The 70,357-nt window shown below is 34.5% G+C and overlaps 2 protein-coding genes and 1 long non-coding RNA gene across 3 annotated transcripts; all 3 read right to left on the minus strand.

The window, feature by feature from the left end:
• Positions 1–19,982: 19,982 nt before the first annotated feature.
• On the minus strand, positions 19,983–22,402 carry LOC145568979 (uncharacterized). The gene is made up of 3 exons (XR_014096035.1): positions 22,205–22,402; positions 22,063–22,098; positions 19,983–20,231 (listed from the first exon to the last, which is right to left on the minus strand). It is a non-coding gene; the product is annotated as an uncharacterized LOC145568979 (long non-coding RNA).
• Positions 22,403–31,656: 9,254 nt separating this feature from the next.
• LOC145566703 (transcription factor RF2b-like) lies at positions 31,657–43,338 on the minus strand. Its single transcript, XM_081626037.1, has 5 exons — positions 43,241–43,338; positions 42,997–43,087; positions 41,263–41,389; positions 32,090–32,143; positions 31,657–31,829 (listed from the first exon to the last, which is right to left on the minus strand). Exons 1-5 carry the CDS (start codon positions 43,336–43,338, stop codon positions 31,657–31,659), a joined length of 543 nt encoding a protein of 180 aa, XP_081482163.1.
• Positions 43,339–52,232: 8,894 nt separating this feature from the next.
• On the minus strand, positions 52,233–57,674 carry LOC145567630 (BAG family molecular chaperone regulator 4-like). The gene is made up of 4 exons (XM_081626952.1): positions 57,262–57,674; positions 55,517–55,773; positions 55,258–55,404; positions 52,233–52,586 (listed from the first exon to the last, which is right to left on the minus strand). The coding sequence occupies exons 1-4, from the start codon at positions 57,452–57,454 to the stop codon at positions 52,392–52,394; spliced, it is 792 nt and encodes a 263-aa protein (XP_081483078.1). The 5' UTR covers positions 57,455–57,674; the 3' UTR covers positions 52,233–52,391.
• Positions 57,675–70,357: the final 12,683 nt, after the last annotated feature.

Genomic DNA, 70,357 nt, shown 5'->3' on the forward strand with positions numbered 1-70,357 from the left:
CCATATGTCGAAGCAAGCTAATTCCACTAGCGAGGCTTCTATCGTCCCACTTGAATGAAAGGCTTCAAAGAGTTGAAGAGAATACTTTTATTGTTGCTCATACCTATTGTAGGTTACTTGGGATCAAAACAAACAGTTTGTTGAAATCTTGAGAAAAGGTGGATTCTAAAATTTTCCTATTGGAATGGTTTGAACCCACAGCCTACAAGCAAGCTTTGGATAAGTGCCAACTCAATAAATGGCTTAAAGCCAAGAAATCCAAAATGGACTCCATGTCTGTGAAGATGTGTTAGTCCATGATAGTCTTACAAATAGGGTCAAACCTATTAGATGTGTAAGCATATTCGGATTCTTCTAGTGATTGCTGATTTCGATTACGAAGTTTAGTAGTGGAGAACAAAATCACCTTCTTGAAATGTTCTTGATGGAGGATATGTATATGATACAACCTAAGAATTTTGAAATCCAGAATTCACATAAAGTTTTGCAAACTTCAGAAATTCATTTAATGGATTGAAGTAAGCATAAGGGAGTTGAAACATTCTTTTCAATTAGGCAATCAAACAGTTTGATTTCCTCAAAAAACGATAAGGAATCTTGTAGAGACAAGAATTTTAGTGGGAGCAATTGGTCTTCTTGATCATGTATGTAGATGACATACAGTTCATATGAAATGACATATCAATGCTTGAATAAGTCAAGCAGTGGTTAGAGAGTTGTTTCTATATGGAAGACTAAGAGATGTTGAGTACATATTGGGAATTAGGATCCATGAAGTAAACATTGAATAATGATTGGACAACATCGAGGGACTTATGTTGATAAGGATCTTGACAAGTTCATGAAGCAAGACTCTAAGAGAGGATGTTTTCCCATGTTTCATGGTAGTACGCTCAGTAAAACTCGGTGCTTTCAAAAGCTAATAAAGTTGAGTTGTATGGATAGTGTACCTTATGCTTTTGCAAAAGGGTCCATTATATGTGCCATGATATGTACAAAGCAAAATGTTACATATGACTAGTGCATGTGTAGCAAGTTTCAAGTAATTTCAGAACAAGCATACTGAAAGTTGCAAAGAGCAAATCCTTAAGTACTTGAGAAGAAATAAAGGAATTTTTCTAGCTAATGATGTTAAAAGTGAATAAGTTGTCAAAAGGTTATACGGATGCAAGTTTACCAAATAGGCAAGATGACTCTAGATGTTGATTCGGATGCACATTTGTGTCTGTATGAAGAAGGACAGTAAGCTTGAAAGAGTTCAAAACAGAATACTGTTGCATACTCATTGTCAGAATATGTGTTTTAGCTACAGTAAGAGTAGTTAAGGAGGAAGTTTGGATCAAATTTTCTTGTGACTAAAAGGACATCTTTGCCAAAACAAAGGAGTCAGGGTCACATCAGAAATCCAAATAAATAGATATGAGATATCACCTCATTTATGAGATCAATGACAAGCGGAATGTTGTGATCTGCAAAGTTTTATTATGAGTGAGAAATCACTAAACCCCTTCCATAGACTAAGATATGAGAGTCATATTAAAGACTTGGATTGAATCAAGTTATGTAATTCAAGTTGTATATGTTTTGAGAAAACATATTACATAAGGAATGCATATACTTGCAGAATTATGTTTAAAATAGACATTTCATTTCTCTTATTTAATTATGGTTTTGGAAATTAAATAAAATGTCCAAAATAATTATGGATTGATGGGTTCATCAGGTTGATTATTTAATGACCTGGTGAATGAAACCCCACAGGTGAACAAAATCCATATATTATTCCAGTTCCTAGTTCGAAATCATTAAAGTGGACATAAATGATTTCAATAAATGGACTAGCATGTAAGATTAATTGGATAGCTCAGATTCATGGGCTATAGGGGCATAGAGATGCTCGGTCAATCACGTGGATATGCATGAATGATGCATGATCGAACTATTGACCTACTTTGAAGTTCAAGTATAGAGCTTTTGGATATATTAGTGGATTCCTTTGACATGAGTGGAACATTGATTTCATTCAATGATTGATTTAACTATGGTACACTCAAATGTCTGCCCGTAACTGGAGATTATAAAGTGTGTTTTCCGGTTATTTCAAAAGTTGAGTGGGAGCCTTGGTTGCCACAAGATTGGATTTATTCTACCTATTAAATTAGGGAATGTGTCATGGCCTCTTGAAGAGGGAGAATTCAGAAAATACGTGGCCGCGTTCAAATGCATTACTCAGTAATCATTTGGTTTTGTAATTCTAACTCGGATTTCAAGAAACGATTTGTAGATTAATATGATCTCGACATGTGATGCAATCATATTATCAAATCGACACATATTGACTTAAGAAATTTGAATATTGCACAATTGTCTCAGACAAGTGGGAGATTGAAGGATTTATGTCTTCGTCGTGTGCAATTACTAGATATATAAATGGATCAAATTATGGAGATAATTAAGTTCGTGCATTTGGGTCATCGTTTTATCATAGCTAGAGGTACTAATGATCTTTGGGCTATTAAAATAGCCCAAAGCCCAATTGGACGGATCCTATAAGGTCACACAAAGGGTCTAGATCGGGCACGAGAGGACAAGGCCCATGATGGGCCTCATCCTCTAGTATGGCCGGCCACATGGAGTGGATTGAAGGGTTTTGGGCTTCCTAACCCTAGTCTAATTATAATATGATTATAAATAGACTAGGTGCCTAGGGTTTGCTAAGTAGTATGCAATTATCTGATCTGTGTGATCAAACCCTAATTAGCAAACACAAGACTGTAGGGAATATTTCAAGCCATTAACCCCAAGCTTGAACCCCACTGTGATCATACACTTAAGTATGGTGGCGTCCAAAGGGAAGGAAGCTAGAGCAAAAGAGTCGCCAACAAGTTTTAGGAACTTGTAAACCGTTCACAAGGTGAATATTACACCCCTTACGATCCAGGATATCGTCAACTCCAAAAGGTCTTGAACCAAATAGGGTTCGGGGATGAAGGTACAAATCCAACCTAAAAGAGATTGAACCTGCCCTAAAAATAGGCCTCTACTTCATTCTTCTCGTATTCATGTGCGCTTTCTGACTAACATGCAATCAACAGATTAACCCTAAACTTGTTTATCTATGTTGGTTGAATTTAATGCACAAACAAAACTATTATCGGCGATCAATTGAATTATAATCATATTAGCCCTAAACAAGATTATTAATTATCTTATTAAGCGTGATTACAAGTACAAATTCCCTTTAAACATGCATAAAAGGCGTGATCAAGCAATAACAATAATAATCATCAAGCAACATAACAATAATCATCATAATTATAATCATAATAACAATCATAATAATCATAATTATCATAATCATGTTAAAGCATAATATTAATAGCAAGATCCTAGGCATGATACTAACAAGATTAACAAAAAAACCCTAGCATGTCACTAAGCAATAAAGATCAAAGCTTTAGCCCTAGCATGATCCTAACATGAAATTAGAAAAGAGAATAGGAAGCATCGCAGGAATCATAATAAGCATATTTGATATTATAACCTTTTCCCTAAACATGATACTAGAAAGCAATAATAACATCCTAACATGATACTAGAAATTAAACAAATTTAAACATGCTTTCTACAAGAATAGAGCAATAAGATTACATACTTTGATGCCTCGTATCTCTTTCTAATAACATAATACACGCGTTAGTAACTTCAAGGAAAATATAAAATCAAACAATTAAATTAAATAAAGATTAAAAGATTGGGGACTAAACCCTCAGAAATTATAACCTTTCACGTCTAGGGCGAAGGCAACTTGGAACTTGGCTAGGTGTGTCTAGATCTCGTGAATGCGGAATTTTGTTTGAGGGAAGGTTTAGAAAAAGAGAGAAAGAAAGCTTCTAGCTTTTAGAGAGAGAAAGATGATTGTTGATTGTTGATTGTTGATAAGAATTCTTTATTGTGGATGAATAAAAACGGAGGTTCAGGACCCTAATTATAAGAAAACAGTCCGGAAATAGGTAGAATTTGATAAGGAATAAAACTCCACGTTGTCGCTGCAAAACCGACCTTGTCACCAGGCAACAGGGTCTATCACGTAGAGACAAGGTCTGTCGCGTGGCGACAACCTAGATTTCTACGCGCTTTCAACACGGAGTCCACATATGAATCAAAATCGATTTGTAAAGTCCGTATGAAATAGAAATTGTATCTTTCATAAAATAATATTTTATTCCAAATAAAACTTATCAAAATATAATTATTAATTCTAATTCTATTAGGATTAAAGAGAACCTTCTAGAGAATTCTAGAAGAATATAATTAATTCTAATAACTTTAGGAATAATAATTAACATTGGGCCCTCCCCTAGATCATCGGGCCGCATGTAAAGATCAAACCGGGCCCAGTTTCGTGTTTTGGCCATAACTTCCTCATTATTCATCGGAATTGGGCTTATAATATATCGTTGGAAAGCTCTTTAAAAGCCCTATCCAACTACACTATTATTGGACCCTTTTCGTGGACCAAACTAAACTGGATTGGCTGTTTTCATAAAATAGAGTTGTTTTCGAAAACAGAAAGAAAGAATTTAAATAAAAACCAACCACAACACTTGACCTTTCACACTTTCACCTCATTCGATAATCATTCGACGCAAAGGGTATTCATCACAGGGTTTGGTTTTGGGGAGACACATTTGGGTATCTATAGAAGCCCCCAGTTTGACTGAGTTTGGAGAAACGTAAGTTTCGAAAACGAAAGTCAAAGTAGCAATAGGGACGGAGTATGATTCAGAACGTTCTGCGATCCTAAATCATTCTTGTAACGCCGATACCTGCAAACTAGCATTAGTTAAACAGATAGAAGAGTTAAGAAACGCGTATCTTGCACCGTCGAGCACACGTCTCTGAAGTAACCGGTTAGTTGCATTTGTTGAAGACCGCTCTGCTTGTAGCTGCCTCCTATTTTATCGAAGATGACTCTGCTTGTAGTCATTCTCCTCCGCTTGTGACCATCTTCCACATCCTAGGGAACACGATCGAAGACAACTCTGCTTGTAGCCATCTTTAGTTTTTTTGTAACCATCTTCCACATCCTAGGGAACGTCGTCTATCATTGCTGCTACATCTCGAGCTTTTTTCTTGAATCATAGTGACAACCTTCCCAATCATAGCAAAAGCCGTCGAAGACCGCCTCATCACGAACCGCTCTTCTCAAATCTTGGTAACAACCTCCACAATCTTAGCGAATGCTGTTGAAAACCGCCCATCTCGTGCTATCTTCTCAAATCTTGGTGACAACCTCCACAATCTTAGCGAACGCTGTCGAAGACCGCCCATCTCGTGCTATCTTCTCAAATCTTGGTGACAACCTCCACAATCTTAGCGAACACTGTCGAAGACCGCCCATCTCGTGCTATCTTCTCAAATCTTGGTGACAACCTCCACAATCTTAGCGAACGCTGTCGAAGACCGCCCATCTCGTGCTATCTTCTCAAATCTTGGTGACAACCTCCACAATCTTAGCGAACGCTGTCGAAGACCGCCCATCTCGTGCCATCTTCTCAAATCTTGGTGACAACCTCCACAATCTTAGCGAATGTTGTCGAAAACCGCCCATCTCGTGCTATCTTCTCAAATCTTGGTGACAACCTCCACAATCTTAGCGAACGTTGTCGAAGATAACTTTGCTTGAAGTCATCCTTAGTTGTTACGATAATGTTCTAAAGAGAATTACCGAAGACCAACGCTTGTCGATCTTAAAGCTCGCTTGAACTTTGCTGTTTGCAAAAAATTTTTGCTGTAATTTCCGCGGTGCCAATACGACGGTGCATTCATGAACCATTATGTTGGTTCCTTCTGCTGCTTGTGAACCATTATGTCGGTGCCCTTGCGATGAGCCAATGTTTAGGCGCTTTAAGCTAAGTGAGACGATCTTTCATTAAGACAATCACCTATTGTGATTGTAATCAAGCCGACTACTTAATCATGTCAAATTTCTTAGAGGGGCTAACTGGCGTACCAAGGAACTCGAAATTGCTGCATAAGGTCCACATAGTCACTTATGAGGGCCATGTATCCTGTCGCCGCACCGGCGCACACTGGAACATATTGTCGCTGTAATTCTGCTCTGTCGCCTGTTGACAGATGTTGTCGCCAGACGACATCCTTGTCATCTGGCGCTGGAGTCTTCCTTATTTTGCTCTTGTCGCTGCTGTTCGTTGCTCGGTTTCGCTCCGAACCTTGAACTTGGTTGTTTCCTTTCAACCAAATCCGCTCAAATCTTTTATAAATTAAAGCTCTTCATCTCTAATTTACTGATCTATGTAACTCCTCTCATCTTGGAAGAATCTCATATGTCATATTCACGGTTTTTTGAATAAAATCCGGGAATGTTCTTGCTTGCTGGGATGCTCCTGCATTTATATTTGACTATAGAACTTTGCTTATCTTTCTTTAGGGTTGACCTAAGACTTAGTGTTGTTTGACTCATTGACTTGACACGACTCAAGGTATAAACTTGACTCGCTGTGATTGACTCGAGGTTGACTCGACTCGAAGTGAAATGACACGTGTGACTCATGACCCGTGTGTTCATTGTATTGTGAAAAGCAAAAAAAATTCCGTCATTTTTGTGGAGGGTACCGACTTTCTTCTGAAAAAGAAAGACACAAAGAAGTTTTTGATGGTGCATGTTGAATGAGCTTAGTCAAATGTATGCGCCCACGTTGTATCTCATAGTACAAGGATTGTAACATCTTCGACTATCCTAGTTGACTTGATAATGAAAGTATTTAGGTAGCTTAGGCGCGGAGGCTAAGTACTTCATACTTTGTGATGCAATGATGATTGATGAGTGATTTTGTTATGACAAAGTATGCTTCAGTGTTGTGTTAAGATTTCATGACAAAGGGTTCCTAAAAGTAGGATTATTTGGTCATGTATCTGTGATGTGTGTGATAGTGATACTAAAGTTAGGCCGCAAGGGCTAAGTGTGTGGAAAAATATTGAAAAGAGTCCAATGCTGGTGACTCTTAGGCTGGGTAAGCTAATAATGCAAGGATCAAGCCCCCAAGTCTAGCTCTAAATGAATAGGGATGAGCATTGGAGATCCTTTGATATGATAAATGTAAATATGAATGCATGTTTATTACGGCCGCACCCAATGTGAGGTTGCCTACGTATCCGTTAGGAATCAGGCCGAACGTAGCTCTAGCCAAACCTCGCACAAGTGTGTATACCTCAAAGAGGTCTTTTAAGGATTGTAACGTGGTTAGGCTAAAGGTTTGAAGAAGAAGGGGATGAAAGGCTCAAGACCCTAGATAAGCCCCCAATGTGTGCAACCTTGCTTTTGAATCTTTGTATTTTTATGCTTGAGTGTTTTAACTCTTTATATTTTACTCTCTCTCTTTTTGCCTTATCATTCTTTCAAATTCAAATCTCTTTTTTTATAAGTGTGGGCAATCCCGATCATGCGGTCTATCACTCACTTGGCATTCATGTTTCTCATGCACGGTACCGAGCACTCGATAAGAAACGCAATCTGAGATGTGTTCATATCAAAGATATTTTCATATCAAAGACATTGGAACACTTGCCTTTTTGTACACTTTTATCATTTTGCTTTTTGAATTTTTGAGTTTTACGTAAAATCACTCAAGCTTTCGTTCTTTGAAAATTGCATAAGTTGCACACCATCCCATCCCAAGGTTAGGTAGATATAGGTTGAAAAATGACAGGTCTATCGTTAGACGAGGCTCAAAGTAGTTTATCAAAAAAGGATTGCATATTTTTTTAAAAGGTGAAAGGTGATATGGTGTGGCTACAAGGGGTGCCTCAAATCATTGGTATACCTTGTGCTTAGTTCGACGTTTTTTTTTTTTTTTTTTTGATGAATGCAATGCAATGTAATGATCACATGAAAGAAATAAAATGCTCACTTTATTGAGGGAGAAAAGAAACGTACAAAATAAAAAATCTAAGGAAGAAGGTGCCTAATACTAGACTTATTGGGGAAAGGGAAAATGAAAAAGAAATAGAAAAAGAGGTCATGAAATCTTGTCGTTGAAGCTCGCCTCTTGTCTTGTATCGTTCGCTTTATCATCACTTGCTCTTCTTGCTGGCTGGTGGTATGGGAAGCTTGTTATTATCAATCAAGTATTGGATGGCCTCTTTTGGCTTCCAACAGCTCTCAGTAGTATGACCCCTACCTTGATGGTACTTGCAATGTGAATCGGGGTTCCAACTAGGCAATCTTTTTTCGGGCGCGGGATCTTGAATAGGTCCAATGGGAGTAAGGAGTCCCTTGGCATGGAGTCGATCGAAGGCAGTATCATAGCTCATTCTAATGGGGGTGAAGTCTTTCCTTAGTTGCTTCTTAGATCCTTGGTTATCCATGGCTAAGACTTCACTGAGATCAAAGGTACTAACATTGTTACTAGAGTGGGCGTTTTCGGAAGAAGAAAGATTGTCGTTCTTCTTTCCTTTCCAGCCACTATGGTTACTATTGTTAGCAGCTTTTTGCTTTGTTAGGTCATCTTCGATCTCGATGCCTATGTCGTAGACGGCCTTGAAAGTATTCAAGTTGTGTTGATATTTTAAGTGCTTTGAATACTTTTCTTGTAAATTTTTGATGAACATCCTCACGGATTCTTTTTCAGTAGGGGCTTCGATCATGTTAGCGGAAGTTTTCCTCCACTTATTAAAGAAAGAAGTAAAGCCTTCATTCTCTTTGTCTCAGCATCTCAAGTTGTCTATAATCAGTTTCGACTTGAATATTACATTTATATCTATCAATGAAAGCGTTTACAATAGCCTCCTAAGTAGAGGTTTTCTCCTTATCAAGAGAAAAGTACCATTGCTGACAAACGGTTTCTAAAGATAGGGAAAACACAGAATGAAAAGCTTTCTTGTCTATTCCCTTAATATTCATTACAATTTCAAAGGCTCTTAAATGAAAATAAGGGTTATCCATTGCTTTGAATTTCGGGATGTCGTTGGCATTGAACTTCTGCGGAAGAAGATCCTTGTCCACCGAGACCCCTTGTGAGCTAATGCCTTGCAATCTATAGTTATTGGACAATTTTCCCAAATTTTCTTGGATGAGCTCCATTTGCTGTTGTCTCACAGGGTCATTGATTTGGAGAGTCAGATTCTTCAACATTTCAGCAATGTTAGCCACTTGTCCCTTGAGTTTGTTGACTTCTTCCTGACTTGCCATTATCTTCTTAGCTTTCCTTTTTCGACGAATTGGCTTATCAAAAATTTGAATTTGAATAAAGGTGTTATCTTTGATTAATCGTCCTTCTCTCCTTGACCAAGTACTGTGGAAAGGGAAATTAAGGGATATTCGTTGTTAATTATTCGACTCAACTCTATTCAACATGCAATAGATGGAAAAAGGTAGGAAGAATGAATATTGTGACATGGGGAAAGCATGTAGAGAATGGAAAGATGATGTAGATGGAGAGATATGAAAAAAATTAGAAACAGAATGTACCCCCAACTCAAATGACGGAAAAAACCGACTCATGCATGAACCTAAGACGTGGTCATGGTGACTATATAAAGTGTGTGCTAACACTAGTGAGTGTAGGTGACATGCTTTGACTCTTGTGTATGACCATGGGACTAAGTGCCTAGACTCAATTAAGGACTTAACAAATTGATTAAACTGATTAACAGACTGCTTAATTAGACTCGTCGTGATAACTCGAGTAAAATACTGGACTGTCGCCGGAACAACAGAACTGTCGCCACAATTTAAAGCTTGTCGCCAGACGACAAACCTGTCGCCAGGCGACAAGCAGTAAACTGCGGCGCCACAGCCCAAACTCCTGCGCCATTTCTGGAACGTTAATCTGGGACTGTTTCTAGTAATTTTACTCTAAGGGGACATGCCTACAGTCGTACTAAGTCAGATTAATTACTTTATTAGTCTTTAATTATTTAAATTAATTAATTAATTCATTAATTAGACAAAGTCCTTTTTGTCATTAATTGGTTTATTTAGACTTAAACACAAGTCAAACAAACGGTTAGCACATATAAAGTATGCACAAGCAAAGAATGCACAAATAGTCAAGTAGTCACAACATGATGCAATGAGTTTGCAACCTAACCATGGCTCTAGTTCTCTAAAGTTCGGGATATGGGTTAGTTAAAGAGGGTCCATGGTTATGAGTCTGGATGCACCGCGCGGAAGCCTTACCTTTGGAAGGGTTGGCGCGAGTGGATGGGACCCCGCAAGTTAAAAACTTGCTTCCATGGTTTGGTAGATTCACAAACTCGGATGTACCCGTCATTGCCAGGAGCGTTCGATTGGGTAGATGGAGCGTGAACCCCCAGAGGGTTATGTCCATATGTAGAACACATATGGGTTTCAGAAAAGTGAGAAAACTCAATAAGGAAGTAGAATCGAGCCAACAGTGCTAGAAATGGTCAAAACAAGAAGGCAGAGTTCTGGCTCGGTATTGGAAGGACTTAGCGCCAGACTACAGGGACTGTCGCCGCAAAAGTGCCCCTGTCGCCAGGCGACAAAAGCACTTTACAGGCGACAATACTGTTTTCTAGGCGCTAGTTCCTACATGCCTCAGCAGGTATCTACGTTCTTAGAATTTTCCAGATTTCGCAGCGTTATTTCAATTCTAGTTGTGAAAGATATTTCTCAAATTTCCTACGTGTAAAAATCCTATGTTTTTGACTCATTTCGGATGGTCTATCCAATGAGGACATTTTTTATGCATATGAGAATAATGCTAATCAAAATTACGCACATGAAATACTTAGAACTTTTTGAGTCTTATCCACTCATTCTAAATCATTGCTGAAATAAATTTCAGGAATTAAAATAGAAATCCTCCCCAGTGGAGTCGCCAAAAACTGTAGGGAATATTTCAAGCCATTAAACCCAAGCTTGAACCCCACTATGATCATACACTTAAGCATGGTGGCGTCAAAAGGGAAGGAAGCCAGAGCAAAAGAGTCGCCAACAAGTTTTAGGAACTTGTAAACCGTTCACAAGGTGAAGATTACACCCCTTAACGATCCAAGAGATCGTCAACTCCAAAAGGTCTTGAACCAAATAGGGTTTGGGGATGAAGGTACAAATCCAACCAAAAAGAGATTGAACTTGCCCTAATAGGCCTCTACTTCATTCTTCTCGTATTCATGTGCACTTTCTGACTAACATACAATCAACATATTAACCCTAAACATGTTTATCTATGTTGGTTAAATTTAATGCACAAACAAAACTATTATCGGCGATCACTTGAATTATAATCATATTAGCCCTAAACAAGATTATTAATTATCTTATTAAGCGTGATTACAAGTACAAATTCCCTTTAAACATGCATAAAAGGCGTGATCAAACAATAACAATAATAATCATCAAGCAACATAACAATAATCATCATAATTATAATCATAATAACAATCATAATAATCATAATTATCATAATCATGTTAAAGCATAATATTAATAGCAAGATCCTAGGCATGATACTAACAAGATTAATAACAAACTCTAGCATGTCACTAAGCGATAAAGATCAAAGCTTTAGCCCTAGCATGATCCTAACATGATATTAGAAAAGAGAATAGGAAGCATCGCAGGAATCATAATAAGCATATTTGATATAATAACCTTTTCCCTAAACATGATACTAGAAAGCAATAATAACATCCTAACATGATACTAAAAATTAAACAAATTTAAACATGCTTTCTACAAGAATAGAGCAATAAGATTACATACTTTGATGCCTCGTATCTCTTTCTAATAACAAAATACACTCGTTAGTAACTTCAAGGAAAATATAAAATTAAACAATTAAATTAAATAAAGATTAAAAGATTAGGGACCAAACCCTCAGAAATTATAACCTTTCACGTCTAGGGCGAAGGCAACTTCGAACTTGGCTAGGTGTGTCTAGATCTCGTGAATGCGGAATTTTGTTTGAGGGAAGGTTTAGAAAAAGAGAGAAAGAAAGCTTCTAGCTTTTAGAGAGAGAAAGATGATTGTTGATTGTTGATTGTTGATTGTGGATGAATAAAAACGGAGGTTCAGGACCCTATTTATAAGAAAACAGTCCGGAAATAGGTAGAATTTGATAAGGAATAAAACTCCACGTTGTCGCTGCAAAACCGACCTTGTCGCCAGGCAATAGGGTCTGTCACGTAGCGACAAGGTCTGGTCGCGTGGCGACAGGCCTTTCGTCTGGCGACAGCCTGGATTTCTACACGCTTTCAATACGGAGTCCACATATGAATCAAAATCGATTTGTAAAGTCTGTATGAAACTGAAATCGTATCTTTCATAAAATAATATTTTATTCCAAATAAAACTTATCAAAATATAATTATTAATTCTAATTCTATTAGGATTAAAGAGAACCTTCTAGAGAATTCTAGTAGACTATAATTAATTCTAATAACTTTAGGAATAATAATTAACATTGGGCCCTCCCCTAGATCATCGGGCCGCATGTAAAGATCAAACCGGGCCCGGTTTAGTGTTTTGGCCATAACTTTCTCATTATTCATCGGAATTGGGCTTATAATATATCGTTGGAAAGCTCTTTGCAAGCCCTATCCAACTACACTATTATTGGACCCTTGTCGTGGACCAAACTAAAATGGATTGGCTGTTTTCATAAAATAGAGTTGTTTTCGAAAACAGAAAGAAAGAATTTAAATAAAAACCAACCGCAACACTTGACCTTTCACATTTTCACCTCATTCGATAATCATTCGACGCAAAGGTATTCATCACTGGGTTTGGTTTTGAGGAGACACATTTGTGTGTCTATAGAGACCAACCCCTCTCAAACTCTCCTCTATCTCACGGCTGTCTCCTCGTCCCTTGGCGCCAGTGTGGTGGTTCGTGGTGGTGGTAGATCGTGGTGGTCGGTTAGTCCAATAAAGGTGGTGATCGCGGTTTTCTTCAATCACTCAACTAATCTAGTATTGGTGGACGGCTCGTTCGAAGCTCGTGGACTAAGTAGAGGAATACCGTTTGGGGCTCTATTCTCTCCCTGATTTGTCAATCAAATTGCTACGTGGAATTCACGCTTCAAAGTTATGATTATGTGTCTTGTGTGTTATGCATGTATTCTTGGGATTAGGTACTTGATTGAATATGATTCATGTTTTTCCGCTGCATAGTACCTATAAACTCCTACAATAACCAACAATAATTAACAATTTAGACTTTTCACTAGTTAAATACTAAATCCGACCAATATTTTTAAGTAACGTATAAAAAACAAATTTTATCATGAAATATGTTGTTAAATAGGTACTAATTTAAAGTTGAAAAATTCTCAATGGTAACCCCCAATTTATACTACATTGAAATGGCGACCCTTCTTTTTTCCTTTCATACAAAATGCTCCTAGAAAAGAATGTATTCCCACAAATAAGATCATTTTCATAAATGATTAGTTAAAATTAACAATGGTTTAGTGGTTTTTTTGGGGGGGGGGGGAGTTTCTCTTTGGTAACACTATAGTTTTTAATTTTCTCAGTGGTGAATTTCAAAAAAATTTATTATCCTTGGTAAACTTGAATTCTTTTATATTAAGCTAACCATAATGTTAATGATAAATTGTAGTTAAAAATTTAACTATGGTTAGTTTATTTATTTATTTTATTAATATGATTTTAATTCACCACTTAGAAAATTAAAAACTGTAGTGTTACCAAAGATAATCTCCCTTTTTTAATTAAAAAAAAAACATAGTCACCTCCTCCACCATCACCTTCATCCCCAACCAAACCCAGTCACCACCACATCCACCATCACCCTTTCACCTGAACCATAGTCGCCCCAACCCCAAATCCAATCCCACCCCACTTGAACCACCAAAACTCTACCCGGCCTACTTGATTCGAGGGACTTTTGTGAAGTGGGCATGGTTGCGTGTAAGGAATATTTCAAGCATCCCACACTTGAGCCCCACTGTGACCACACACTTAAGCATAGTGGCGTCCAAAGGGAAGGAAGCTAGAGCAAAAGAGTCGCCAACAAGTTTTAGGAACTTGTAAACTGTTCACAGGGTGAAGGTTACACCTCTTAACGATCCAGGAGATCATTAACTCCAATAGGTTTGGAACCATTACTGGAAGTTCGGGGATGAAGGTACAAATCCAACCTAAAGAGATTGAACCTGCCCTAAATAGGCCTCTACTTTATTCTTCTCGTATTCATGTACGCTTTCTGACTAACATACAATCAATAGGTTAACCCTAAACCTGTTTAATCTATGTTGGTTGAATATTAATGCACAACAAAACTATTATTGGCGATCACTTGAATTATAATCATATTAACCAAAACAAGATTATTAATTATTTTATTAAGCGTGATTACAAGTACAAATTCCCTTTAAATCTGCGAGAGAGGCGTGATCAAGCAATAACAATAATAATATATATCAAGCAACATAAAAACAATCATCATCATAGTAATATTCTCAATAAAGCATAATAATAATAGTAAGATCCTAGGCATGATACTAACAAGATTAATAACAAACCCTAGCATGTCACTAAACATTAAAAATCAAATCTTTAGCCCTAACATGACACAAACATGATATTAGGAAAGAAATAGAAAGCATCATAAAAACATGCATGATATTAGAAATTTTAGTTAACCCTAAACATGATACTAGGAATCAACAAAACATCCTAACATGATACTAGGAATCACCAAAATACTCTAAGCATTATTTCTATATCAAAAAAAAGCAATAAAAAAATTAAAGTACTTACTTCGATGGCTAGTATCTCTTTCTAATAACAAAATACACGCGTTAGTAACTTCAAGGAAAATAATAAAATCAAACAATTAATTTAAATAATTGAAATACGAATTTGGGACCAAACCCTCATAAATATTCAACCTTTCACGTCTAGGGCGAAGGCAACTTCGAACTTGGCTAGATGTGTTTAGAACTTGTGAATGTGGAATTTTGAGAGAGGGAAGGTTTAGAAAAAAAAATAAAGAGAGAGAGAGAGAGAGAAAAAGCTTCTAACTTTTAGAGAGAGAGAATAGAGATGATTGTTGATAATCCAAGAACAGGAAAAATACGACCCCTATTTATAAGAAAAATAGCACGGAAACGATAGAAAATACTTCAAGTTCTATACGGAATGGCGACAGACATCAGCGCCAGGCGACAAGACCAGCGCCAGGCGACAGATGTTAGCGCCAGGCGACAGGCTTTGTCATTTGGCGCTAATTAAAAGATAAAACGCGCTTTTGTACGGAATCCTCTTCTTGATATGATTAAGCAGCGAATTCCGTGTTTATCAAATTAAAATCAGGTTTGTGCCAAATCACATATTTTATTCAAAATAAAACTCTTTAAAATATAATTATTAATCCTAATCCCATTAGAATTAAAAGGAACCTTCTAAATATTCTAGAAGATTAAAATCAATCCTAATAACTTTAGGAATAATAATTAATAGGCCCTCCTGTAGATCATTGGGCCACATATAAAAATCATTTCGGGCCTAATTTAATTTAAGCCATAACTTCCTCATTATTCATCGGAATTGGGCTTATAATATATCGTTGGAAAGCTCTTTTCGAGCCCAATCCAATCACACTATTATTGGACCCTTAACATGGACCAAACAAATTGGACTGATTATTTTTCATAAATAGAGCAAGAGAAGAAATATTTTTCAAAACAGAAAGAGAAATATTTTAATAAAAACATCCTCATCACTAGACTTTTCACACTTTCACCTAGTTCGATAATCAAATGACGTGAAAGGTATACATCACTGGGTTTGGTTTTGGGGAGACACATTTGGGTGTCTACGTTGTGCAAGAACTAAAACAACCCCTTACCTCTAATCGCCAAAACTCCCCACAACTCTCACTTCATTTGACGACGTCTTGAGTAGTGAGCTACGGTGGTTGTTTGAGGATTGAGCAGTGGACGTCATTAGTTGTGGGGATTTGGGTTACGTAGGGTGGGGGGTTAGCATTTCAAGTGAGGTAGGTTAGGGTTTTGGGTGAGGTGGGGTGGGATGGGTGGGGTGGGGTGGGGTGGCGGTTGTGGCTGTGTTGGTTGTTACGGTGGTTTTTTATTTTTATTTATTTATTTTTAAAATCTAACCATAATTAATAATAACCAACCATATCCATAATTTTTAAAAAAGTTTAAGAAAGCTTATTAATAATACGAGGACTATTATATCCTCAAAATATTTGTTCCGTATTTGCCACTATTGATATGTAGTTTTTCCTTGTGATTTAATGATTATTCGACTCTTATTAATAGTGTTTGGACAATTATGCCCTCTATAATTTTTATTTACTTATTTATCTTCATAATTATTATTTGTTTTTTTAGGACTCATTAGAATAGTGTGTAAATATTTATACCCCTAAAATTATATGTTTATATATTTAATATTTTCTCTCATTATATTGCTAAGAACTTAAAGGCAAAGGGCTTTTTGAACATGGCTAAATATGACGGACACATCGCATGTGTTAGACACTCTAGTATGAAAATTAATTTATTTCTGGGAATATACTCCTAATTAAGGTCATTTTGTAATAAAAGAAAAAAAGAAAAGTCAACCTTTCAATGTAGCAGAAAGAAAGGGTTGCCATTGAGAATCGAATTTCCTTTCAAAGTTTTATAATATCAACCTTAAATATATATTTACTTAAATATATACTCCGTACAAAACTATTGTATTAGCATATATACTAAGTTTGATTATGTCAATATTTTAGAACAAAAGGAGTAAACTTAAAATAGAGTGTTTTACATGTGACTAGTAATACAATCAACGTTACATTAAAAAAATAATGTAGCATTAATTGCATCACTAGTCACATGTAAAGAATTCTACATAAAATGTGGGTAAAGGTTGTGAGAATGCCTCAATTACAACCTTTATTTCACATTGAACTCAATACCATATATGTATTTAAACTTTATGACATCAATTAATTTCTATTTGACCCAAGAATATTTATGTTGACTTTCAGGATTATCATTTTTAATTTTGTACTTTCTACGTTTTTTTATACTTGCAACAGTTTGACTTTTACACAATTTATATACTCTACTTTGGCTAGTTTTGATGATTTTATAAATAAGAAAAAATATAGTCATGTGGGATCTTGTTAGATTCGTTTCGGTTTATACTACTTTAATATCTAATATTTATAGTTATTACATATTGCTAATTAAAGATATAAACGATTGAAATAATATATCAACAAGCATGGAAAGAGAAGTGCTGCAAGTACTTAAAAAATATAAAGAAATTATATTGTAATCAGGACTAAAGATAAAAAGAGAATAAACCTCGAATTGCTGCACTCTTATTTCTAGCACTTGTATGCGCTCTTGCTTCTTACTGTAACATCTTTGAGCATACATTCTATTTAAAAGCAATCTGAAAAACACACACACATATAATTAAATCATGGAGCCTCAATATGGATGTTTGAATTAATATATTATAATTTGAATAATCTTCATGTGAACCATATGATTAAGACACACACACATATATATAATTAAAATCATGGAGCCTCAATATGGATGTTTGAATTAATATATTATAATTTGAATAATCTTCATGTGAATCATATGATTAAGAATTAACTGGTTGAAGATAATACAAAGTTAAAGATAACCTTCTCATCCTTTGAGGATCTTTGTTGCTTGAGGTGCCAGGCTTAGCTTCTTGTTGGATGCATCCATATTTTGACTATAGAAACAACTGTAATCATAAGTAATACAAAGTATAAAATTTGGTAAATTTCATAAAAAATATTTTTAATTATATGTGTATATATGTTTCGAGTGTAAACAATGGGTCCTTCAGATGAATTTTTCTTGTGGCTGAAGACTGGACTCGGCTCAAGTGATGAGTGGGACGAGAATTTCCTGTACAGCGAACACATGTAAACTAGCCTTGAGGGTGGTGCCGAGGAAGGCCCCTCCGATGTCGAAGTTAGTACAGTGTTTAGAGAGAGAAAGCTATGCAAGAGTATTAATTGTTTGAGACTTAATGTGAATGAAATGAGAGATAGGAAGTCAATGCATTTATACCTTGCTCAAATAGATGTAATGGGCTTCTTAGCCATGTAGGCTTGCCACGCTGAGTGGACCTTTTTTTACTTACTTGGCATGCTTATAGAGGGTTGAACTTTTTCTGGGCTTTTAATTGAATCATTTGTGGATTGGCCCAATTAGAGTAACTTGAACTCAAACAATATATAAATTTATAATACTATATACTACCTCCGTTTTTTTTTAGTTGACACCGTTTGACTTTTACATTATTCACGCACTACACTCTGACTCGCTTTTGTGACTTATAGATACGATAAAATATAGTCATGTGCGATCTTGTTTGAATCGTCTCGATGTATAATTTATTAATATCCACATTTATAATTTTACAATATTGATAATTAAATATATTAAGCGTTAAAAATATGTGTTGGCAAGCGTGATAATAAAAAGGTGTCAACTAAAAAAAAAAAAGGGGAGGTAGTAGTTTACAACAAATGTCAGAATAATATGATAAATTTATACAATAAACTTTTGAACACTTACATATCAATTAATTAAATTATTGTGAATCACTATTATAGTCACTCCAATCTATATATATGCTAAAGATCAATATCTTAATAATTGATCTATTAACAATAAAATTGGATATAATTGGTATTCCATACTATTACTTGAATTTATATTCTAATTTTTTTTGCCTCAAAATATCATCTCATCCCTCTAAAATTACTACTCCCTCCATTTCATAATTAGAAGCCTAATTTTAACATTTATTACTCACATAATGAAGATAAATAGACTTCTAATTATGAAACGGAGAGAATAGCTGTGAACATTATTGCAAAAACAAAATCTAGGGATCAAAAAACCAAATTAACAAACTTATTATTATTATTTTTTTTAGAAGAGAGAGAAAAAAAAAAACATGTATGCATCATACATGATATAGATTACAAATAAGAAATTTAATAGATTTACAATCTCAGAAATGATTTTAATTTTCAAGGTTGAGCGAGAAATGTAATAGAGTAATGTATTGAAGTGAATTAATATGATATTCTCTATTGCTGGCTCATCTATTTATATAATTTGACTACCAGTATCAAACTATGTATGTTACATTATTATGATAATTAATTTAATTACTTGCCCATTTATATATGTATCTTAAATTAATGTCATATATATATATGATAACACTTACATTGTTCATATTGCAACTTTATTTTATTGTATTTTTTTAAAGGAAAAAATAAAGTTGCAATATGAACAATGTAAGTGTTATCATATGACATTAATTTAAGATACATATATAAATGGGCAAGTAATTAAATTAATTATCATAAATAGTGTAACAAACACAGTATGATACTTATAGTCAAATTAAAATAAATAGATGAGCCAGCAATAGAGAACATCATATTAATTAATTCACTTCAATACATTAATCTTTTACATTTCTCAACCTTGAAGAATAAATTCATTTCGGAGATTGGGAATTTCTTAATTAAAATTACTAATTAAAAATAAATCAAAAACAGACAATCTCAATTTCTATTTATAAAAATTATGGTAGTCAAAAGTCATAAGATTACATTAGAATTTTCACAAATAATGTGCATGCATAATGATACTCCGTATAATTTAAGCAACAAATATAAATTAGAAGTGTAAACAACGGAGTACATAAATATTACTTAGTTTCCTTGAATTAATTTTGCTTCTTAAAAACTAATTTTTGTAGAAAAAGAAAATTCATACTAACTTTGGACTAATCCGGATTCAGGGATCAGTTTTGGATGGTTAGGTTCCAGTCCCCTCCCAATTATTGTTGTGAGGGATCGAACACAGGTCCTCCCTACCAAGTGTAGTTCCAATCACCACTACACCAACAACCAATTGATAAATTAATACTAAGTAAATATTAATATATTATAATCTATAACAATTTGTACAAAAATATAGCTTCTAAACAAATTGTGATTAAAATAGATACCATCTGAATTCTAATCTTACTGAATGAATATATGTTTAATTAAACTAATATTTCATTTTTCTTATTTAATTAAAACCATAAAATTTTTACTCGTTAAACTCTCGAACTAGTCTTTAGATCATTCGTAATCTTTTCCGTCTATGTCCTCTCGAGTCTTGACTTTGTACCTGTATCCACAATACATAGACTTGTTACATCGTCATTTATGCAAGCATGTTTAATTAGTAAGATGTCAATGAATAAACAAATCTCTATATTCCTTACATTATTAGCTTCTCGTCCTGATGTCAAAGTGCAATAACATATTACTCTCGAGTAACTTTTTAATCACAAGTTTCCGATATCATCTCCAAAATTTGGCATCCACATAACAATCCTAAGTCTTAACTAATATGTACATCCTTGTGTTCTGCTAAAAAATACAATACAGAAATGTACATCGTATTATTATCCAATTGAATTGTCTCGTGTAGATTGTAGATGTACAAATTGGTTTAATTTTTAGGGAAAAAAATAATGAAAATTGGTGGACCACGGTAAAAAAGATACAAGATACATGTCATATATTAAGCACAAAAATAGTTACAAGATACATGTCATATACAATTAAAAATTAAAGGAGGTTTTTTTCCCGAGTTTTTAGAGAGCACTGACGTAGGATTTAAATTTCTTAACGTAACATGTAGAATTATAAATATTAGTTATAGCCAATTAAAATAAGACATTTATAATTTATACGATTAAATAATTCAAGTGCCACATAAGCAAAATTGACAAATGAGATTTTAAAGTTTTAAATTAATTAAATATAAAATATTATCTTGAGATAATATATTTTATCTAAATATATAACGAATGAGAGGAAATTTATAACTTATTTTAAAATAAAAATATTAACGACTAAAATAACAAATTTTATCACATACAAAAAAATTTTGTTTTAAAAAATAAAAACAAATCGTGCATCGTACAGACTGCTCGCGTCCAGTTTGAAGCGGTGGAGTGTGAGTTATGCCCGATATGCAAACTATTTATGATTTTGATTGTAAAAGTTATGTTATTTTCTCTAGATCTGTAGTTTACAAGATGTCGTATGGCTATTTATTAATGATAATATTCTTATTCCTGTTAAAAAAAAAAAAAAAAAGTTGGCAAAAGCTAATGAATGTCCGAGGGCATTGTATAAGATAACTAAAAGTATATATATATATATATATATATATATATATATATATATATATATATATATATATATATATATATATATATATATTAAATTAAAATGAATATTAATTATATCGATCAACGCGTAATTGTCACATGCATTCTTAAATTAATACTGCTTTAGGTTTTTGAAGAAGGTGGGTGCATTGCTTGTGAAAAGCAATTTAACTAACGTCACGGGGGCATTCATTAGCAAGAATTATTTTTTTTTTTGAGGAAATCACTAGCAAGATTTTAATAAATTGAATATTATTAAATTTGAATAGTTTGAGTTTAAATAGGGTCATTCTAAATTTAATCTCAGTCAAAGTCCCATTTGTTTTCCTTGAATTATTTACATTAGCCAAAAATTAAATATAAACAACAAATTTAAATTTTAATCAATAATTTAAAAATATATTTTTTATTAAAGAAAAGAAATGAACTACTAGAGAATTAAGAGTCCTTTTTGTTTCAATTAGATTCATGACATGAGATTACCATTATTAATTGAAAATAATTCCAATCAATAAAATGTCATTAATTAATAAAACTAATTTTTGTTCATTAACTAAATTAAGGTGAATATAAAATCATTCAACTTAACAAACCTTAATGTATAAAATTAAGAAAAGATTTGCGTATAACAACAATGAAAATATTGACAAAATACAATCTTAAACTTCAATTGTATATAATTAAGAGAGCCATGTATATATATATATATATATATATATATAAGAATTAACTAATCAATTTTAAAGATATACAAGGGAATATCAAGAGTTTACTTACGAGGAACGATTCATGTAGTGATGATGAAAAATAAACCTGAATAAATAAAAAAAGATATTAGATTTATCAATCCTTCATAGGCAAAACATAAATTCCAAAATTAATAATGGTAAAAACAGAGTTTTTTGAGAGAAAAACTTACATCACAAACAATTTTGAATTCATCGATGCCAAATTTATTGGTTGAGGATACAAATTTACCATTTTATGTTCGTTTAATATTATATATTTCAATTCTTATACTTATCGAATGGTGAGATCGGAAGAAAGTTGGTTGAAATAAATATGTTTGACTAGAGAAAGAAGAGGAAAGAGAAAGATGGAAAAGTAAGGTGATAAAAGCGGCCAATAAATATTAGGGTTAGGAAAGATTACTGGAATTATGTGGGTTGGGCCTTAGGTTAGTTAATTCTGAGTCGAATGATATACTTCAAAGTTGGATCCAACATATCTCCTAACACAAATCTCTCTTTTCGGTCTTAATTGACATTATTTTCTTACGATCGAGTAGGACTTAGCCCTAATTTAGTCAAATTGTGAAACCAATTTTTGATACACATAGTTGTAAATTGTAACTCCTCCATTGCATTGTTACATACTTGCAATAACTAAGGTTCTGCAAAACTGTTAAATACGGGTCTGGGCCGCACCCGTTACGGGAGAGTGTAAGTCCACCACTTTACAAGACCAAGGAGGTTCCACCTCAAAACCATATGGCAATGAGGGGAGTAGCCCCTTAGCCTTATATTGTGGTGGTAACTCTTGAATTCTTTCAATGTGGGATTTCATTACCACTACACTCTCCCTTTATAGTGTGGGACAAGAAGAATGCTCACATGTTCGGTTTTGTCATTCAATAAATAAACCCAAACACCACGAGAAAAATCATCAACAATCGTCAAGAAATAATGAGCACCACAAGTAGAGGTCGTGTTATATGGTCCCCACAAATCACAATGTATCATTTCAAGAATACGACTAGCACGACTATCACTATCAGGAAAACTGGCTCGGGTTTGTTTTGCTAGAGGACATATTTCACATGCTTTATGTAAACACTTAGGAGTAGAACTACCTCGAATAAAAGGAAGCAATTTGACAATTTTCTCCGACGGATGCCCCAAACGACGATGCCACAACTCGAATGTTGAAATGTCCGAACCCGTGAGAGCACACACTTTTGGGAGACGCCGGAAATAATATAGTCCATCTATCCGTTCACCGCCTCCAATTAAGCTCCCCGAGGATTGATCCTGCATAGCACAAAGAGAATTAGTGAATTGGACAAAGCAATTAGAGTCATCAATCAACTTAGACACGGAAATCAAATTGCAATTCAATTGCGGAACAAAAAGAACATTTTCAAGAGCAATGTCATCCGACAGAACAACACGACCCTCCTTAGTAGCCATGGCCTTAGCACCATCGGGAAGACCAACGGGACAAGAGATAATAGAGTGAGCATCTTGTAAAAAATTTTCATTGCCGGTAACATGATGGGATGCACCGGTGTCAATAATCCATGAGAAAGATAGAGAATTAGTAGCCATAGAATTAGTAGTAGGATCAAATACACCCAAAATAGAAGAGGCATTAGTAGTAGTATGAGACCGAGAACAAGCAGCAACAAAAGAGGAAGCACCAGCCGCGGGGTGGGGTCGCGGGATATCCCCGCGGCCTGGCAGAGTGTCAAAGGCTGTAGCAGCACCCGCAGGACAGACCCGCAGGGTAGCCCCGCGTGCTGGCGAAGGCTGTGACAGGGGAAGCAGCGAAGTGGCAGCGGGAGAAGAAACAGTAGCCACCGCCGGAACAGGAGCAGTCGCCGGACCAGTAGCAGCGGTCGGAGAGGAAGGATGCCCCTTATGACCATATTTTTCCAGCCACCAATCGGGGAGGCCGTGGACAAGAAAACAGCCACCATAATCGTGACCCGAGCGCTTGCAGTGAGTGCAAACTAATTGCGATTTAGCATGTCGGTGCAAACCTTCATTCACCATTGTTGATAAAGAGAATTGTAGAGGAGGAAGAAAGCAATTGTAAAGCCGAAATTCAGAGAAGAATATGAATACAGAGTAGAATGATAATTCAGAGTAGCAAATTTAGTAATGAGAATGGAAATTCAGAAGAAAAAAAAATTCAGAAATTTAGGGTAGAAATTTAGGGGTTTTAGTGTCTAGAGTATATTAGCTCCGATACCATGTCAAATACGGGTCTGGGCCGCACCCGTTACGGGAGAGTGTAAGTCCACCACTTTACAAGACCAAGGAGGTTCCACCTCAAAACCATATGGCAATGAGGGGAGTAGCCCCTTAGCCTTATATTGTGGTGGTAACTCTTAAATTCTTTCAATGTGGGATTTCATTACCACTACACTCTCCCTTTATAGTGTGGGACAAGAAGAATGCTCACATGTGGGTTGTTCATGGGCTCAACAAAAACTATTTGAAAATCTAGAAATCCGATCTATATCCAATCCAAAAATTATGGATATCCGATCCAAATTCAATTTCGGAAATTGGTTATCGAAACATTGGATATCAGATATCTGATATCTTAAAAACCATCGTTATTCTATCATTGCATCCACCAGCGGGCAACAACTACTTTCAAATCCCACTCCCTCACTCTCACGAGTCACGACCTCTAGCTCCACCAACGACAACTTCTTTTCGTATCTTCTCAATGACACTTTGTTTAAAATTTCTTTGTTTTGTAATTTGTGACAATTAGTTTGCAGGTTTGTGTAGAATTTCTTTTTTCGTAATTGGTGAAATTAATTGTTTGATTTTGAAAATTTCTAGTCTATTTTTTCTTTTTCATGTTCAAATTGTTGCAATGAATTATTTATTTTTTGGGGAGTTGTTACAATGAATTGATTTGCTTTTGGCTCAACTTCAATATACGAAGTATTTCAATTTGCCTTAAAAAAATAATTTTTCCATCAAAATAGTACAGTATTTAAACAATATTTTTAAAGAGGTCAGATATTGGATATTCGAGGTATCCAATATGAAATTTCGGATATTCAGATATCAGATGTCATCTGAAAATTTTTGGATCAGATACGAATATCTAATTTTAGAATTTTCAAAATGGATATCCAAATCGAAACCTAGTTTCAGATCGGATATATGTTCCATGTTCACCTTACCTAAATGCAGTTTGAGGATCGAAAGCTCCGTGTTTTAATAAGTGTTACAGTTTGACCAAACACGCATGCCGAACATGACTTTGACCATTAATTTATCTAATCATATGTTAATAAAATTATAGGTAAATTCATATTATGAAAGTATATATTATAATGAATCCAACAATGTATTATACAATATCATTTGTTTTTTATATATTAGTGAATTAATCAAGTCGAAACCATTATGTGAATAGTGAAAAAAGTCAAAATGTAACACTTATTAAAACACGAAGGGAGTAATTAATTAAAAAAAAAAATTAGGCTGCAGTAGCCTAAGCCTTTTTCTATTTGTAGTATTTATTAAAAAAAAAATTACATGTTCGTTTACCCTCTCAAATCTTCTCCAAAAGTTGCATGCCCAAGAGCTTAGTAGCAAGTAGAAAAAGATCGACTACTCCTTTCGTCCTAGAAAAATTAACACATTTGATCGACTCTATTATCAACTTTGACCATCCTCTTTTGCTATTATATATATATATATATATATATATATATATATATATATATATATATATATATATATATATATATATATAATAAAAAAAAATTAAAAAAAAAGGCTATAAGTAAGTTGTTGGATTTATACATCTTGGTGAAAAGCATTGGAATTTCAAATTTTTATAAAAATTTTATTTTATATAATAGCAATAAAATATTGTAATGTTGATAATAAAATGTCAAGTTTGTCAAAAATTTTGGAATGGAGGGAGTGTATTATTAAGAAAATTAAATAATAATAAAAAAAATTGTTCCTAAATAAAAAAATACTACCTACGTTAAGTATAATATGCAACTTCTACCAAAAACAGATGATTCACATTATCCACAATTTTCCAAAATCTTTCTTTTATAGTAAAGCTTTTTAAATAAAATTACTAACACACCCTTATTTAATATCTCTCATATACAATTACATATCCATATTTAATTTTATTTAACTTAATCAATAATTTTCACCCAATTTAATTCCCCTCCAATTCAACCAACCCAATCTAATTCATCTGCTCTTCATCTTCCTAGTTCAATTGACTAACATAATTCATCTTCATTTTTATCTTTTCCCATATCTTTCTCTCTCATCTTTCCCAATATCTTTCTTTCTCGCTCGCCTTTCAATCTCGCTATCTCTCATCATCTTCATTCTCTCTCTTCAACTTTCAAAAAACAAACCCGATTATGGTACAAAGCCAAATTTTCATTAGTTAATATGGTGGTGGTTTTCGTCGACTTGACTTTGGGGGGGGGGGGGGGGGGTTCGTGCAGTGGGTTTGTGAGGGTGGGTTTCTAGGTTTGTAGGGTGCGTGTTGGTGGTTTTGAAGAATTTTTTCAGAAAGGATGGGGTGCGGTGGTTTTGGTGGGTTTCCTAGATGTGGTTTGTGAGAATATTTGGGTTTGTTGGGGTGGTGGGTGGTTCATATGGTAGATCTAGTGGGGTAGGTTTTGTAGGTAGGTTATTGTAGATTTGGTGAGTGGTGCGTACGATGGGTTTGGGTGGGATGATCGTATGGTGGGTGGGTTAATTGTGGGGTAGAAATTAATCATCCCTTAACTACACACCCTTTAAATTCAACCATCATCATTTAGAAATTTAACCTAGAAGTTTGTGGTCCACCCCAAAAGTTGCAAATAACATCAAATGGAGGTAGTATGAATACATAACACACACACACACTAAAAAAAAAAAAAAAAAAAAAAATTAAACAAAAAAAATTAAAAAAAAATATGAATGATGTTAGGAAATAGGAAGCAAAGGAGAAAAGTTTAAAAGAGAAATAAGGAAAACGAGTCAGAGTTCCAAGCAATAGAAAAGCTCATTCTACCATATTTAAAAAGAGGGATTGAACTAATTAATAATCATAGAAACACGCATGCAAGCCCTTTCACTGCTGAACCATCTTCTTTTCATAATTAACATAATATTATACACTTATAACAATTCTTCTCTAAAGTGAGGGGGACAGTTTTCTTTCCTTATCCACAATGGCTCTGCGTGTGGTACCTTACCATCCAAAAACAACCCTCATGTCACCATCACTGCACCTAACCCAATCAAAACCACCCCCATACAACCACTATTGCACCCTTCCCACCAAATTAAAGAAATACCCCACACTACTACGTACCGAAACTTCCGCCTCTGTACAGCCACTGTTGCATCCTAACCACCAAACTCCCACCCCCTTTGACCAAAAAAAAAAAAAATAAAATAAAATAAACCAAATATTTAGTAGAATAAAGATATGTAGTAAAATATAAATTTTCTTATCATCAATTTTGTGGCTTTGAATGATTTAATTCGACCATAAAACTAAATAATAATAATAATAATATTAATAATAATAATTTATGGTCGAATTTAATCACTAAACCCTTTAAATCTCGTTTAAATAATTCAAACCCTTTTGCTTTTACTGCGGAGAAAACAAACCAAACCAAAATTCTACACGGATATGGATTGTCTTATTAATTAGCTTTTTATTAAGAGGAACTTTTGCCCAAGAAGTGCATCCAAAATCAGGTTGTAAACGACTAAAGTATAAAGGGTTACGAGGTTAACGATTCGGTCATCATAATGAATTACGGGTTGTAAATGGTTCGATTATAATGGGTTACAAATTATAAACGATTCAGTCATAATGGGTTACAGGTTATAAATGGTTTGTCATAACGGATTATGGGTTGTAAACGGTTCAGTCGCAACGGGTTACAGGTTGCAGTTTATCACATTTTTGTCGGGTTTAAACAGTTTCGATTAAATTGAGTATGGTTACTATTAGGTTCGGATCGAAATATAATTAGTTCGGATTGTTCTCGATTGTAACGGCTCGGCTTGATAACAAATATGGACCAGGTGACTCACGATTTTTATATTTTTCTGATTTTTTGGTCTTTGATAAATTGGGTTCGATCAGTTTTCGATTTTAAAATAAGGGGTTCTTTTTCATTCCTTTTAGAACAATTCGAAATAGTTTGGATCAATTTTTAATAGCTCTAGCTAGGTTGATTTATGATTTTCAAAAAACAAGGTTTTTAACGGTTCAGTACCTGTAGACACCTAAAAATATCTCCCCAAAATCAAACCCGATGATGAACAACTTTTCAATGCCATTATTGGTCGGGTTGAGTATTTAATGTTTGGAGTGCTTAAATCCATATTTCTATTTCATAAAACAACCCAATTCCTAGCCCATTTCCCCAAACCATAACTTATTTCGTGCCTTTAAACCCAAAATAATTCATTTCGTGTCCCTTAAAATAATTCATTTCGTGTCCTTTTTATAAAAATATTTAGTACAGTTTATTTTTGTCCATAATCTGGGTCCAATTATGGAATAGTTGGATGGGGCTTGAAAAGATATTTCCAACGATATATTATAAGCCCAAATCCGAGTTGTAACGAATAAGTTATGGCCAAAATACTAAACTAAGCCCAAATCGAACCTAAGCCCACCTTACCTACGACCTAATGATCATGTGGAGGGTCCAAAAGCTTTAATCTCATCCCTAAACCAATTAGGATTAATTGAAAACTTCTATAAGTTTCTAAAAGATCTTAATTATCCTTTTTGAAATGATAAGATTAAAGAGTTTGAAATTGAATAAAAGTTTTCTTTTTGAAAGTCCTACTTCTATTTGAATTGAAAAATGTTCAAAGATAGTCAGATATGATTTTCGTGCCTCATAGTTTTTATTCAAATATTATATGGTTGGATAGCTCTTGAAATTATTTTTTCAATGATATATTATAATATTAATTGCGAGTTATAACGAAAAAGATATAAAAGAAATACGAAACTCTATCCAAAACTGATACCGTCCCACTATTTCGGCCATTTTTTTTATTCTACAAATTATTTTAATCTGATTTTAATTGGGTTAGAAATTATACTTCAATAGATTTCCAACAACATATTATTTATCATATTCCGATTTTTGGATCAAAAGATATGATAAAAACAAAAACCGCAAAAGCTGCTGTCTATCACAAGAGTATTATTCCGATTCGAATTCTTATCTTTTTTTTAATTCTTCGACCCTTCTTATTTCATTATAAATAGAGGTCATATCACCTGTTTTTCAATCATCAACAATCTTGATCACAAAATCATTCTCTTCTCCCTCTTTAGCCTAAATACTAGCTACCCTATTCTCTCAAAATACTTCCCCTAAACACTCCAAGGAGTCCATACTTGACCCGAGGTTTCGTCCTTTAACCAAGGCGTGATAGGTAGAATTAACTAAGGGTTTGGACCAAATATACTCTCTTTAATTTAATTTCATTTTCATTTGATTTATATTTTTATTGAAGTTACTAACAGCTTATTCATGATGTAGCAATTCAAGGAAACGCGGAAAGTGAGTAATTAATCACTTAATTACTCTTGTTTTTATTCTTGTTGCTAGTATCATGATTAGGGTTATTATTATTACTATTTGATTTGAGTAACAATTTATTGTTGAATTGCTTCCATTATTAATGTTTATTCTATATTTTTTTTATGATCACCATATTGCATGTTTAAAGGGAATATGTAATTGAAAATCACGCCTAATAAGATAATTTGGACAACCGGTTTAGGTTCCTTTTTAATCTTGTTGTTTAATCAAGTGATCACGATATTTTAGAATCATATGTTGCATTAATATTCAACCAATTTAATCTAATGATAGTTTGGAGCAAATTGAATCTTTGTTTGCATGCCTTTGAGATCGCAGGAATCACTTTTCACTATAAGAATCGAGTAGAGGCCAATACGGGGAATGTGACTCCATGACTCACTTCGTACCATCATCCCCGATCCTCCTTTCGTGGTTCCGAACCATATGGAGTTAGTAATCTCATGGATTATGAATAGGGTGTAACCTTCACGGGTCAATCGTTGTCCCTTTATCGTGGTTCCCTTTTATGATCCGTGAACAGTTTATAAGTTCCTTAAAAACTTATTGGAGGCTCCCTACTTTCCTTGTCCCTAATCGTATACGTCAATTCCCACTTCCTATGAGTGCCAAGCATATTCACAACATGCTTTAACGTAGGCGCACTTCGAACGACGCCTACAGTACCCTTTCGAATCGGTTGGGAACAGTCAGGTTTACGGTTTAGAAATTGACAACTCTAGAGATCTAGAATAGATTTACAGAAAATTAAAACGATATATGTCAAAGTAGGGCTTCAACCTTACCCTCATTCATTCATTCAATCATATATATAGAGTACATAGTTGCCTAAAGCATATCAAAAGATATTCAAGGTATTATCTTAAGCCTATAAACTAGGATACTAAATATATGATAATAATAACAATGATATGATAATATTTCCTAATATTCCTAACACCCCCCCCCCTCAAGTTGGAACAGGTGGATTGAAGATGCCCAACTTGCTAAGCAATAGATCAAACTATGATATGCCGAGAGCTTTTGTAAAGATGTCGGCCAATTGCTCATGGGTAGGAACATAGGATGGAACATTCAAACCATCGGAAATAGCATCTCGGACGAAGTAACAATCAACTTCAATATGCTTCGTCCGTTCACAGAAAATCGGATTCTTTGCAATGTGTAAAGCAGATTGATTATCACAAAATAGCTTGATAGCCTTAGGATGTTGCACACCAAAGCTTAAAAAGAAGCCTTTTTAACCACTTCAACTCACATGCAATAGTGGCCATAAAACGATATTTTGCTTCTGTAGAGCTTGTAGAAACAGTCTTCTGCTTTTTGTTTTTCCAAGAGATAGGTGACTTACCAAGGAATATGAGCCACCCTGTCAAAGATCTACGTGTCAAGGGACACGCGTCCCAATCCGAATCACACCATCCCTGCAAGGTTAATTCACTGTCTGATCGTAGTAAAATACCCCGACCTAGAGTTCCTTTCAAATATCTGACAACTCGTAAAGCTATCTCCCAGTGTCCAATTCTTGGTTCATGCATGAACTGATGAGACAAAATATGAACCGAATAGGCTAAATTCGGCCTAGTGACAGCAAGGTCTATCAACCTACTAACAAGTCTGCGATACGGTTCCGGATCAGAAAGAAGTGAGCCACTAGCTAAGCCAAGCTCGTGATTTTGCTCCATTTTGATCCCAATAATCCTGCTTCTGAAATGATGTCAAGAGTATATTTTCTTTGACATAAGAACAAGCCCGAAGAGCTACAAGCAACCTCAATGCCCAAAAAATATTTTAGAGTACCAAGATCTTTGATATGAAAACAATCACTAAGATATGCTTTGAAAACCCTTAAAGCAGCGGAATTATTGCTAGAAATAATGAGATCATCCACATAAATAAGTACATTAATTTGTACGACACCCTTTGTGTAAGTGAACAAAGAATAATCAGAGTACGATTGTATAAAACTTGTATGCCTTCAAAGATGAAGTTAGTTTGGAAAATCAACATCGAGGAGCCTGTTTTAGACCATACAAAGATTTTCGAAGGCGACATACCTTATTCGGATGAGATGATTCAAAACTTGGGGGAAGTTTCATGTATACTTCCTTTGCAAGATCACCATGAAAGAAGGCATTGTGAACTCCCGTTTGATGTAGCTCCCAATTTTTAGAAGCTGTAATAGCAAGAAAAGCTCGAACAATTACCATCTTAGCAGCGGGTGCAAAAGTTTCGGAGTAGTCAATGCCTTCTTTTTGATGATTTCCAAAACGACTAATCTAGATTTTAATCGTTCGATACTGCCATCGAAATTGTATTTTATTTTATACACCCATTGGCTTCCAAGCAGTCGTTTGCCGGGGGGAAGATCCTTCATTGTCCATGTCCCATTTTTTTCTAGAGCCTAAATTTCAGTTTGCATTGATCGTCTCCAACCTGCATCTTTCATAGCCTCCTTGAAAGATCTTGGCTCCTTGCCAGAAGTAATAGCTGCAATAAAATTTCGGTAATGTGGAGAAAAACTGTCACAATTAATATAATGCGCTATAGGATAAGGAGTACCTAAGGGATGCCTTGGAAACCGAGTGTTAGACGATGGAGATGATGATGGAGGTGAAGATGGACTGTGTTGCTATGATAGTGTGTGTCACATAATCCCGCAAAAGCACACTCGGAAATTTCTCACGCATGCCTTTACCTATTTGTTGTGTGGAAGACTGATCGGAGCTTGCATTGTTGTGCTGCTGATTCTGAGTTGCTGCCATTGGGGAAGAAAACTGCTGCCCCCCTGTCCGTGGCCACTACCAGCAACGCCAATGCTCTCGCCCGGGCCAGTGCATGCTGGTTTTCCAGCGGGTTAAGCAGCAGATGTGGTTGTAGGGAATATTTCAAGCATCCCATACTTGAGCCCCACTGTGATCATACACTTAAGCATGGTGGCGTCCAAAGGGAAGGAAGCTAGAGTAAAAGAGTCGCCAACAAGTTTTAGGAACTTGTAAACCGTTCACAGGGTGAAGGTTACACCCGTTCACGATCCATGAGATCGCTAACTCCATAGTGGTCTGGAACCATGACTGAATATTCGGGGATGAAGGTACAAATCCAACCTAAAAGAGATTGAACCTGCCCTAAATAGGCCTCTACTTTATTCTTCTCATATTCATGTGCGCTTTCTGACTAACATACAATCAATAGGTTAACCCTACACATGTTTAATCTATGTTGGTTGAATATTAATGCACAAGCAAATCTATTATTGGCGATCACTTGAATTATAATCATATTAGCCTAAACAAGATTATTAATTATCTTATTAAATGTGATTACAAGTACAAATTCCCTTTGAACATGCATAAAAGGCGTGATCAAGCAATAACAATAATAATATCAAGCAACATAACAATCATAATAATAATAATCACAATAATATTCAATCTTAATAAAGCATAATAATATTAGCAAGATCCTAGGCATGATACTAACAAGATTAATAACAAATTCTAGCATATCACTAAACATTAAAAATTAAAGCTTTATAAACCTAACATGATACTAACATGATAGAAGGAAAAAATAGGAAGCATCATAGAAACATGCATGATATTAGAAATCTTAGTTATTACCCTAAACACGATACTAGGAATCATAAAGACATACTAATATGATTCTAGGAATCAAAATAATTAAAGCATGATTTCTATATCAAAAGAATAACAATTAAATCACTTACTTGGATGCCTCGTATCTCTTTCCAATAACAAAATACACGCGTTAGTAACTTCAAGGAAAATAATAAATCAAACAATTAAATAATTGAAATAGGGATTTGGGACCAAACCCTCAGAAATTATCAACCTTTCACGTCTAGGGCGAAACAACTTCGAGCTTGGCTAGGTGTGTCTAAGACTAATATATGTGGAATTTTGTGAGAGGGAAGGTTTAGAAACAGAATAGAGAGAAAGAGAGAAAGCTTCTAGCTTTTAGAGAGAAAATATAGAGAGATGTTTATTGTGAATAATGATTGTTCAAAACAGGGAGGTACGACCCCTATTTATAGAAAAATAGTCCAAAAACGATAGAAAATACTTCAAGTTCTATACGAAATAAAGCTGGAATCTGTCGCCAGGCGACAGACGTTAGCGCCAGGAGACAGACGTTAGCGCCATGCGACAAACATTAGCGCCAGGCGACAGACTCTGTCGTCTGGCGACAAACTCTGTTGTTTGGCGCTAATTAAAAGATAAAACGCGCTTTGTACGGAATCCTTTTTTTAATATGATTAAGCAGCAAATTCCGTGTTTATCAAATTAAAATCGTATTTATCATAAAACACTTATTTTATTCCAAATAAAACTATTTAAAAATATAATTATCAATCCTAATACTATTAGAATTTAAAAGAACCTTCTAGATTATTCTAGAAGATTAAAATCAATCCTAATAAATTTCGGAATAATAATTAATAGGCCCTCCTCTAGATCATTGGGCTACATATAAAATTCATTTCGAGCCCAATTTAGTATTTTGACCACAACTTCCTCATTACTCATCAGAATTGGACTTATAATATATCGCTGGAAAGCTCTTTTTGACCCTGATCCAACTACACTATTATTGGACCCTTATCATGGAATAAACTAAATTGGACTGGATACTTTCATAAATAGAGTAAGAAAAGAAATGTTTTCAAAAACAGAAAGAAGTATTTTTATTAAAACAACCGCATCACAAGACTTTTCACACTTTCACTTCGTTCGATAATTAACTGACGTGAAAGGTATTCATCACTGGGTTTGGTTTTAGGGAGACACATTTGGATGTCTACAGTGGCGCTCTCAGCCAGCAGACTTCTAACGTGCAATGGCAGCGCTGGTGTGATTGGAGCCTCGACCTGGTGCGTAGGGACAGTGTAATCCCCCGTACTTTTAAATATTTTATAAATGAAATTTTATTTTTATTTATAATATATATTTGTATTTTTTCGGAATTTAATTTCAAAAGTTTTAAATTATTAATTTGAGTCGAAAATTATTTTAGTACAAATTATTTTATGAGCCTTTATTCTACAATTTATGACATACGAACAAAGCCAGTCCATTTCATTTACCTAATTGGCACATTAATTTTATGAAGCCCAATATTCTTACTTACCCTACACAACTCTCTCATATAAATACCCCATACATCCCCAAAATTTTCCCCACACAAAAAGGTTAGTAAATTCTCTTCTCCTTATTTTATTTCTTTATTTTTCCTTTATTTTTCTTTTCTTTTCCTTTTTTTTCTTCTCTTTTCTTTCTTTCTTTTTCTTCCTCTTTACGTGAGTTTTGACTCACCACCATTGCTGCCACCCAACTGCTGCGCCAGTCACCACCGTCAGTCACCGGTCGCCGCGCCCCTGACTGCCGGCGCACCACCAGCAGCCACGTGGCTGCTGTTCTCCCTCCCCTTATTCCTCCTTTGTTTTCTTATTTTGCTTAATGTTCATATAATTTGTTTTAGGTTTTGATTTTATAGTATAAAGTTTATATTTTTAGTATCAAATTCTTGTAATTCAAATTATAATTGTTGTTATAATTTTCATAATTTATAAATTATAAACCTAGGGTTTTAATTTATTTAAATTGGGATTTTAGGGTTCTAATAATCAATTAATTTAGGGCTTTTGTTCCTATTCAATTTCTAATGATTAATTAAGCATAAAAACATATTTTAAAGGAAGTTTTAAGGAGTTTTAATCAAATTTATATTGCTGGAAATTAGTTTGGGTATTAATTTGTGATTATTGGTTGTTTTCTTGGAAGTGATTATTCCCTAGAAGACTTTTGAGTGATTAAAAGTGGCACAAAGGATAGTTTATACGAGGTATGTACATGTCTACTTCGTTGTAAGTAGTATCATGTTTAGGTACCAAAAAGGAAAAAACTTAGTTTCATGTTTAGAGAACACTTGGATGGAAATTGTTTGGTTATACATTTAATTAATTCATGTGATTATATTAATGAGACATGTTTTGGTGAATTGATTATGTTTGTATGGAATGTTGATACAAGCATGTTTTTATTGGATTGGTTTATTAACCATATTTTGATTATTGAAGGATTGAAATAAAATGGTTTAAGTGGAATGAATTTATTAATTATTCCACAAGGTTATTATTATTTTATTTATTACTCAAGCATGACTTGTTAGTATGTTGAGTAAAAATGGATTAAGCCAAAATGGCTAGGTGGGTTAACTATGTTCAACAATTTTGGATAATTTGAAAGCTTAAAGGAATTAAAGGTCAATTTGTTATGTGATCACCATTGTCCTAAATAGATTAAAAGTGAATTGATGTATGATTGTTATATATGGTCTACTTGAATGAGTCGGCTATTAATCAAAATTGTAATCACGTAAAGTGAAACAAGGATGAGCAATAAAACTCTGGAAAGTGTGCACTTCTAGAGTATTGACAGTTATGGGTTGGGGTACACGGTGGTAGCCCGTGGCTTTTCGAGGCTTGTTTTATCAACATGTCCTCTTCTCTTTTGGTATTTACATTTTTATTTTATAATGAAAGTTAGATGGGATCCTAAACTAACTTTGTGAGAATGGAGTCGCGCCCATTCTTGCATTGCGCTAAACTTTTATTTTAAATGGTCAATTGGGACCAAAATGATTTGGTGGGTTGGACAACCTCGTCTATTGCTTACTCCAAATTAAATTAATCAAATTGCATATAAAGAGTCAAGTGTTTGGAATTGGTTATGTTGAGTCAATTGAATTGTCTAAGTGTGGAGTCTTGATTAATGAATTTGTGTTGTATGTTTATTTACTTTAATTAATTGAACATATGCTAGGTTTGGAATGTTATAGCTTGTATGTACTCAGCTTTGCTAATTGCGTGCTTTTGTATGTGTTACTTTTGGTCATGGCCTTCGCCTTTCAATGACCCTGTGATGATCCAATTATTACACTTGTATTATTGGGGAGCAGTATTGCACAGGTTAGCTTGATGATGTGAAGTTTGGGAATTTAACATACGCATTGTCAAGGGATTGGTGTGATTGAAAGTATTTGTTCTTTGTGTTGAACTTATTTATGTTTTACTATTTTAATTATGTTTTGGGATTTTGAATATTGGTTTGGTTTTAATAAGGGCCTTTATGGTTCCAATTTGTAAGCTTTGACTTATTGGTTTTCTAAATTATATTATTTAACTTTTAAGTTGGATTTTCCGCTGCGATACTTTGATAAAGCCTTAACGTTTTAACACGTGGCGGTAACATGACAATGGTTCTCCTCTATTTTTATTTAAAGTAAGTGATTTGGAAAAGGGAGAATTATTGGGGTGTTACAGACAGCCTCGGCCTAGTGCGTAGGAGCTTCTTGAGGCATATAGCCTTGTTCAACCTCATGTTCTTGAAATCCCATATTCACATTATCAAAATCATATGGCACATCCACACACATTGGAACAATATTTTCCGGAATAATGTTTGATGAAAATGGATCAAGAAAAGGAAAAAAAACATCTTCAAAGAATTTAACATCTCGGGACACAAAAAATTCTTTTGAATCAAGATCAAACAGTCTCCAACCTTTCTTCCCAAACGGATAGCCAACAAAGACACATTTATGACTCCGACTTGCAAATTTATCACCCTTAGCTTTTTTATTGTGAGCAAAACAAAGACACCCAAAAGTGCAAATGGTAGTGTAAGATGGGTTTGTGCTAAATAAAATTTCATAGGGAGATTTATTATGCAAGAGAGGGGAAGGAGTTCCGTTTATTAAATGTGCGGCAACAAGGACACTTTCACCCCAAAAATATATAGGCAAATTAGCTTGAAATCTCAGAGCTCTACCTAAATTAAAAATATGTTTGTGTTTTCTCTCAACTCAACCATTTTGTTGCGGTGCCAACACATGATGTTTGAAATAAAATGTCAATTGCATTAAAGAAATCACGCAAACAATTGAAATTCGGTGTTGTTGTCACTTTGAACTATTTTAATTGTTTGAGAAAACTGTCTATCCACCATCGCCACAAAAGACATAAACATACGGAAAACCTCCATTTTATCAACAAGCAAATAAATCCAAACAGCACGAGAGAAATCATCAACTATAGTAAAAAAATATCGAGCACCACAAGACGATGCATGTCTATAAGAACCCCATAAATCACAATGAATTTTTTCAAATATTCTAGAGGCTTTATTCTCACTTAAAGGAAAACTAGATCTAGGGTGTTAAGCACGAAAGCAAACTTCACATGCTTTATTTAAACTACCCTTACAATTATGAACAAGAGGGAGAAGTTTTACAACTTTTTCCGACAGATGACCCATACGCTTGTGCCATAAATCTAACAATGCCGAAGATACAGAAACAACCACATGTTGCACCGAAGCTTGTCCGTCGAAATAAAATAGTCCATCTCGCCTAACACTCGTTCCAATTAGCTCCCTCGACTAGTCCTGTATAGCACACATATTAGAGTTAAATTGGAAAGTGTGATTTGTATCATTGATCAATTGAGATGCCGAAATTAAATTGCAACACAAATCAGGGACAAATAACACTTGGTTAAGAACAATTTTTAATGATAATCGAACCGAGCCTTCCTTTGTGGCGTTTACAGTTTTTCCATTCAGAAGTCCTACCGAACAATGAGAGATTATTCGAGTATCAGATAACCATTTTTCATTGCTTCTGACATGCCTAGATGCACCTGTATCAACAATCCAAAATTCGTTGTCAAACTCACTATTCAAGCGATCATCGGGAATTTTAGTATTACCAAGAAATTAAAACCGAGGATTGCTTTCCATTGTTCGGCTGTAAAAGTTTGTGAGGGACCACCCGAAGAGTCCATGTTGCCTGCATTAGAAGACCCGGTTGCTGTTGCGTTGGCCCGAGTTTGAGGTCTCCCTTTGGTGTCTGACTATTGTGACTTGCCGCACTTAGAGGGATTCGACCACCACTCCGGGTATCCATTTAATTCAAAAAAACCAGAGACCAAGTGGCCGTTTTTCTTGCAGTAAGTACAATGCAGACCCGACTTATCAGGTTTGTCCTCCGTGGCTGCGGATTTTGGCTTTCCTGTACTCGTTCGAAGGGAAAACCCGACGGCTTCAGGGGGCTGCTCATCAGGAACTTGTTTAGCAAGCCGAACTCCCTCATCTTGTGAAGCCAACTGATATGCTCGATCAAGGGATGGGAGAGGGTCTTGTGATAATATGTTGGTGCGGGTCTAAGCATAGTGGTCAGTATATAAGCCCATCAAGAACTCATGAAGACGAGTGGTCTCACGATGTTTTTCATGTTCTACACAACTGTGCAATTCACACAACAAGAACAAGTCATTATCGGCTCATGATTATTCAATTCTTCCCATAAGGCAGTCAATTTACCAAAATAGGAGGCAACCGACATATCCTTCGACTGCTCACACTTCGCTATTGAGGCCTTTAACTGTTGAATTCGAGGTCCACTAACAGTGGCAAACAGCGTCTTGAGAGTATCCCACAACCTCTTCGCATCTTTGTACTTGGAAAGAGTACTTTTTACCTCGGGATCAATAGTGTTCATGAGCCACGAAATCAACATAGCATGAATTGTATTCCAATCCGTTTGAGTACATGGAGAGGATGAAATTGTGATTGTCCCATCAAGGAAAACGAATTTACGATGTGCTACCTACGCGATTTGAACATCACCGGCCCATTCATCGTTATTTTCTCCACGAAGTCAGGTCGGAGTTATGAAATCCCTAGGTCTGTCACGAGGACCTAGGTAATAGGGAGAAGTAATGTCAATTCGTGGTGGTCGTTGCGGTGGAACATCATCACCGGCCATGGTGGTGATTTAGGGTTTTGTTATTATTATTATTTTTATTTTATTTTTTTACAGAATTTCCTGGCGACTGATACCATGCATGTCAAAGTAAGGCTTCAAGCTTACCCTCATTCGTTCATTCAATCATACATATAGAGTACATATTTCCCTAAAGCATATCAAAAGATATTCAAGATATTATCTTGAGCCTATAAACTAGGAAACTAAATATATGATGATAATAACAATGATATGATAATATTTCCTAATATTCCTAACAATATAAGAAAGAAAATTCTAAATTTTTCAAAGGAAGTTCCATTTTAATAAGTTTTGCAAACACAATACATAATAAGTTTCGAAACTATTTGCAACGCTAGAACTAGAAACAATAAGAACTATTGAAATCTCTATCTTGTTTATAGCCCATTGTTTAAGTCATCCCCATTGCCCGGCGGTGTCTGATACATAATTTCCATGTGCAATGTACTCAGTATGTTTTTTTCCATCCTCAAGCTTTCGTATTCAGCTGTGATTCAAAGAAAATAATTAATAATTTAGTCTTCTATATTATTCTTCTTAATTAAGCAACAATTCATTTGGAAAAAAAGAAACTATAACATTAAATAATGAGAAGTATTACAATGTTTACTTATTTGTTACTCCCTCCGTTCCACTTAATATATACTCGTAGAAGTGAAAAGAATAAGGAAAATTTGTTAAAAATAATCCCAACTTTCAAGTATTCGCTTTAAATAATCTCAACTTTGGATTATTATTAAATAATCCCAACTTTGGGGTGTATTCGCTCAAAACAGGCCCATGTGACCGGTAACCTGTTGAACAGGTAATTTTTTTTTTAAAGTTAATTGACACGCGTCATCGTGTTAATTATTGAAAATATATTTAAAAAATTAAAAAAATAAAATAAAATAAAATAACCCAACCCCAAGCCCCCAACCCACTACAACCACTGTCGTCGGGCCTGCCACCGCTTACCCCAAATACCCGGCCTAAGACAACTGCAGCCAGACCCCCTCCCCCACGCGGCCACGCTGGCCCACACCGGCACCACCCTAACCGATGCCCCTTTCCCTCAAACAACCAATCCCGCAGCCCTCGCCTGAAATCCTTAAAGTACCATCCCCCACCGCATAAAAACCCCTAGCTAGGGTTCCGATGGTGGGGGAGGGGCAGCTGGTGGTTTTTATGCTGTGGGGGAAGTGTTTTAGGGATTTTGGGTGGTCGGGTGGGTGGGATTTGGAGGGTTTTAGGCTACGAAGTTGGTGGTTTGGGGGGGAAAGGGAGCTACTGGCGTGAGAGACAGGAATCTGGTCGGCGCGTGGGTGGGGAAGGGGCTTTCGGCGGCCGCGGCTGTTGCGAGGAAGGTGGTTCGTGGGTGGTGGCTGGGTTACATTTTTAAAAAAAGTTTTTCTCTCTCTCTCTTTTTTTAAAATTTTTTTAATTTTTTTTAATTTATCAACCAACCACATGATGACACGTGTCACCTTAACCTATTATAACAAGTTAATAATCGGTTTGGGCCTGTTTTGAGCATGCATCCCAAAGTTGGGATTTTTTTAATAATAATTCAAAGTTGGGATTATTTAAAGCGAATCATGAAATTTGGGATTATTTTTAACAAATTTTCCAAAGAACAAAAAGGATCAATGGGAGTAGCAATATTTATGTGAATATTGATTTTCAACTTCAAATTAACTTAATATTGTAATCAAATAGGTCGCAAACTCGTAACTAGATTATTTATATATAATACTTACCATTAGCAACACGGGATTGATGATCAAGCACTGCTAACTGGCTCCTCAATTCATTATTCTCGTAAGTTAGTATTGCATTTTGTGCTTGGCATGATGCAACTTGGGTAGACAAAAATGCTATCTTCTCCTATATTTGAATGAAATTTCAAATGGTTAGACAAACTAAAAGGATAAATAATAGGAGTAATATAACTTCGATATAAATGGGAGAAACAGCTTGTGGTGTGCTTTAAAATTACTACCTTACTTCTCGGTTCTCTTTTAATCAAATCACTAGGTTAATCCCGTGCGATGCACGGTTTTATCAAAATATATAACGATGAATATATAATCTTTAGTTATATTGAGAACAATCAACTTTTTCTGTTTATTTAGGAACCAAAAAAAATAAAAATAAAAAAAAATGGTTGATTTCCTATGATTAGCAAATTTGTACAATTATATAATAGTATGTGGAAGCATCTACTCCGTATTTGATTTTTTTTTTTTTTTTTTAAAAAAAAAATAGTTGTAGTCAATATTTATAATCTAATTTTCAAATTTCAAAGCAATTTAAGGAAGCAGCTTAGCTTTAAAATAAAAAATAAAAAAAATAGCGATGATGTCATCAATGCATTTAGGCGGGAAAAAATTTCATAAAAAAGTGACACGTATACAACTTTAGAGAAGGATGATGTCAGTGGTTTCTACTTTAGTTATAGTTATAGATTTTCCATATTAATCTGTTGTTCTCTTTACTCCGCATTTTATGTTTGATTTACTCCGATCCTTACCATCTTTCCCTTTTAATTATTCAATGATTATTACTTTTTTTTATACACCGCTCTTTATTTAACTTTTCTTACATGAACTCACCCTTATTAGAAAAGTGATGCGTCTAATAAAAAAACAGAGAAAGTATTTTGCAAAAATTATGCAAATTTCAAAAAAAAAAATAATACTCATTTCTTGTGATTGAGTATTAAAAATTGAAAACTTTACAGAGCAAATATCGAAAAGACAAAAAGTAATTAATTATAAGTTTAATCACTATTAAAAATAATTTAAGTTCATCGAAGATAATTTAATTTTTGTTCAAGTACTAATTTAGCATAAATTATTTTAGTAAATATTAGATGAAGAGAACAAGGTTCTACTTTGGTGTACTCAATTACATTTTCTATGACACTTCATCGTTCTCTATTACTAATTGACCATTAGTCAAACTTTATTTTAATCACAATCTTAAAATTTTCATGAGTCACTAAGTTTGAAATGGTATTATTGTGTAACTACATCTATTTACTACGAGTATTTATGATTACTCGCCATAACTGTTTTATCTTTAGAACATTAAAGAAAGAAAAAGGACTAGAAGAAGTATATGGTAATAATAATTATTAACGATTAAGTGCATTACATATGACTAATGATGCAATCAATGCTTCTACTTAAATGTAATAAAGAATGTGAAAATACCTCAAATTATTATAATTAAGGTCACATTAAATATAAATATTCATATTTACTCATAAAGATTTTGCATAAATAAGGTGACAACCCTAATTACTCTCACATTGAACACAATACCATGCATGCATAAAAACTTTAAGACATCAATTAGTTTCTATTTGACCTAAGAATTATATGTTGACTTTGTTTCAAAAAAAAAAAAAAAAATAATTATATGTTGACTTTAAGGATTTCCATTTTCTACATATTTTAATCCGTGCTAAAGATAAGAAGAGAGAAAACCTCAATTTCATTTGCTGCTATTTGTAGCTCCTGTATGCGCTCTTGCTTCTTATAGTAACATTTTTTAGCGTACAATCTGTTTAATAGCAATCTGAAATGCATGTATATATACATACATAAGATAAAAAAAACATAAGAAGCCTTAGTATGGATGTTCTTATTAAACTTATGATGTAAATAATTCTCATGTAAATTCTTCGAATAATTTAGATTAACTAGTAGAAGATGCAATATTAAATTTAACCTTCTAAGCCTTTCAGGGTCAGAGTCGGCTGCATCCTTAGGGAGGCTTTGCCCTTCTTGGTTGTTTGTGGTGCCAGACTTCTTGTTGGATGCATCCATATTTTTTGCTATAGAAACATATGTAATCACAAGATATATAAAAGTTTGTAAATTTAATAAAAATAATTTCATTAAATATATAGCATATATGTTTAAAAAAGTTATTGTGAACTTGTAATCACTTAAATATAATATTATTGTAAATCACTATTCGAGTCAATCCAATTTAATTATTTTAGCGGTCATCAATATCTTAATAATTGATCCATTAACAATAAAACTCAATTATTACAAACAAACTTACCCAAAATTTGGCTGATAGATAAATGGAAAAACATACTTCCAGTAATGAATCAAAATTAATACAAAATGAATCCCTAATCTTTTCAATATTAATAATACATATATGGCTTAATGTTAAATTTTTGTATGTGACTGGCCATATGGTGCGGCAGGGTTTACTTATAAGGTGTTACTTATAGGTGTTACTTGTATTGTGGGGTTACTTGTAGGGTGTTACTGATTTTGGTCGGGTGTTACTTGTATTCTTGGGTTACTTGTATGGTGTTACTGGTTTTAATCAGGGGTTACTTGCAGCGTGTTACTTGTTTGGTATGGGGTTACTTGTAAGGGTTACTCATAATACAAATAACCCCAAAATACAAGTAACACTTACAAGTAACTCATACAAGTAACCGAAAATACAAGTAACCCTTGACAAAAACCAGTAACACCCTACAAGTAACCCTTGCCGCACCATGTGACCTGCCGCACTGAAAAACCTCTGTGACTTAATTAGTTACTACTCTATAAAACGACAAAAAGGAACCAAAAAAAAAAAAAAAAAAAAAACCAAAATTAGCAACAAAAAAACCATGTATGACATGATGTAGATTACAAATAAGAAACTCGATAGACTTACATTTTCAGAAATGATTATGTACTTCAAGGTCGAGAAATGTAATATACTTCGTATTAATTTATGCAAGTGAATTTATAAGTATAATGTTCTCTGATGTTGTCACATCTATTTATTTATAATATGGCCATATGTTACACTAATTATGACAATTTAATTACTTACCTATTTATGTATTTATAGCTACGTAGTCATATGTACTACTCACACAGTTTACATTGAAACTTAATAATGATAGTCTTCACCTTTAATTAAATAACCTAACCAAGTAAGGTACAATAATAAAGATATTCTTTATTAAGGTTATGAATACATATTAATTTATTAATGGTGATACTTATGCATTGCATGTGAATAATTATACTACTTCCTTCCACAAATATTGCAACAATTACTATTTTCAAAAGTTTCATAAATACTGCAATAATTTCCTATTTGTTCAAGCTAAGGGCTAGTTTGGCATTGTTTTTTGTTTTTAGTTTTTAGTGTTTTAGAAAATAAAAAACCAAAACAGGAAATAAAAAAAAAGGTGTTTCCACTAAATTGTTGTCAGTTTTCAAAATTATCATGTTTAATAAATTTGACTAATTTTTTATTCATTATAAGACATATATCATTGATTTTGAAAAACAAAAAACCAAAAAAAACAGAAACCACAGTGATGCCAAACAAACCCTAAATTTTCTCACTTTAATTTCTAGCTGTTTCATAATCACATGGGTCCCTATCTTAATTCCTCTCTATCTATCTCATCTTCTTAAAAATTTTGTCCCATTTCCATGTTACAATATTAGAGAAACAGATGAAGTATAAGTGTATTACATAAATTTTTGTGTAACATAATAATGTTGTAATATATATTTCCCATAAGAATCAATAATTTAGGTCTAACAAACCAATTTAATTTCATTGTAACACATACATCATGAGACTCATATGTCAAATTACAAATGTGTGATACTAATAATTTTAGGGAAAAATTTCCAAAAATAATACAACCTTTAGCCCATTCTTTTTTAATAATACAATCTTTGGATTATTTTGTAATAATACACCCTTTAGGGAGTGTTAATTTTAAATAAGACAAAATTGAATTTTTGTACTACTACAAAAAAGGGAATAGAGAACGGTTGAAATAGGCCTTATAAAATGACTCAAAGCGTTGTTTTGCTAAGCGATGTGTAAAGTTTATAGAATGGGCACAAGAGGCGTTCTATATGCAAGGGAAAAGAGAACAGGTACAAGAGGCGTTCTATATGCAAAAGATAACCGTTCTCTTTTCTACTTCATATGCTTATAAAAAATGAATAAAAGAGAACGGTTAGCTAAGATAACCGTTCTCTTTGATGATTTTTTTTTTTAAAAAAAATATAATAATTTTGCAGCACGGAGGTTGCATCTGTACTAATCTACATCATCAATCAATAAATCAAATTGAATTTAAATTGTAAAACTCGAAGTCAATCAAATACTAAATTAAAACAAACTTTATCATCATATTCAACTAAATACATCTCCTGTACATTTTGTTACAATTCAAGTGAATAAAAATCGAAGAACATGATATTGATAAATGATTCCAGGAAGATCTTTAAGAATTTCTTCTCCTTTTATGTCCGATGAATCTGTTGAAATAAAAAAATAAAAAAATTATAAATGTATGAGATACATTGATAATAAAAATAAAACATCTTTAACAATATTATGTTCAATCATATGTTTGTCGACATTTTCAACAAAATAAATCAATTTAAACTTAATATCCTTGAAAAAAAAAACAGTAGATGAATCATCTATCTTATCAATAACAAAACAAAACAATGAATGAACACAAAACTATACATCATTTCAAAATTAATCAACAAACACAAAAATTCAGTAATTAAAATCAAAAGATCTCACCTTAATCGGATGAAAATTAACAAATAAAAATAGATGTGGGGAAAGAATAAGCACAAAAAATACATGATAATTAACAATGAACTAATAGAACTCCATTTTAAAGTCATTAGCACAGGTAAACAGGTTCAAACAAAAACTGATGCTCATAAGAATTTGACAATCAATTCCAATTATGAAGAAATCGATGTTTATGTAAAATCGAAGAGGGAGAGAGAAGTTGACCTTCTTGACGAAACCATTGATGGAAGAATTGAAATTGGAGTGTGGAAATTGGACAGCCATAATCGTTCAGGGGAGAGAATCTTCGAGTTTTGTCTTCGTTGCATTGCTTGTTGTTCTGCCATTGTTGAAGCTCTAAATTTGGGCATTTTATACCGAGGACAAGATGGGTGTTTTGCAATTAGAGAATGTGATGGAGTTAAGGTTAGAGCGAGCAATGGAGAACTCTAAACCAGATCTGATAATATAAGAGAAACAAAGAAAAAGAAAAATTTTGAAGAAGGGAAAGGGAAAGAAGCCATTAATGGCTGATAGTATGAGATAGGGTTTGAGAAAATGAGAAAGGTGTTCAAATCCACAAGGAATGAAATAGGGTTTGCCATTTTTTTTTTTTTTTTTAAAATCAAATAGAACGGCTAACTAAGAAATGCGTTCTATATAATAAAATTATAATTTAATAAAAATAATAAATACTACCTCCGTTACAGATTATGTGCAACGATTTGACATAAAACAGAGAGGAAAAATGTCTAATCGTTGCACATAACCTGTAACGGAGGTAGTAAATCAAATAGAACTATTAACTTAGACAGGCGTTCTATATAATCTTGGAGATCGCCTATCTAAGTCAACTGTTCTATATCTTGCATTTCTTATTCTAGTTTTTGCAGTAGTGCGATCGGTAGAGTTTGAGGAGGGAGAATTATTTTATGTTGTCAAGCCGAGTTCGTCTTATTTTCCTACCCTTTTTACCTACTATTCAAAACTATTTGTACTCTTTGGGGTTCGTATTATTGTTGTTTGCCAAAAGTTGTGTGGTCTTTGCTGTTACGTCCATTCTTCAGTTTTCGATGGAACGAATGATATAAAGCCAACAATGGTAAAATTTGGTATCTCCTTAAGCAAGCTAGAAGTCTTCTACTTGGTTTTTCGGTTCGGCTAGTTCATGTAAGGAAGTTGTATTGTAGTTGCATCTATAATGTTGGTACCATTGAAGCTAGTAAAGCTTCATTGGGTTGTTTAACAAACTTACTCCTAGGTGTGTAATTTTAATTTCATCAATTAAGCTGTTGTTAAAAAAAAAAAAAAAAAAAAAAAAAAAAAACAACAACCGATGAATAGAGTAAAATATATATTTTCTGATCAATATAAGAATTTTATTTAAATGTTATACTAAAATAGATATAATGGTACAATTAATATGATACATAGCATTTAATATTTTATTATTTAAAATTAATTTACTATATTAAGATTGAACTTATTGGAATTTATTAGACCTGATTGAATTTATTGGACCTTATTAGACCTATTAAATTTATTTGAACTTATTACAGTAAACTTATTGAAATTATTAAAACTTATTAGACCTGATTAAACTTATTGAATCTTAATTGAAATTAAATTATCTGATCTTATATGAATTTATTTAAATTTATATGAACCTATATTTTTAAGGTAAAGAGACCACGCCTTAAGGTGATGGTCATCACTTCAAAACAAGGGAACCCAACATACATTACAAGCATCACGTTTATTTCATTCTCCTCCATATCTCACATTCAATAACAATTGAGGACCATTACTTAATTGTCAATTAAGAACAAATTATTGGCTTAAGTCTAGAACAAAATGTCATGTGACATATACTTCGTATATGGAAGAGAATAAAATAAATGCGGTGCTTGTTGATTCATGTTTTTTACAAGTATGATTTTGTGTACTAATACAATTATTATCTATATTTTGAACTAAATGCTAGTTTAGGACAATTTGTATTATAGGGATGGCAATAGGTACGGTCTAGTACGTGATATCTAGACTCGTATCTGGATTTTTCAATCCATACACATACCCTACCCGAACCCTTAGGATCTAAAATTTTAAGACCCTTACCTAGATCCTATGGGTCTAGCAGTGTCTAGGTACAGTCCAATATGGGTCATTCACTAACCTTTTTCCCAAATTTTAATTGTCTATTTTTCATTGTACGATTGCATGTATTTGTGCAAAAAAACAAATAAACTAATACATTAAAACATGACCAATTAGTTTGACATATCGTGAAATAATTAAATAAAACAATATTAGAATGATAAATAAATGAATTATTATTATCCATAAGCACATTACAATTTAAAGTCTTGTAAGATTAAGTGCACAACTAGAAAATTAATAGCCTACTCTATTTATAATCGTCTTTCGTATCATACTCGATTTCATCTTAACATCCTACAAAATCAACATCCTTAAGATTTTTTTCTATTTGATTTTGAAACTTTTTCTAAGTCAATATATTGTGAGGGTTTATGTACGCCTGTAAGGGTTCGGTTAAGGTAGGGTATGGGTAGGGTCTGGGTCTGAAAACATTATACCCGAACCCTTACCCTACCCGATGCCACCTAAACCCATACCCTACATGTACCCATAGGATCTAAAAAATAAGACCCGAACCCATATTTTAGGGTAGGGTTCAATAGGGTCTGAGTAGGGTTGTACATCATAAGACTAGAGACTACAACTTTCTTCTTGGCATGCGGTGATATTGTAGGTACAATTTGGTTTCGTATCTTATGCCCCGTTCATGAGAATTAACCAACTAAAAATTATACATGATTTCAGGTTATAATAATCAATCAATCAATAATATCAATAATCATCAATAATATATAATAAAAGACACACCAGCAATGACACATGTCATTTTTTAGTGTGTCACTTAGTGTTTTTTTTTTTTATAAATAAAATCTTTTACATAAATAATTGAATAAAAAAGATTTAATGTATCACTGCACAATATATATTAATACCATAAACTTAAGTAAGAATATAAAAATAAAATCAAATTCTAAACATAATTTATGATATTCAAAGTATGTATTGTGTACTACTCTACCATTTTTACAAGATTTTTTTTAAAAAAAAATTGTATTTAATTTATGTATGAAAAGGTTGCTAGGAAAGACAAAAAAAAATATTTTAAGTCAATTGATTATTGAAAAAAAAAAAGGCATAAGAGACAATGAAAGATACAGAGTAGTGAGTAAAAAAGAAACTCTATTTACGGGCTAAATACATATCGTTAAGATATTCATTTATTAACAAGAAAAGAATGATATAAATTTTTTGGTGAAATGTATTGTATATAAACATACATATATGCGTATTTTAAAATACTTATTTTTCTAATAATAGACTCCTTCATAAATCATAATAAAATCATTTTAAGAAGTAATAACTTAGGGTCTGTTCTGATTGACTGAACTGAATTGAATTGAACTGAACTGTATATTTTATGAGAGAATGAAATTAAGAATTGAATTGAACTGAACTGAAAATAATCTGAAAACAACAGACCCTTAGACAAATTAAATATATTATTTATTAAATAATAGTTATTGAAAATTAACGTGTATGGCACAAGATATAACCTAATAACTTAATATATTGCTCTAATAACTTAATAACTAATAACATAATAACCCTTTATTTGGTTACATATCAATAACATTAATTAGTTATTAATAATTTTAGTCATTGAGTCTTCAACCAAATTCGAACATTTTGGAAAGATATTAGCATAAAATTAAATTTGGGGAAAAAGTAGGATCTATACCATGTGAGAGAAAATGGGAATCATTCCTTTCTATAATAAAATATAAGTTTTTCAACTAAATCCATTCGAAAAAAAAAAAATAAATAAATAAATAAATAAATGTGTCAACTAAATAGGGACAAATTAAATGGAATATAAAAGGAAAAATTGAAAAGAATAATTCTACCTTTGACACATCTTTTTAAAATAATCTCACCTTTGCGTGTTCTAAAAATAATCCCATATGTATACCCTATATTCTCAAAATAAGCCTTTTACCTGTTAGTGAAATTAGTAACCGGTTTTGAAGGTATTTTGCCACGTATTGTCTTTTAATTGGTTATATTTATTTTTTTATTTATTTTTAAAAATTGAAGGAAAAAAAAAAAACACCTTCTTCTTCCTTGCTCTGCCACCCGGCGGAGCCACCCCTCCCTCGTCAGATCAGCTACCCGCCGGAACAGCCAAAAGCCGGCCAACCAGACCCAATCGCTGCCGCCCTCCTTGATTCCCTCCCACCTAATTCACCACCACCACCACATCCAGCCACCCACACACCGGAAAAAAACCCCAAACAATAACTTCCCTTCCCCGTCACTCGCTCACTCCCCACCTGAACCATTCACCCAAATCGACAACAACAAAAGCACAACCAGCTAGCTACCGGACTGCCATTTCCGCAAATTAACACCTCCAGCAGCACCGCTTCCGCCGCGTACAACATCAAAAACCGGTCAACAACAGCCGCATCATACTTTAGGTTCGCCAATTTAGCCCAATTTCAGATTAATTGAAGCCCCAATTCAGCACAATTTCAGATTAACTGAAGCCCCAATTCAGCCCAATTTCAGATTAATTGAAGCCCCAATTCTGCCATTGAAGGGGTGACGAAGGTAGGAGGTTTGATGAGCTTCAAAGGAGGAGAAGAAAGAGAAAGAGGATTTTGAGCGGTGGCTAAGCTCGCAGGATTGGGGGTCAGCGTTTAGTGGTGGTTGAGCCCGCAATTGATGTGCATTGGTTAGAGAAGGCAGGGGCAGGGGAGTTGGAGTTATGTGTTGAGGTTGAGTATGGGGGCTGCAGAAGGTGGGGATTAGCTGTGGCTTGTGAGTTGTGGTTGTTGTTATGGACGGTGGAGCAGGGGTGGTGTTTGCGTGGGAGTCAGTGTGTGGTGTTGGTGTGGAGGTGGTTGACAAGGATGGAGGGGGTGAGGTGAGAGAAGAGGGATTAAAGGAAAAAAAACATCTAACCTGTTTTACAGGTTAAAGGTAAAAAGAATCATTTTAAGAATATGAGAAACAAAGGTGGGATTATTTCTGAAATACGCAAAGGTGGGATTAGTTTAAGAAAATGTGCCAAAGGTGAGATTATTATTTTTAATTTTTCCGATATAAAATCAAAATAAATGTTATAATTATTGCACACATCAGATGCATAAGGCTACTTGGCTAGTCTATTAAGGGTGAGCATGGTGTTCAACTTTTAAAATACAGCACTTAGGTGTATATATTTAGAATGATATGCACACATCGACTGCATATAGATCTTGTTTTATTTAGGCTTGGAAACCAACATCGTCCTGCTCGCGCCCATTGAGGATTTGAGGGAATTCTATTTTATGCGATAGAAAAGGAAACCTCAAAGAATAGTCAAATAATGTGCATAATGATATAATATTAGCAACAAAATTAAAAGTTTTAGCAAAGAAGTACGTTAATATTAATTAGCCTGAAACGTATCTTTATCTCTTGGCTTGCTCTGCATAATAAATACTCTGTAATACACTTGTGTCAATGACATCTTGTAATGTCTTGTGTTTACAGTGTTCGCTACAGTTGTCAAATGCAACTGCAACTTTCACTAGATGATGCTGTTTCTCTTATTCCTGTTTTACTAGTTAAAATGTTAGTCATCAAGGCACAATCTAACCCCCGACTACAGCTAAATTATTCCTCCAAGTGCTTCAAGCCTTCAATGATACACAGGTACAAGATCAGAAACAGAGACGTCTGCATCGTCTATGACATGCATCCCCACACGAACACGCAGACAAGGGCAAAGACAAAGAGGTTTCAACAGACCACAACAGATTCAGTGAAACCAGAAACTCAACTGTCATAACTAGAATTACTAACTTGAAAATCATGAATTCATATAAATAACTCAAATATGTGAATAAAAAGCACCACCAGAAGGATTTTTGTCTAAAGAGGGGAAAACAAGGAAAGATGGGAGTAATAGGCAAAGTAGTGAACATGGGTATTAGAACTTGGTAAGTGATCATATACATAGATGAATATGTCATTTTAGGCAACTACTTCATATGCAACTTTCATACTCCATACTTCAAAGAGTTAAATACAACTTTGAATTGATGAGGAGCCATTACAGGCAAAAAAATCATAATCACAGAAGTCCCAATGGATTGTACAGGCAATAATGACATAATAAGTTGCACCAAAAAAATATGACGATATTAATCTATTCAAACCGCTCCCAGTCTTCAGTTACTTTTGAAGATGATGAAACCGAAGGTGGAGTCAAGCTCCCAACACCAGAATCAAATGTCTCCCAGTTGGTGGTCACTGCTACAGTATTGCTGCAATTATCATGTGGATGTGAGTTTCTTGCCTTCATGGCATCCAGTGTATCCACAAAGCCTTGCACACGACGAACCTGTTCAATCATGCAAAACCTATTGTCAGGGACTCACATGAAATAAACTAGGGAAACAAACTGCACAACTCTAATTGAAGAGAAAATTATCAGTGAAAAAGAAAATGGTATGCCACAGATTAAGTCATTATTCACTTGCACAGTTCCATACTCCATCATATATTAGACCAACAAAATTAATAACTGCTTCTAGGAATGAATGGTTGTATAATCTGACTAACAAGGACAAGTAAACCAGGCACCCAAGAGCCAAGAATGAAGCCTAAATCAGAATGATTAGGTTATTGGTTAGTGAGAAACGGATTAAATTATGTCTTGGATGTTATACTTTTGTTACTCTAGTTCCTAATTCTTCCAAAAAATTAACAAGTGTTAAACTTTAGCCAAAATTTGATGCCTACGACACTTCTTAACTATGCAAAATCTTCTTAATGATTCATGAGACTCATTTGTGTTGCATCCTACATCGTTGTTTCAAAACTTGCTTCTAGAAATACACATATATTGAGCAACAAAGGTTTCACAAACAAGGTCCTAGATAAATAATTACCAGCTCCCTTTCAAACACCAAGAATTACTACCTCCGTTTCTTTTTATTTGCAACATTTACTATAAAAGGAAACTACACATTAGATGCAACAGCCGGTATTTTTCCTTTTTCAGATGTCATTGGTCTCTATGTCTTTCCTCATCATATGCATCCCTTCTTTTCTCTCTCGATTTAACACACACAAACAAATTTTGCCTTGGAGTCTGTGCAAACTCATTTTTTGTAATTAAAAAAGAAACAGAAGTAGTACATGAAGAATCAAGTCTGTAAAATACTTTGATTCCATGCAATTAGGGAGCTTGAAATTTATTTTAGCATGATAAAAGTAACAATGCTAACTGAATAAAGTGAAGGGAAAAAAAAGCAGCTAAAATATAGGAAACTATATAAACGACAAGTCTTCCAAGCTCCACTTAATGAGATAATAGTACTTCCCATATGCTAGTCAGGTAATACAATATGTATAATTACCTACACAAATACACTTGAACATAGGGCAGATCAGGAAGACTATATTCACAGCCAACATAAGGAGGAGTAATCAGAAATTGAATTCAAAGCAACTTGGGAAATTGAGAATTATTAGAAAGCCCTCTGCAACTATCTGATTTGGATTAAATATTTTCGGGGAAACATGTCATTGATTTTAATAACTGTTTTGAGGTATTACCTCTAAGTTCTACCCATAAAGAGCCATTATGCAGAATTACAGACCCTATAATAACTTAAGACTTCTATAAATATCCTTCAGGATTGGGGAAGAAGATCCAGAGGATGTAACAGAATATTCAAAAGAAATGTTTTGCGGTAAAGTTGATCATAGTTCCCTTTAAAGAAGTCCAGAAAGGAGTATTGCTGTTTCAAATAGAATACAAATAATCTACTAACTTAATAAGAAAAGCTCTTCAATCAAGTCCCCAAGGAGCACCAATAATTTTTGTCTACTTCACTTTTTCTGTTGGCCCCAAACTTTACAGGGATCACTCCCAATGTCAAATTCTTCCAAAGCTTGAGGTTACAACTAATTAGATCAAATTGTAAGGGGTAAAGTTACTAATGCTAGGGTATTCCTAGAACAGACCAGCAGCAGGCTTCGTTATAAGCTTTGCTGTTGCATAATTGGCATATACAATTTTTCTTTTCTCGCCTCCTTACTCAACAAATCCCTTCAACACAACTAATATTACAATAGCACCAGCAGCTAGCAAAATGATGAATATAGGCATTGATGTATCATTATTCCAACAACAACAAAGCCTTATTCCCAAAATGATTTGGGGTCGGCTAACATGAATCGTCATAAGGAATCATACAATATAAAGAAACGGATATAACAAAACCATCATTTTAAAGAGTTTGAAAAAAGGCGAGAATTAGGTGTATCAGAATTATGGTGTGGAATTATGAATGGGAGGATAACTTCTATCATACTTGTTGATTCATGGCAAAGACAACTACAACGGTTAGCAACACTTGTCAACAACCAAAACCCCTAGTACAAATTGAAACTAAGAGGAATTGCTACAGCATCATGCAACCTGACTTAATCTTCAAGAGAAATTGCATGTAATATTGTACCTCTCAGATTTACATTCCCGGCTGCTCCCTTGACATCTTAACTTGTGATGGGGCAATGGAGAGAAGCCAATATGATAGTAGAAAAGCCTTCTCAGAGTAATAGGTTACTGTTATGAGCTATATACAAGGAATAGTTTAACACAGTACTTGTGATGCAATTCAATCAGTTTATTCTAGTATTGGACCTATTATATAACAAGTTGAACACATAGCAGCAAGAAGCTAATGGCATAAATTCGTAGCAAGAAATTATTGATGTGTATTTTTCTACTAAATCATTGATATTTGGGTCTTAGAGCTCTTTGTCAAAATAACCCTTTTCCATTCTCTCTAATGAAGTAAAAGTGTAAAACAACTGTAATCTCCTTGGGTAAGCTAAGGTCTCTACTTCAAGTGAAAAGTTGAATAAAACTTAGTTCTAAAAATTTGTTGCTCTTTAGCTTCAAAAGATAAGCATCCAGTGTTTTCTTGGGAATACAAGCACTAAAAAAAATGCAAAATATAAAAAGGGATCCTTCTTGAGCACAAACAAAACCAACTCACCTCATTCTTCCGCTGGGTTTTTGCTTCTCCTTCGGCCTCAATGCTATCCAATTTCAGCAATTGAACCATAAACAACTCTGTTAAGATGATATATTCCTTTTCATCTACCTTTGTTCCATTATAAAGAGATGCTTCCAAGGATGAGACCTGCATATAAGAAGGAAATTAACAAAGGCATCACCTTTCTACTCGTCAAAAAGAATTTCCGTGCCAGAAAACTAGTATAGAAAAAACCTTTCCAAGAAAGAAATGAAATTACCCTTTGAGAAAGCTTATCCACCTCTGCCCGAACTCCAGCAATTGCAGCAAATGCCTTTGATATTTCTTCTTTCTTTTTTGCCTCCTCCATTTTTTTCTCCTTGCTAGCAGGACGCTCCATAAGCAACAACTTTGAGTGGTCCTTTAAACCTGCCACAAGTAAAGTCTCACCATCTTCCTTCTCCCTCCCACGGAAGAAAAGCCTTTGGTCCTCAGGCTCTAACCCAGTTTCTTGAACAAGAAGTTTCTTCAACTCACCTTTTGCCATTAATATAAAAAAAAAAATTAGAAATTAAACATCTGTCTCAAAATACATTTGGACACAAGCACTACCTAAGGTCAACTTCTACCATGATGTTTCAGAATCTAAGAGGGAAGGCATACAAGGGAGGAGTTTTTTAGATGATGTAAATAGGAGGTGAGGTGAATATTTATTACTCCTTCCATCTTTAAAAACTACTCTTGTTTTGACAGTATATATCTTTGACAATTAAACACTCTACATATTGGGAAGAAAGTAAAAGTTTAAATAAAATTTTTTTTAAAAAAAAATTGATATTCTAAATGCAACCATTGAGACAAATCAAACAAGACCTCCCACATAAGTATAAATTTTCTTATATATTGGGAATAATTCAGTAGACACCCTCAAAATATGAATAGTAGCATGATTCTTTAAGAAACGAAGGGTTAATTACACGACATGTCCATCTATCACATAGCAAACTACTATTGTAAGCATTTAGTATGCCTAGAAAGGTCAGGATGGACACAGCCAAGTACCTCATCTCTGGCCACTCAAATAGGTAATTATAAACTCCTTTGTATAGTTGTATGTACTCTCTCCAATTGGAATTATTCGTCACATTGATTCAACCAATAATATTTAAGGATTTACTTAGATTTGACAAAAATATCTCCAATCCACCTCTCACCAACATTTTATTTAACCAAGGATATGTTTAGAAACATAATCTTAATAACAATTTTTAACTGAGAAAACCAAAGTAATTCAACCACAAAAACACGGGCTTTTCTTACGAACATTCTAAACTAGTTTATATGTGACTACAATTCCCATATGGGGAAGTATTACACTCACATCAAACCACTTCAATTCTGGTTTTAGAAGCAAAGGGTTAAAAGATGGACCTTTCCTGTTATCCAAAATTCAGCCCGGATTTTCGATTAGGAAAACTAATCAATACTCATCATTGAAAAGAGGGGAAACCTCGACAAAACCCCAAGTTTTTCCCAATTCATAATTTCACCAAACCTTCCAACGAAAAACAATCATAAACATTGAATAAAACCCAACAATTCTCTGATATAACATCACTACATAAACACCCATTACATCAAAGCAGTAATCCCCTCTCTCTAACCCTTAATTCTTCACATTTAAGCCACTTTAAAACAAAGAAACAAGTTCATAATTTCACAAGTTCAAAAAATTTGAGCTCACATAACAAAATTTCTCAATAAAATCAACCCTAAACATCAAACAAAACCCAACTATACGCAAACATAATACTTGTACTAAACATAAACTCTTAGGATGCCAACTAGCTTACGGGTATAAGCTGAGACCTGAAATCGAATCCCGTCTACGTAACCACCCTTTGTGTGGCTCTATTTACACCAAAAATAACACAAACCCCAAAATCAAACAAATCAACTACTGTATCATTATACTATAGAAAAACCCCAGAAAATATTAATAAAGAAAATTGAAGAAGAAAATACCAAAAGTGAATTTGCAAGGGAGGGCGAATTCGTAGGAAGAAGAGCCATAAACAACCTTGATCTTGTAAAAAGGAAGATTATTACTATCATCAGCATCTTCATCAAAACCATTCTCTCTCTTCTGAACCAACATACCACCAGGCCTCATCTCCCACTCTCTCTCTTTATCCATGGCTTCTTCAGTTGGGTTCATCTCTGATTTTCTCTCTCTAGATTTGAGAATTGGAGGAAGTTCAGATTATGGCGGAAAATATTTGTGGGGTTTATTTGATTTTGTGATTGGGTGTGATTGATTTTGTGATTTTGATTTTGATTTTGATTTGAGTGTTTGGGTTAAATTTTGAAGAGAGGTGGGTCGGTGGTTTACGTCAGGTTATCGTGCAATTACGGATTTATGGGGATGGTGAGGGGTACAATTTCAGGGTTAATTGACGTTTTATTGGAGGTGGGAAAATGTTCCGTTTTGTGGGTTCTTGAACTAGCTCGTGTGTTGTGAGACTTGTGAGTTGTGACTCTTGGAGAATGATTTAGGTCTTGTTTGGTAATTAACTGATACATAGATAGTAATCGGTTGATATTAAAACATTTGATTAACTCTTTAAATTATCTATTTTATCAGACATCAAGATAATTTATTGAAATGATTGTTTGCAATAATTATACGAATAACTTTTACGAAAAGTTGGGTTGAACGATTTTTCAAGATCAACTTATTGAATTCCAATAAAGGTCTTGTTTGCCAATTGGTTACTGGTTGTTAGCTGTTTAACTTGGCTTGTTTGACTGACTGTTAGTATTGGCTGTTTACAGTGGTTGTTTGACCATTTGTTATACTCTCTCTGTTTTTTAATAAGTGCTACACTTTGACAGTTTGACCGGGACATTGCACATAGTTTATAATTAACTTAAATAAAATAAGAGGTAAATGAGGTAGTTGGAGTATTAAAAAATTATAGAAGAAAGATAGTAGGGTTAATATTTTATTGAAAAATAATAAATGTGAGAGGAAATAAATACTCATAATAAAAAAAAAGTAGTAGTGGGTTTGAGTGGAGACCATGAGAAGAGAGAGATATTATATTCAAATGTAGCTTTTTGCCAAAAAAAAAAAAGAAAATATAACACTTATTAAAATACGGTCGTATTTGGTAAGTGTAATACTTATTAAAATACGGAGAGAGTACGTAAATATGTTTGGTAAAAAATCAGCTGTTAATTGTTGGCTATAACTATACAAAATGACCTTAAAGGACATTATTATGTATTCTTATTCATTTATTATCAGTATTATTAATTACTAATTATTAGTTACTAATTATTAGTTACTATGGACACTTAAAAATGTCTCCCCAAAACCAAACCCGATGATGAACAACCTTTCACTGCCATTATTGGTCGGGTTGAGTATTTAACCTTTGGAGTGGTTAAATCCATATTCATTCCCAATACATAAACTAATCCAATTCCTAGCTCATTTCCCTAAACCATAACTTTCCACTTTTCGTGTCCACATCACAAAACTGAGAGAAACTGATTTTGTGAACCTATAATTTTGATCCAATTATTATTTGGATGGATAGGCCTTAAAATAAGCTTTCCAACGATATATCATAAGCCCAATTCCGATTTAAAACGAAGAAGATATGAGCAAAATACTAAACTTAGCCCAAAACCAACACCCTTTCACTAAAACGACCATATATTAAAATCTACAAATGATTTTGACCTGATTCTAATTGTTTTGGAAAGTAGACTTGATAAGCTTTCCAACGATATATTATATGCCTTATTCTGAGTTACGGATCAAAAGTTATCATAGTTTTAAAAACGCGTAAAAAACTGGAATTACCGCGCATTAGCTAAATTGCCGCGTCGCGGGAAATACTGACGTGGCACGGGGCCTGGTACTGTGACACGGTATTTTTCACCGTGTCACGGTGCTTTCCCGTGTTTATTTTTGCATTTTTCCTCACATGTTATGAATCTAGATGCAATTTTGGGTAGGTTGTGCACTGTGACGCGGCGCCACATGCCGTGCCACGGTGGACATTGTCGCGTCGCAGTGTCCTTTGCTGTGTCACGGTACACATATCGTGACACGGGGTTTTTGTGTGTACTTTCCGCGTACATCTCTTCACGCGCTTTATCAGTTTATACATATTTAGGGCAAAATAGCGCACCGCGACACGGTAATCTGTACCGTGTTACAGCACCCTGTGACCGTGTCACAGCAGACACTAACCATGTCACGGTGCCCCAAATTAGGGTTTTTATCTTTTCTAGGGTTTTGTGTGATCCCCTATTCATTTCCTCTATAAATACCCCCTCCTTTCTGCAGTTCAGGGCACCAAAAAGTCATTCTCTCTCCTTACACTAAAAATCATTCTTTTCTCCCTCCTTAGCCTAAACACTAGTCTCCTTATTCTTCCATAATACTTCCCCTAAGCACTCCAAGGAGTCCATACTTGACCCGAGGTTCCGTCCTTAAACCAAGGCATGAAAGGTAGAATTAAATGAGGGTTTTAACCAAATCAACTCTACTTTTTAATTTAATTTAATTTCAATTTGATTCATATATTCTATTGAAGTTACTAACAATTTATTCATGATGTAGCAATTTAAAGGAGCACGCGAAATGTGAGTAATTAATTAATTTAATTAATTATTTTATTTTAATATTGCTAGTATCATGATTAGGTTTATTATAATTTGATTTGACTAACAATATTATTGTTAAATTGCTTCCAATATTAATGTTGATTTTATTCTATTGTTATTATGATCATCATATTGTATGTTTAAAGGGAACATGTAATTGAAAATCACGACTAATAAGATAATTTGGATGACCGATTTAGGTTCCTTTTTAATCTTGTTATTTAATCAAGTGATCACGATATTTTAGAATTATGTGTTGCATTAATATTCAACCAATTTAGCCTAATGTTAGTTTGGAGCAAATTGAATCTTTGTTTGTATTCCTTTGAGATCGCGGGAATCACTTTTCACTATAAGAATCGAGTAGAGGCCAATACGAGCGAATGTGACTCCATGACTCACTTCGTACCATCATCCCCGATCCTCCTTTCGTGGTTCCGAATCATATGGACTTAGTAATCTCATGGATTATGAATGGGGTGTAACCTTCACGGGTCAATCGTTGTTGCCTATCGTTGTCCCTTTATTCGTGGTTGCCTTTTATGATCCGTGAATGGTTTATAAGTTCCTAAAAAACTTGTTGGCGGCTCCCTACTTTCCTTGTCCCTAATCGTATATGTCAATTCTCACTTCCTAAGAGTGCCAAGCATATTCACACATGCTTAACGTAGGTGCATTTCAAACGTCACCTACAGTTACTAATTTTTAATTACTATTACCAATTACTAGCTGTTAATTATTAATTACTAAATACTAGTTATTAAGTACTAATTATTAATTGTTAATTGCCAACTATTAACTATTAAGTACTAATAAATTATTATTAATTAGGTAATCACTAATTACTAATAATTATTAATTATTAATTAATTAAGGATAAAGAAGTAGTTTGTTTAATGAAAAGCCAAAAGCCAAAACTAAAAAGCTAGTAAGACTACGGAATTATTTGGCAATCAGCGGTTGATTGTTGGCTTGTTTGACTAGCTGAAAGTACTTAGCTCCCTTCGTCCCATAATATAGTTCTTGTTTGTGTTTTTTCACGGTATCTAAGAAATAGGAGGAGAAAGTGGATAAAATACATTAATAAAACTGAAAAGTACAGAGTACAATCATAAACAAAAGTTAGAGAGAGAAAGTGGAAAAAAATACAAGACATGTGCAAAATTCAAGGGTAAATTAGGAAGTACAATGAATTAAGCTAAAAAAAAAGTGAGAATATAATGGTCTTTACATAATATCCAAAAATAGAAATAAGAACAACATTTTGGTTCTCCAAAATAGGAAAAAATGAACTATATTGTGGGACGGAGGGAATATTAGTTATATGGATTGACTTTTTAAGTTAGTTGTTTAGACCACCTATTTACAAAAGTGTTAGTAAATTTATTTATGGTAATTAGTTGTTTTTATTAGTGATAAAGTGGGCCAACAACCCAAAAGCCAATAGAAAAAGCTACTCTTATTAGCTTTGGCTTTTAGCGGAAAAGCTACCTTAAAAGCCAACAAAAAAATTAACTACTAAACATATATCTTGGTTGTTTGACCAAACTAAAAAGTCAAAAGCTTGGAAAAAAAAGCCAATTGCCAAACACCCCTAACTTTTTGTTTTTTTGAGGTAAAACTGGCTTTTTAGCTAGCTTATTGACATATCATAAAAAATAATTTAGATTATTAGTAAAATTAAGTTCAAATAGGTGAGAGAATATATAATTGTAATTTGGATTAAGTTTTGTTTCAAGTGAAAACAATGGGACCTTCGGCTAGGTCCTTTCTAGTGGGATGAAGACTGAAATCGGTCCAAGTGGTGACTGGGTCGAGGGTTTCCTGCACAGCAAACACACGTAAACTGGCCTCGGGTTGTGCCGAGGAAGGCTCCTAAATGATTTATGTCTTCGACATGTGCAATTACTAGATATGTAAATGGATCAAATTTTGGAGATAATTAAGTTCGTACATTTGGGTCGTCATTATATCATAGCTAGAGGTACTAACGATCTTTGGGCTAGTAAAATAGGTCAAAGCCCAATTGGACGGATCGTATAAGGTCACACAAAGGGCCTAGATTGAGCACGAGAGGACGAGGCCCGTGATGGGCCTCATCCCCTAGTATGGCCGGCCATATGGAGTGATATGGATGGTTTTGGGCTTCGTGACTTAGTCTAATTATAAGTAGACTAGGTGCCTAGGTGATTCTACAGAATAGTTTTATTGTTAAGTTGAAACCCTAATTAGCAAACATGAAACTAGCTTCTCTCAAACTCCTCTCTCTCTCACGACACTCTCTCTCCTCCTTAGCGCCGGTTGTGGTGGTTCGTGGTGGTCGGTTTAGTCCATTAAAGATGGTGATCGCGGTTTTCCTCTTTCACTCGACCAATCTATTATTGGTGAACGGCTTGTTCGAATCCTGTGGACTAAGTAGAGGAGCAACGCTTGGGGCTCTATTCTCTCCCTAATTTACCTGTCGAATTGCTACGTGGAATTCACGCTTCAAAGGTACGATTATGTGTCTTGTGTTGTAACACCCCAATAATTCTCTCTTTAAACCTGGGAGTAACCTGAACAATATTCAAGAGAATTACTGGCGTGCTACCGCCACGTGTTCAAATGTTAAGGCTATATCAGAAATTAGCAGCGGAAACTAAATCAGTTATAAATAAGTTTCAAAACCAATAGCCAAAACTAAATTAAATCTTACAACTTGGAACCATCAAGGCCCTTATTCAAAACCCAATTTAGTTAAAATAGTATAAAATGAAATTGAGTTTGATGAATTCAAAAATAAATAGCAAAATAAATAGTGAAAAGTAACCAACACTCCACTCAAAATCCCACAACCTTGATGCGAATGCTGAATGTGTAAGAACCTGTGGTTAATCTGCTCCCCAATATTACAAGTGTAAAAATTGGATCGTCACAGGGTCATTGAAAGGCGAAGACCATGACCAAAGAAAGACACACACAAAAGCACGCAATCAGCAAAGTTGAGTACATACAAGCTGCGAAATCAAATTAAGAAAATACCTAACATGCTACTAATAATCAAGCACAAGCATCATTAAATATAGACTTAATTCATGACTCGGCTATTAAATTTATTAAGACCTCACTAATGGATACTGACTGACTCATTTAATTAGTTCATTGGATTTAACAATAGACAAGGTTGTCTAACCCATGTTCCATTTGGAACATCAATAAAGAAAAACCTCATGCCTCCTTTCGGAAACATCAATAAACATCCAACGACCACGGGCGCGACTCTGTGACCGTAATTAGTATGAGATCTCACCTTACTCCTAATTTTAGAAAAATAATATTTGAAAGAGGAGACTCGTAGATCAGACGGCCTCGATAAAAGTACACGGCTAATACCCCATGTACCCCAACCCCTGATTGTCATTACTCCAGATGTGCACCATTCCAGAGTTTTATTGCTCATCCATCTTACACTTTACGTGATTTACAGGTTTAGACTTGGTGATGACTCATATACATTTCAATACAAACATCCCAAACAATTCAATCAAACATGGCAAATTCTCAATTTAGATTCTTGATTTATTAGTGATAAACAACATTTATTAATTATTCCGTTACTACCTCGGTGTATAAACACCTTGAGTGCATAAGGCACCCCAAAACCTTAACCTCATCTTACAAGACTTGAATCTCTCCTTTACTCATCCTGTTTACATAATCATGAATGAGTAATAATTTGATCTTTACACTAATCACATACCTTTGCCTTTAAGCGCACCTTGCATAATTAAAGCACACAAAATACTTGCATTATAAACTAGTGCACATCATTTGAAATTCACAATGTATAACCAGACAATTTAACCCAGTCAATCCTATACATGATACTAAGTTCTCGATCCATCCTTAAACATGCACCTACAAGCAAAGTTTCGTAACTTGTACGTACCTTAAGTAAACAATTCGATTGGCCACTTTAAAACTAGAAGTCGCCTTCTACAAAGTCCTCTCCTAAACCAAACAATTAGAAATAAATCAATACCAAAGCAATTAAAATTACAGCAATACTAAACTACTTTAAAACCTCTTAAATCATCAAAATAAAGCCTTTAAATTGTCCCCAAAATCAAGGTTAGTAATATAACATCCCAACTTCAAGTTTATATGTTAGATTTATGAAAATATAGTGTTTTATATCAAATTACAGCAACTTTAAAGTGGGTAAATAAATCTGAAAATTTGTTTTAAGTATATAAAATAACCCCATAAGCATAATTACTTGAAATAGTCATTATATAGCAAGTTAGTGTGTTAAAAACCCAAAAATATATCAATTCAATGCAATTAGAGGCTTCAAAATAAAAGGTATGAAATCTGAAAATTATTTTTAAAGTTAGAATATAAAGTTCAAAGCTTTTTCAATCACAAAATACTCACCATAATTATTTTATAGGTTTAGAAGCATAAAAAAAACTTCGTTAAAAATAAAAACTGTCCGAAAATCATATTTAGAGGCTGAATTTGGCCACGAGGGGTGGTGCTCACTACCAAAGGTATGAGTCTTTCTTAAAACGTTGTTTCCACATGGAAAAAACTACTTTTTTTTTATCAAAATCGGATGAGTTCAGAACCTGATCGGATTAAAACGGGATTAATATTAACGAACGGAAATCTAAAAATTAAAACACGAATTTACGTGTTCAAAATAATCTGGAATTAAGTTAATCTAATCATTAGTTATAATCACCAAAATTTCAAAACATCATTACTATAAAAGCACTAAATCAATTGTTCATAAAAACCCTAAAATCATGATTTTCAATAATTAAAAACCCTAGGTTATAAAATTTACAAAATCTGAAAATTATGACATTTATAAAATCTGAAATTATAAAGTTTAATCATCAAAATACAATTTGATACTAATTAAATTAATTTCAAACAATAAAATCAAAACCACAAATTAATAAAATAAAGGAGAAAGAAAATAAGACTAACCTTTTTGTGTGGGAAATTTTTGGGGATTCATGGTGTATTTATAGATTAGGGAGTGTAGGGTTAAATTTGGGCTTATAAAAATGTGAGCTTAAGTTATGGGATAGGGCTTAAGTTATGGGTTTTGGAATGGGTTATTCCAATAAGAGTATGTAGGAATAATTTATATTGCCTAATAATTAATAAACGTTTGGTCCAAAATATATTTTACTTTTATAAAACCTTATACTTAAAATACTTTAACCCTTTAAAATATTTAATTAAAATACTTGAGCCCTTAACAATACATTTTATTAATACTTAAATACTTTATAAAAAATACATAAAAATACAGGGTATTACATGTGTGTTATGCATGCGATCTTGGGATTAGGTGCTTTATGAATATGATTCATGTTTTTCCGCTTTATAGTACCTATAAACTCCTACAACCCCTCCGATACCGAAGTCAATACAGTGTTTAGATAGAGAAAGCTATGCAAGAGTATTAATTGCTTGAGCCTTGAAGTGAATGAATGTGTAGAGAGAGGATTAATTGCTTTTATACCTTGACATAATAGGAGAAACGGGCCTTGAGTCAAGTGGGCTTGCCACATTGACCAGGCCTTTGACTTGACTTGGCATGGATTGGAGGGTTGAACCTTGACCTTGGGCTTTGTAATTGAATCATTTTGGACCGGCCCTGTTGGAGTAAATTGGACCAAACAACTTGCCCCCCAGACCCGATTCGGAAGCATGATGTGTCGGGTTTTTGACTTGAAAAATGGAGGGAAGTAAATGATTTAATTTAATTTTTTGAATTTGGCAGTTATTGGTGTAATAACGGCTGTTTTGAGAGTAATTAGGGAAGTTGGAAGGTTTAGCGGGAAGATAATTGGAGGGAGTGTGTTTAACGGTTACTTTGAGGTGAGTTAGTGGGGGTTTTAGTGGCGTGGACTCCCAGAATTCTCATTTGTGGAAGGATTTAAGCCACTCATCCCACTCTCTCTCCTCATTTCCTCACAAACCACACTAAAACTTGCACAAACCACCGCTACCAGATTTCTGATTTCCGCTAATTCTCTGAGAATTAAGACCCGAAACAAAAATTTGTTGCTCCGAACTTGTAGATCGGCGAATTCCGCTTCAGATAAAGGTAATTTTCTCCGAAGTTTCTTCGGTTTTCTTTGATTTCTAGCGTATAGTTGTTTTTCGATCATTTCCCTTTTTCGATTTATTCGACTCTTCCGTCGACGAAGATGGCTAGAGACCGAAGGAGGAGGCCATCAGACTTTGAGGACAGGGAAGAAGTCCCCCTGTCCGTCCCTCTATGAAACCAACCGTTGGAGGCGATGCCACCGCTGACTGGTCGCAAACCGCGCCAGTTTGAAAGGGGCGAGTCCTCTGCTGGCAAGGGTGTCCCTACCCCCATTCCGGCGGTGCCTTTGAATTCGGCGCCATCGCGCGGTTTGGGGCCTGCCAGTACTTCCGGCCGAGGTGCGAACCCGAAGGGTGGACTTTGGGAATTGCTCGCCGGAGCAAGTAAATGGATGATGCTGGGGCCAACAATGGGTTAATGACCACCAGTCCTTACCCTTGGTGGGTGAACAATGATGCCACCTAAGCAAATCGAGATCTTTTACAGCATTCTCGAGGAAAATGGGTATTGGTGCCGGATGCCCACTGCCGAAGATCGAATTCATCGACCTCCCCCCTGCTATGTTGGAGTATATGTGCGTCAATTGTAGGGGGGTCTTTGGTTTCCTCCGCACCCTTTCTTCATCGAGGTGCTGAACTCGTACAATATCTCTCTCTGCCAGCTGATACCTAGTAGTATTCGAAGACTAATGACTATCTTTGGACTTGTCTTTTTTATGGTTTGAAGCCGAGCCTTTATGTTTTTCGGCAGCTCCACATAGGGAATATTTTAAGCATCCCACACTTGAGCCCCACTGTAAACATACACTTAAGCATGGTGGCGTCTAAAGGGAAGGAAGCTAGAGCAAAAGAGTCGCCAACAAGTTTTAGGAACTTGTAAACCGTTCACAGGGTGAAGGTTACACCCCTTCACGATCCATGAGATCGCTAACTCCATAGTGGTCTGGAACCATGACTGGATATTCGGGGATGAAGGTACAAATCCAACCTAAAAGAGATTGAACCTGCCCTAAAAATAGGCCTCTACTTTATTCTTCTCATATTCATGTGCACTTTCTGACTAACATACAACCATTAGATTAACCCTAAACCTGTTTAATCTATGTTGGTTGAATTTAATGCACAAACAAAACTATATTGGCGATCACATGAATTATAACCATATTAGCCTAAACAAGATTATTAATTATCTTATTAAGCGTGATTACAAGTACAAATTCCCTTTAAACATGCATAAAAGGCGTGATCAAGCAATAACAATAACAATATATATCAAGCAACATAATAATCACAATCATAATCATCATCATAATCTCATCAAAGCTTAATAATAATAGTAAGATCATAGGCATGATACTAACATGATTAATGACAAACCCTAGCATGTCACTAAACATTAAAGATCAAAGCTTTAGCCCTAACATGATACTAACATGATATTAAGAAAGAATAGGAAGCATCATAATAATATCAAAAATATTAGTTAACCCTAAACATGATACTAGGAATCAACAAAATAATCTAAGTATGATTTCTATATCAAAAGATCAACAATTAAAGTAATTAAATCACTTACTTGGATGCCTCGTATCTCTTTCTAATAACAAAATACACACGTTAGTAACTTCAAGGAGAATAATAAACAGACAATTAAATAATTGAAATAGGATTTGGGATCAAACCCTCAGAAATTATAAACCTTTCACGTCTAGGGCGAAGACAACTTCGAACTTGGCTAGGTATGTCTAGAACTTATGTATGTGGAGTTTTGTAAAAGGGAAGGTTTAGAAAAAGAATAGAGAGAAGAAGCTTCTAGCTTTTAGAGAGAGAAAAAGATGATTGGTGATTGTTTTATCCTTGAAAACGGAGGTCTAGGACCCTACTTGTAAAAAAATAGTCCGAAAAGGATAGAAAATACTTCAAGTTCTATACAGAATAAAACTGGCATCTGTCGCTAGGCGACTGACATCAGCTTCAGGCAACAGATGTTAGCGCCAGGCGACAGACTTTGTCGTTTGGCGCTAAAAGATAAAATGCGCTCTGTACGAAATCCTTTTCTTAATATGATTAAGCAGCAAATTCCGCGTTTATCAGATTAAAATCAGGTTTATCATTCATAAAACACTTATTTTATTCCAAATAAAACTCTTTAAAATATAACTATCAATCCTAATACTATTAGAATTTAAAAAGAACCTTAGAAGATCAAAATCAATCCTAATAACTTTAGGAATAATAATTAATAGGCCCTCCTCTAGATCATTGGGCCGCATGTAAAATTCATTTCGGGCCAAATCTAATTTAATCCATAATTTCCTCATTATTCATCAAAATTGGGCTTATAATGTATCATTGGAAAGCTCTTTTCGAGCCCAATCCAACTACACTATTATTGGACCCTTATTATGGACTGAACTAAATTGGACTGATTACTTTCATAAATAGAGTGAGAAAAGTTTTTCAAAAACAGAAAGAGAGATATTTTAATAAAAATATCCACATCACTAGACTTTCACATTTTCACCTCATTAGATAATCAAGCGACATGAAAAGGTATTCATCACTGGGTTTGGTTTTGGGGAGACACATTTGGGTGTCTACAGAAGCCCCCACTTTGAATGAGTTTGGTGAAACGCAAGTTTCGAAAACGAAAGTCAAAGTAGCGATAGGGACGGAGAATGATTCAGAACGTTCTGCAATCCTAGATCATTCTTGTAATGTCGATACCTGCAAAGTAACGTTAGTTGAACAGATAAAAGAGTTAAGAAACGCGTATCTTGCACCATCGAGCACACGTCTCTAGAGTAACCAATTTTTGTTTGACTATCTTCCTCAAGCTAGGGGATATCGCATGAAGACTGCTCCGCTTGTAGCTGCCTTCAATTTCTGCTGTTTTATGACCATCTTCCACATCCTAGGGAATATGATCGAAGATAACTCCGCTTGTAGCCATCTTCTATTGTTTGTGACAACTCTCCACATCCTAGGGAACGTCGTCGAAGGTGACTGTGCCTCGCCATCTTCAGGGGTTGTGGCAGTGCCTCGCCGCTATAGTAAATCTCCTCTCTACTTCAGGACATCGTCGAAGACCGCTGCTTGTAGCTTTCTTCAATTTCATAGTGATAATCTTTCGAGGAAAATTATCGAAGACCATCGCTTGTTGATCCTCAGTGCTTTGCTTTATAGATGCTGATTTTGCTGCTGTTCTAGTACCTCGGGGCCTTTTTTGAATAAGCCGGTACCTTAGCGCTTGTGCTTATTTGTGAACCATTACTTCGGTGCTTGCGATGAGCCAATACTTAGGCGCTTTAAGCTAAGTGAGACGATCATTTGTCAGGTCGATCACTTATTGCGATTGTAATCGAGCCGACTACTTAATCATGTCAAATTGCTTATAGGGGCTAACTGGCGTACCAAGGAACCCAAAATTGATGTATAAGGTCCGCATAATCATTTATGGGGGCCACGCATCCTGTCGCCGCACCAGCGCACGCTGTTACGTTTTGTCGCCAGGATTCAGCTCGTTCTCCTCCGTTTCTTAACCAAATTCGCTCAAATTTATTGCAAATCAAATCTTATTTTATCTAATTTCCCGATCCATGTAAGTTTTACTCAAACTTGTCTCAGTTTTTGCCGAATTCGCGCATGTTTAATCGCGGGTTTTCGAAAATTTCGAACCTAATATGCTTAATTTGCTTTGTTCATTGAATCTTATGTCATGAAATTGCTTGATTATGTTTATATATTGCTCTCGTTCTAGGGAGGCTCATCGGGAGGACGATCCCGTTGATGCCGGCGTAGGGACCTCTTCTTCTTTAGGGGAGTTCCCAGAGTGGGACGAGCGCACTCTGTACTTTGCGCCCGAGTTTCACATCTCGGAGCGCGTTCGGCACGGGATTCACAGTGGGAGAGTTCGTAGCCATGGTTCCGGCAACGACGTTATTGGTTCTTTGTACGATACTTACTTTCGCGACCATGACGGTTTGCATCGCCTGTGGGAGTCTTGTGGCTTGACTTCTCTGCTCCGAGCCACTCGAGCTCTGTATTCCTTCGGGTCGAGCCGTTACGTGGTTCGAGATTTGGTGGAGTTCTTTTGGGACACCACCAACACCTTCCATTTCCCCTAGGGTAAGATGACTGTTACCCCTACTGACTTCAGCCTCATTAAGGGGTTGGAGTTTTGTTCGGTCGCGCTTCCGTTTGATAGCGAGATCACAGTCTTTTCTCCAGTGGTACTGGAATTATTAGGCCCTATCACAGTTCGGGCTCGTAGTGAGGCTGAGCCGACGCATCTTAACTCTCGGTATATCCGCCGGTCCACGCTCGT

The sequence above is a fragment of the Chenopodium album genome, chromosome 11 (genome assembly GCF_948465745.1).
Source record: "Chenopodium album chromosome 11, dcCheAlbu1.1, whole genome shotgun sequence".
Taxonomy (NCBI): domain Eukaryota; kingdom Viridiplantae; phylum Streptophyta; class Magnoliopsida; order Caryophyllales; family Amaranthaceae; genus Chenopodium; species Chenopodium album.

Coding starts and splice junctions, on each gene's coding strand:
- LOC145566703 (XM_081626037.1), bottom strand. CDS start 43,338: ATGGATGCATCCAACAAGAAGTCTGGCACCACAAACAACCAAGAAGGG. Junction 43,088..43,240: donor GACCCTGAAAGGCTTAGAAG/GTTAAATTTAAT, acceptor CATGCATTTCAG/ATTGCTATTAAACAGATTGT. Junction 31,830..32,089: donor GGAGGCTATGAAAGATGCAG/GTTGGAGACGAT, acceptor TTGCTATTACAG/CTTCTAAAAATTGGGAGCTA.
- LOC145567630 (XM_081626952.1), bottom strand. CDS start 57,454: ATGAACCCAACTGAAGAAGCCATGGATAAAGAGAGAGAGTGGGAGATG. Junction 55,774..57,261: donor CCCTTGCAAATTCACTTTTG/GTATTTTCTTCT, acceptor TAATGGCAAAAG/GTGAGTTGAAGAAACTTCTT. Junction 52,587..55,257: donor AAACCCAGCGGAAGAATGAG/GTGAGTTGGTTT, acceptor ATGATTGAACAG/GTTCGTCGTGTGCAAGGCTT.